Raw genomic sequence first — 71491 nt, forward strand, 5'->3', positions numbered from 1 at the left:
GGGTTCTCTCCTGAGAGTGTTATTCATGGAGGTAGGTACTCAGAAAACATTGCTCTGTAAGTATTGAGAAGTGCCTTTTTTGGGGTAGGTGTGTTCCAAAATTTAGTTTGGGGTTTACATGTTTTCTCAACGAGTGGTGTGCTTGGTCGGTGAATTGTTTCAGATAGATGAAACAGTTTTGACATAGGTGCTGTTGTTTAGCGAAGGGATGAAAAAACTCATGGGCTCCACCTTTAATCAGCTTCAGCCTTGGGACAAGAATGTTTGTTGCTTATTAATTTTTGGTTTTTGCTTTATCTAATCTTTTTATATGTTTGAAAATTCTATGGAGCAAAAGCCCTAGTTCAAATTTTATAGTATTTATAAAAAAAAATTAAAATTAAAATTAAAATTTTTGCCACTTTTGTGTGCTATAAACTAGGCCAATTTTGTCGAGAATTGGATGTTTAGCTCGACAATAAATATAACATGTTCAAGTTCAAGTACATTATTATACCAGTATTAAGCATATAATCAAGCCCATTTGGTTTGAACATATTGGTTCCAACTTCTAATTAATCAAAGGCTTAATAAGATATGAGTTTATTTTTCAAATCCAAATCAAACCCATCACCAAGGCCTATAAACCAGCCCAAGCTTGACTTTTTTTTTTTATCAAGTCCTATCAACAACTTGCTCACGAATAATTTTTTTCTTCTTCTTAGATTTGGCCTGTTTATTAAACAGACCTTAAATTAAAGGTTAATCTTAGTTTGTTCATAAGTAAATAAACATTATAAAACTTTTTATCATGTCAAATCTAAGTTGCAGCTTAGTTCTTACTTTTGTTTCAGTAATAAATTCTCACCATTATTCTCTTTTTCCATTTTTTATCAAAAGTTACCAAAAAAAAAAAAAGAGTTAAGTAGGACTAAGACGTTGGCAATGGCATATTGGCATGTATAGTTTAAAAACATTTAAAATAATAATAACAATAATTTAGAAAGAAAAAAAAAGAAAAAAGAAAAAAGAAAAAGATAAGAGATTTAATCATTTTATTTATATTCGGTAGTGTAACTAGTGTTAAGCAGACTAATACATTGGCATTGATTTGCATAGTTGTGAATGACAATGTGAGCCCAGGAAGCATTTGGTTAAATTCAGATATCTCTTCTAATTTTTTAAAGAGTTTAGACAAGCTATGGGCTGCAGCCCGGAGGGATGGTGAAATTCAAGTCACTTGTCTCTGGTTAATGAGACATTCACGTAAGTCAGTTGTGTCACACTTCGAATTCTAATAACTGTTCGGTTAAACTACACTTTAAACCTTCTTCAAAATTATGGTTTGCTTCTAAACCGGTATTTCAATTTTTAAATTTTACAATTGAAATCATCAACTATTATAATGATGTCAATATGTCAATTTTGTTATAATGTCTCATTGTTATTTTTCACTATTAACTCATCTAAAATATTAAAAGTAATATTTATTGTAACGAGTGTGTAAATTACAAGTTTTTACACAGAATTTTTTTATAGGAGTTTTTAAAGAGATTGATTTCAAAACAATTCCAATCTTTTTCTTTAAAAAAATTATATAAAAAAAAAAACTTGTAAAAATAGTTTAACCTAATCATTTTTATGCCAAAGCAATCTTACCTTTTAATTCAACGGCGCCCGTTTGGTAGAGGAGTTTGAATAATGTTGTTTGGGTATTTTTGATATACGTGTGAGTGAAAAAGTATGTAATGTTATTTAAAATGTGAAAATATATGTTAGAACTAAGCTACCAAACAGGGCCTAATGACTCAATCAATTCACTCAAATTTTGCGAAAAAAAAAAAAAAAAAACAGTTCACTCAATCCTCTAATTCGACAACCTCAAGTTTCAAGTTTGACGTCAGCACTTGAGCTAGCATCAAGTTGCATCAGGCCTTGATGCTCTAGAACCAGAGAGACATCAGCTGGATTTGAGTAACTTACTTCATGGTCTAGCTTCTAGAACCTCCAAGTCCACGACCCAAAAACAGAAAAAAGAAATTGCAGTCCAAAACTGAGCCTAGCGTAAGAGAGCGATGGCCCCGGTTATAAATTTTCTGGGCTCTACGGACCACAATTTGAACCAAGAGTTTCAACAACTACTGCATTTTCGCACCTCTTTATTATATACTTGCAACATTGAAGATTAGGTAAACAAATAGGTTTTCAATGGGACAGGGGTGGGGAAATAGGGCCCGTTGGGCTTGAAATGAGCAATTATTCATCAATAAGGAAATCCTAAGACTTACCCACCTGAGCAGGAACACTGGTTCCATGCCCTCTTCTTCTTCTTTAACATTTGTTGATTTTTCTATTCATGGAAGATTCTTTATAGTGGGACATAAATCAGTTATAAACCCAAAAGCCTAATCCACTTTCAACAAACCCCAAAAATGAAAAGAAGTGGTTGGAGATAACAGTTATGTAGTGTCTGTTTGGTTGGGGGATTTCAGAGATGATAGAAACAGGAGGAAAATAGAGAGATTGAAATTTTCATCCATTTGGTACAAAATGAAAAATGGAATCAAGGATGACTGCCATTTTTCACCCGTACCCATATAATTAGACAAGATGAAGGAAAAATAAAGAGAGGAAACACAATTACAATTTTGCACCATGTTTGATCTTAATATTCATTTGTTGATATAAGATACTATGGTGTCAAGAACTTTGTAGTTTAATAGGAACTTTCTAGTATTTTTAATGAAGATGTCTCATTCCCCAATTATCAAATTCAATATATATATATATATATATATATATATTTTGTTGTAATAAATTTTTAAAATTCTTTAGCATAATTTCTTATATAATAGGACTATAATGGTAATTAAAACAAAATATTATTTATTTTTTTCACTTTTTTCTCCCAACCAAATTAGTAAAGTTGTATACAATTTTATTTATTTATTATTTTATCTTCCCATATTCTATTCTTTTTACTAAACATCGGAGAAAGAAAAAATAACGATCTTTTATTTCCTGTATTTTCCAATATCTCAACCAAATATAATATTTAAGTTTGTTAGACTTCAAACAAGGGCCTCATCGGCCTACTCCTAATAACATTGTTTATAATTTTATTTTAATTAGTAGTATACCTGTGCATAAAATTTATAAAACTGGACTCAAACTCGTCAACTCACTCAAACACGAAAGAAAATTAAGTGAATATGGGTAAATAAATTTGTAGCCCCATGTAACAACGGTCAACCCAAAACTTAATCCGTTGACACAAGTTGGGTATGGGTCTGACCAATTGATCCAACAAGTCAAAACACAAATTTGCCCTAAAATTTAGTTGGCATGATTTTCTCTGTGTAAGAATATTTTGGACCATCTTGAAGTTATTTTTCTTGAATGATTGTAGGTTTTATTAAATTTTGTTACACAACTTCTACTAACTGTGACATATTTTTTTTGTGTATGGCTTTAAGTGTCATTGGGTGTAGTAACGATTTTCATGTATCGTGAAATATATATATATATATGCATATATTGTATAAATCATATAAAACTATTTCATTGGGTCATCTAATTCATAAACATGTGAATTTATTTTGAACTTGTGTCAAAATTTTGAAATTCTATGGACCAAATAGAAAAATAAAATAATTTTAATTACTCCTTAGTGGGCATGACCTTTGGTTGGCCACATTTAATGGGATTAACTCTCACATAAATATAAGTTACATTTAAGTGGATTACAAAAGGGTGTAGTAGCCTCATTTGTGAAACTCATGAAAAATAGTACATCTCTCTCTCTCCATAGTCATAGTACATCTCTCTCTCCACTATTCTCTCTAGTTTTTGAGTTTTGTGACTTTTTTTCCTATAGTTCTTAGATTGTAGATATTGTGTGACTTGCTGTACTAGCAAGCACTACTATGAGCAATACCATAGCCTCACAAGCTCAAACATTGTTTGGAAGAAATTATGGAAAATCAAGGCCCCTGAAAGAGTAAAGATGCTTTTATGGAGAATCGGAGCAAACACCCTTCCTACCAATGAAAACCTTCAGAGGAAAATACCCAATCATAATCCTTTGTGTGCCCTGTGCCACCAAGAAGCCGAATCTAGAGTCTATCTATTCCTTAAATGTCCAACAGCTAGAGTCTTGTGGTATTCCTGGTACTAGGGTTTTAAACCAGATGACCATCCTACTCCACTAGTGTAGATATCATCAAATTGCTTGTAAGGTTGAATTTATTCAACCATCTAATTGGCTTTATTCCGTGCCAAATTTGCTTGTAATTCAGCATTTAGTAACCCTGTATTTAGGTGGGATTGTTGTAAGGGTAGTGAGTGAGATAGTGTGAAGATTGCTCAAGAGTGTGCAAGAAAACAGAGTGTCGCGGCTGGTACTCGCGACTGGACTCGCGGCTTCAACCCGCCAGAAGATGCACACGTGCCAAGCATGCTGGAAGATGAACAGTCATGCTAGCTGGAGCACTACAGGACAAAACAGGACAACTGGCCATACGGTTAACTCGCGACTGGAACTCGCGACTCAGTCAAGCCGCGAGGTCAAGCCGCGAGCCACCCCTGTTTTGGAAAAACCTGACGTTTCGCATTCCACTCCTCTTCAGTATAAATACCCTTTTAACCCACGATTAAAAGAGAGCTTCCAGAGAGAATTTTGAGAGAGAAACCCTAAAGAAAAACCAGATTGTTTCACCTACAATCTCTACCTTAGAGTCTCATCAAATTCCCTCACTCTCTTCCTCTCCATTGTCAAATCCTTGAGAGGCCATTATACCAAACCTGGTTCTCACCATTATCATCCCTGTGAGACAGTCGTTTGGAGTTCTGGGAAGCAGTTAGGAAGGAGCCAATCTTCATTGGTTGATGCTACGGTGAAGTAGCGGAATCCGGAAAGCTAGAAAAGAAAAAGGTTCGGCGCAACCTCGTTGGAGCAAGAAGCTTGGAGGGCTTAGGTGCACTGGGTAGATTAGGCTTGGAGGGTCTATTGCTGTCCTTGTATCCCAACTGTATTTTCTAGTGGATTGATTACCGCTTGGAGGGCGGCGGAGAGGTTTTTCGCCGAGGTCTTCGGTTTCCTCTTCGATAACATATCTGGTGTTATCGCTGTGTTTGCATCTTCCTTCCTCTCTATCTCTGCCTTTACATTATCTGCTGTGGTTTATTTTGTTGTGGCTTAGATAGTTGTTTAATCAATTCCATGTTATAGCATATGTTAAGTTTCCGCACACTAGTTGTTTAACATATTGCGTGTGTTGATTAAATTGGTTTTTGGGGGTCTAAACGTTCAAAAGTGTTTTTGTACACGTTTTTGAACTTTCAATTGGTATCAGAGCGGGTACACATCTGTTTGGTTTCATTACCATTGTGTGATCCTTGACTCCCGTTCTTTTTGAGATGGATAGGTCTCAATCCCTTAATGCACCTCCATATTTTGATGGAAGTAATTATGCATTTTGGAAGGTTCGTATGAGAGCCTTTTTATGCTCTATTGATGAATCCGTGTGGGATGCTGTTGAGATGGGTTGGACCAAACCTGAAGCAGCCAAATCCACATGGGATAAGGCAGCACTTACTGCTTCTAATGCTAACAGTAAAGCACTAAATGCTATTTTCTGTGGTGTGTCTCCAGATGAATTTCACAGGATTTCTCACATTATTATTGCCAAAGATGCATGGGAGATTCTGGAAACAACTTATGAAGGCACGAAGAAGGTGAAAGATACCAAGTTACAAATGCTGACCACTCGGTTTGAGGAGCTCAAGATGAGTGAGGATGAGTCTTTCGACTCTTTCTATGGGAAGTTGAATGAAGTGGTTGTCAGTAAGTTTAACTTGGGGGAGAAGATGGAGGACTCTAAGATTGTAAGGAAGATCCTTTGATCATTGCCGGAAAGCTTCCGTGCTAAAGTGACAGCCATTGAAGAGAGCAAGGATCTTGACGACATCAAGGTGCAGGAGCTGGTTGGTTCTCTACAGACCTATGAAATGTCGCTGCCAAATCAACGGAAGGGTAAATCCATTGCTCTAAAGACCGTTAATGAGAAGGTGGAAGATCAAGGCTCGTCAGGAGAAGATATGGTTGACAAGGATGTAGCCTATCTTGTTAAAAATTTCAAGAAGTTTTTGAAATTCAAAAACAATGGAAAATTTGATGATAAGAGAAATTTCCAAAATTCTGGAAGGGAGAAGAGGGATTTCAAGAGGAAAGATGGAAAAGAATCCCAATCCACACAAGGTGTTACTTGTTTTGAATGCAACGGGCATGGACACTTCAAGAGGGAATGTCCTAATTATTTGAAATCAAAAGGCAAGGTGTATGCCACGACCTTGAGTGATTCAGACTCATCCGACTCAGAATCTGAAGAGAGCTGTGATGGAGAAGGGAACTATTCAGCTTTCATGACTATTGCTCATGTTGAGTCTTCGGATGAATTGAATTTGCTTGTTCAAGACCTTGGAGAACATAGTGAGGATGACTCACTAGGAATTGTTGAAGAATCGGAAGCTGAAGAAGAAGAAAGCACAGCTACTCTTCAAGAAAATTACAACTCACTTTTGGAGAAATCTGGTGAATACACAAGGGTGGCCAAGGCTGCTGTGAGAAAGATGAAGAAGGCTAAGGAGGACTACAAAAGTCTCCTAATCAGGAATAGGGAGGCCAAATGCGAGATTGAAACTTTGAATGGTGAGCTCTCCGAAGCTTACACTAAAGTTAGATTTCTTGAAAGTGAGGTTGTTCAAGCAAATGTAAAAATAGAGAGGGTCACCACCAAGAAGCTTGACGATGTTATATCTTCTCAAAAGAGCTTCTCAGACAAATCCGGACTGGGATATAGCGGAGGAAGTAGTTCAACTGGAAATGTCACCAAAGAAGTGAAGTTTGTCAAAGCCAAAGATCCAGTTGTAGCTGACCCTATTGATGTGAAGCTCGAGGTGGAGGAGAAGAAGAATGTGGTGGACCGACGGATGCTGAATCATCATAATCAGTATGTGGGCAGGTCTGAGTCTCGTGCCAAGTCACGTCCTCGACCACAAAGAGGTCCTAGAGGAATGTATGTGTGCCATTATTGCGGACTTCAAGGGCACACTCGACCGAATTGCCAAAAGCTGAGAGCAAAGAACAGTGCTACTCCTCAAAGGTCAGGAGGACCAAGAACTGATAGGAGAACTTGGGCAGGGGATCAACCTAGAGAGCAAAATGGAGATCCCGGAATGATGGACGTGATGAAGATGATTGGTGCATTCACCAACTGCTTGGAAAGCTTCTCACGAAGGTTTGAAAGCCCTAACTCCCATACCCAATCCTTTAAGGAAATCACCCCAAACGCAAGTGACGTGTGGGTGAAAAGGGGTACTCATGCATAAGCACTACAACATGTCCATGCATTAATACTTCCTATGCTTTGTGACTATGTTTGTTCGGTATGCTTTTTGTTTTTGTTTTTGTTTGTTTGTTTGTGAATTTTTCTTAAGTGTGTTTTATCAATCTTTTTGTTTCTTGAGTCAAAAATCCAAAAATTACATAAAAAATTTGAAAATCAAAAAGGCTTGATTGACTTTGTTGAGTTTTGTCTTAAAACTCGTTTTGCCTTGTACCTTTGTGCTAATGGCTTTGTGCATTGTCGAGCATTGCTTGTTTTCATGCACTCATATCACTATGGGAAAAATCTTGAAATCTATGTGATTATTGTAAATAGATCTTCAAACTTGTCATGAATGATTAGTGAATGGTTATGTTGATCTTGAAACATGCATAGTCTTGTGTCTATATCTCTTCCCATTTTTATTTTTTTGTTTTGCTAAAAAGAGCTCACTAAATGTAAATCTCCAAATGAAAAGAGATATTGAGCTGCAAAAGCCTGTCGCACATTCTAGTATTTGACTAGGAAAAAGGGTAAGCGACCTTATATCAAAAGTGAAATTTCTTTCAAAAAGGCCAAAGGCCTGTTCTTCAAAGAAAAATGTTGTCTATACCTCTCACAATGAGAGATGATTGCCTCAAAAGATCAAATGTTATGGCTGAAAGTGGAGTCAAATGAAAGGCTCCAAGTTATGTTATCAAGTTGTGTGGGAAGTCATATATTCATATTACTATAATTGAGATTGGTCACATGATCTAGTGCTAATTGTGTATGCCTTGGTTGAATTGATCATTGAAGCTTCACATTAGACAAAGGACTATTTCATTGTTGATATCCACACACAACACACAAGTTTTTGTTCAATAAATGCCATATTCATTTGTGTGATTGTACTTGATAAAATGTGTTTTCACATGCTCAATCTTTGTTAATTCAAGCACAAAAAGATTTTTGAGTGTTTTAGGTGTTTTTGGAAAGTGTTTTGCTGGAAAAATCTGAAAATTTCAAAAATACAGTTTTGCCCTGTTTTGGCGGCTCTGTCGCGGGTATGTCAAGTCGCGAGCCTCAGTCGCATCTTCGCTGGTCAGTTTTGGCGACTTGTTCGCGAGTGGAAGGTCCAGTCGCGAGATTCACTCAGAGATTTTCGCGGCTCAGCTCGCGACTCACTCGCGGGTAGACCTCCCAGTCGCGAAAAACACTTAGAAAAATTTTTCAAAATTTTCCTCTTGTGTGCTTTGGCGGCTTGAGCTGGCGACTGTGTGGCGACTTGAACCAGTCGCGAAAATCGCGTGTTTTGCAGAAACAGGAGCAGTTTTTAAACCTCTTTCAGTTTTCCCTCGAACTTTTGTAACTGTTCATCTTCTCTTAAAACTGCTGTTTTCTCCCAAAACTCTTCGTGAATCCATTTTTCAAACCCTTTTGGTGCTTCGTTTCTTCTCCAAATCATCTAGAAAAGGTATGGGTTTTGCTTTCTCAATCTCAGTTTCTTTTTCTGTTACTGTTTGGTCTGGTATTGTGTTCGTTATTCTTATCTCTTTGTGTAATGGGTATGGAGTATCATGTTTTGATATTGTTCTCACCAGTTTTCATGCTGAGCAGTCAATGTGTTTTTCATTGTTCTGAATTTTTGCTGATTATTGAATCTGAGAATCTTTTCTGAAATGGGTTTGGTGTTTATGTGACTTACTCATTACACTTGCCTGAATATTGATGTGTGGATGTTTGGTTTTCTTCATGATTGAAATATTTTCCCCATGCTCATGTCTCTGATGGAGTGTTGTATGTGATCTGTTCAAAATGATTCAAATGCTGTTTCCTATTGCATATCATGGTCATGTTAACCTGTCTCAATGACAGTTGTGATGGATTTCTTCTTCTTGGTACACTTTTACCAAATTTTGTTGCCCGGATTAGTTTGTGTTTCTGTGAACTGTTGGAAGGTTTGTTTGGGTCTGTATTTTTTTTCAGTCTGGGTTTCTACATTGAAATTTTGGTTTTACTGAATCTTGTTGACAATCTTTTGTGGGGTATTGTTGCTTGGTTCTTTTCTGTTGGTCTGTTCTCTTGCAGATATCTCGTCGATCTTCCAGGGGTAAAGACATTGTTGCTGACGAATCAGCATCCCCAGTTGCTAAAAGGACTCGTCTATCATCTCAAGCATCTCAAGATCCCAATGAGGATAGATTCAGAGTTCCCCTGAACTCACACGCCTACTCAAATGTGTTTGACAAGTCAACAACTATAGTGGAGCGGGTAGTAGAGTTCAACACCTTAGGGACTACATTCATCCCTCGAATCTTTGAGAAACGAGACTGGGCAAACTTGTTCGGAAACTTTGATGATCCAATGGATGAGCTGGTCAAAGAATGCTTCTCCAATGCATCTGATCTTGGACCTGTCCTCGTTTTCTGGGTCAGAGGAACAGAGTTTAGTGTTACCCCAGACTCCATCGCAGATCTTCTCAGCATCACCAGACCTCAGAATGTGAATTTGACTCCCTATGATGAACGAAATCCAGAGGTTGGGGAAATTCTACAAATCCTAGGACACGATCATGAGGTGTCTAGTGCAGGAACTTCCATCAGCACCGCAAAGTTTGCACCTGAGTTGACCACACTGAAGTTGATCATGTTCACCAATCTCTACCCACTGTCCAACACTACATTCATCAATCTTGGGAGAGCTATATTTCTGTGTGATCTCATTACCGGAGCCCCCATTGATATATGTGCTCATATCTACTACAACTTGAGGAAGACCGCTTGTCGATCTACAGCTCGAGGAATCATTCCATTTTGCAGTCTCGTCATGAAACTCATCCTTAGTGCTGGCATTACTCCTCCTGCAGATGGTAAAATGTTGACTCGTCAACGTCCCATTTCTTTGTTCACTCTTCAAGCGAGCAGAAGTCACTCCTCCAAATCACCAAGACATGCTCACATCTCTCCGGGTCCTTCATTTGCCCCTGACTCAGAGACACCTGCACATACCACATCTGCATCTCGTGATGTTCCTGAAGCTTCACCGGCTGGTATTCCGCAAGCACAAACTGCTTCTCCTACTGACAGAGTCGGCAATGTTCTTGAGCATATTCAGAAACGAGTTGATGAGCTTGTGGCTCTTCTCTACTCCACAAACAACCATGTCCAAATGCGCCTCGAGACTATGGAGAATCAGCTAGATGAGATTCAACGAAAGTTGGACGAGAGTCTTTAGCTATTCGTGACAAAAAGGGGGAGAGCATTCAGTAAGGGGGAGAAAAGTTCAAAGGGAAGTGTGCATAGTGATAGGGGGAGTACACACACACACATACTTTTGTTTTGTTTTTCGTATGGTTCTTTTGGTTTTGATACACTGTGTTTTGGTGTATAACTGTTTCTAAATCTTTTCATATACTCTTGGATAAACTTTTATATATGTTTGATGATGTTATTCAGGTATTTGTTGATTTGTACCCATATGCTTTTGTAAGCTTTGAGGGTTTATGTTTTATGCATAGTTTGTAGGCCTTGTGGTATGTACCATGCTTAAGTGCAGCCTTTATGCTATGTTGAAATCAGTACTTTAAATCTAAATGTTATGCATTGTGATTGTTGTACTGTCACTCTTGTGCCCTTGTAGGATTGTTCCTAGATGCATATGCCTTGTGTGCTATGCATTGGTTGAATGTTGTACATACAAGTGTCTTGCCTTGTGCTTGTTAACTTGTATGTCCTTGTGTTCATTCCAAGTGTGAATGAACACTGTGATCACTACCTTGTGGTGTTCACTTGGTTGATCAAGCCATGGTTTGTTTATTAACTCCATCTTTGCTTGATCACATATTGCCTGTTTCATATGCATTAATAATTTTCTGCTTACAATGATCATGATGTATTGTTGTGTTTCAGGAGTTTATGTTCATATGATTCAAGTGCTTCACAGCTTCTAGAATTAGGTGTGAGTGAGTTTTGATTAACTGTTCCCAACTCACATGTTAAGTCTAGAGTCTGTTTTAGGGTTTTGTCACGGAATAGCCAAAGGGGGAGATTGTAAGGTTGAATTTATTCAACCATCTAATTGGCTTTATTCCGTGCCAAATTTGCTTGTAATTCAGCATTTAGTAACCCTGTATTTAGGTGGGATTGTTGTAAGGGTAGTGAGTGAGATAGTGTGAAGATTGCTCAAGAGTGTGCAAGAAAACAGAGTGTCGCGGCTGGTACTCACGACTGGACTCGCGGCTTCAACCCGCCAGAAGATGCACACGTGCCAAGCATGCTGGAAGATGAACAGTCATGCTAGCTGGAGCACTACAGGACAAAACAGGACAACTGGCCATACGGTTAACTCGCGACTGGAACTCGCGACTCAGTCAAGCCGCGAGGTCAAGCCGCGAGCCACCCCTGTTTTGGAAAAACCTGACGTTTCGCATTCCACTCCTCTTCAGTATAAATACCCTTTTAACCCACGATTGAAAGAGAGCTTCCAGAGAGAATTTTGAGAGAGAAACCCTAAAGAAAAACCAGATTGTTTCACCCACAATCTCTACCTTAGAGTCTCATCAAATTCCCTCACTCTCTTCCTCTCCATTGTCAAATCCTTGAGAGGCCATTATACCAAACCTGGTTCTCACCATTATCATCCCTGTGAGACAGTCGTTTGGAGTTCTGGGAAGCAGTTAGGAAGGAGCCAATCTTCATTGGTTGATGCTACGGTGAAGTAGCGGAATCCGGAAAGCTAGAAAAGAAAAAGGTTCGGCGCAACCTCGTTGGAGCAAGAAGCTTGGAGGGCTTAGGTGCACTGGGTAGATTAGGCTTGGAGGGTCTATTGCTGTCCTTGTATCCCAACTGTATTTTCTAGTGGATTGATTACCGCTTGGAGGGCGGCGGAGAGGTTTTTCGCCGAGGTCTTCGGTTTTCTCTTCGATAACATATCTGGTGTTATCGCTGTGTTTGCATCTTCCTTCCTCTCTATCTCTGCCTTTACATTATCTGCTGTGGTTTATTTTGTTGTGGCTTAGATAGTTGTTTAATCAATTCCATGTTATAGCATATGTTAAGTTTCCGCACACTAGTTGTTTAACATATTGCGTGTGTTGATTAAATTGGTTTTTGGGAGTCTAAACGTTCAAAAGTGTTTTTGTACACGTTTTTGAACTTTCATTGCTCATTGACCCGCCAAAAGCTCCATGCCCATCAGAAAACCAGTGGCTCATTACTCTTAATATGGCTGTAATCCTTGATAAAATTTGGCGGGTAAGAAATCGCATAGTGCACCACGGGTGGGATAGTGGATATTCATGCCTCCATCAAACATATACATCAAAGCATTGCAAAGTTCTCTGAATAAGCACCATCAGGGACTCACCCCTCATGCAACAATGTTGTTCACTCTTGCAAGTGGCACGCACCTTCTCTTGGATGCATAAAGCTTAACATTGATGCTGCCACAACCAAGAATAGCAATGCAATTGTTGTTGCTAGGGACTACAGAGGTGAAGTCTAGAAGATTTGGGCAAGAACTATTCCTACATGCTCCCCTTTAGATCAGAAGCAATGACCATACTTTGGGCCGTCCAGCTTGCTAAGGATGAAAATTGGCCCCACATTGTCATTGTGGGAGAAGCGAAAATTTTTTTTTGATCCTTTATCCTCCTCACCAATCACCCCAGATTGGTCTATCAGCAACACCATTAGTAGCATTCTTAGTCTTAAAAGAGTCTTTCTTTATTTGTTCTTTTAGTTGGGTCAAGAGAGAATGTAACGCAAGAGCACATGCTGCTGCTAAACTCTCACTTTCTAATTTCCAGTCATTTTGTTTTAATAATCTCAGCATTCCAAATGTCTTAAAGACAGTTTGTGAGGTTGACTGTTATTCCCCAATTGTAGTTTGATTTCATTTTATAAAATTGAAGATTAAAAAAAAAATGCACTACTATGAGTTACAACTGTTTAAGTTATGGCGACATAAATTACAACGTGGAAAAGCTGAATATATAATCCTATAGAGGTATGCATCCTATTTTCTTACACAAAGATGGGTGGAACTCCCGTTTCTTCAATTGCTTTCACAAGTCCACATTGAAGTTCTTGTTCACAATTTGTAGAGATTTTTTAAGTGATGCAAAACTTTATGTGGTGGTGGAATTAGATCCCAATGACCCTTTAAAGGTTCGACTTCAGTGCTTCACAATCACAATTACAATGAATTTTTGGCTTTTAGCATATTTATTTATTATAAAAGATTTAAAATAAATGAAATCTAAACTGTCGATTGGCCTTAAAGTAAGGGGAAGCACAGTGGGAAGTAGTAATCAGGAAGCTTACCCTACAAAGCTAGATTGTACCCTCTGGAAAATACATGTGGTCCTAATACACTAATAAAGGCAGTCTTCTTTAACCAATTAGATGCTTCTCCTCTCCTCTACATAGACTACATTGGTCAATTTATCTTACTGCAGAGTGAATTTTATATGTTTCGAATTCAGTCTCTTTTTGAAGTGTAAATCACATAGTTTAGCAAAAAAAAAAAAGAGTGTAAATCACATAATTATTAAGTCCTTCTAACTTTCTTCCTCACCCTTTATCAAAGTGGGCTTCTTTTTGAAATTTTAGGGGAAACATCCCAGTCTTCTGTTCCTAACTTTTACTAAGAAGGGAGAAGGTGGTGGTTCCTCTTCTTTTGCTTAATATACTACTTAATTTATTAATAAAAAAACAATTTGGCCCTTGATTTGTGTTGTGAGATGCGAACATGATTCAAGGATGTGACAGCAACACCATAATATTTAATCACTACTATTAAACTAGAGAAAGGGATTGAAGACAACATCCTTCCGTTCCGTATGTACTCAATTACGCTACCACCTAAAATGGAAACCCACATGGATGGATCTCATTCTCATATTTCTAATTCTGAAAAAAAATATGCATTATAAACTTATATATAGAAAGAGTTGCTAAGAGCAGGGGCGGCTTGATACATTTAGGGGTCTTAGGCGAAAATTGACTTGAGACTTTTCATATATTTAAATATGATTTTTTTATATAAAAAAATTAATATTACTTAAATTCTATAATTTTGTTTTAGATGCAAAATTATTAATTAACCATGTAAAATCTTTTTTTCTTTAGAAAATTTATAGACACAAAAAAATTGACTAAACTTTGCACAGTTGTTGATGTGGCAGATTGGTAATGGTAAGTAAAAATGTGATATTAGTGATAGATCTAGGTGAAAACTAGTAAAAGTTTGCTAGATCAACTGTTGTGAAATTCTTTGTATATTGCTTTTCTTTTCTTTTATTTTTTTGTGAAAAGTGTTAGATTCACAATATTTCACAACAAATCCTAAATATTAAGTTGTTACTGGTTCTAATTTAAACCCACTATTGAAATTACTTTTTTCCCCACCAATAACAGCCAGTAACAACTTTCTATTTAGAATTTGTTATGAAAAATATTGTGAACGTAGCATTTTTTTTTTCTTGTTTTTTATTTGATAAAAGAATGTTATTTTATTTATTGGCTAATATTTTTTGTGCTTAATAAATAAGATTATAATATAAAAAATTGTTGTGTTGGCCAAAATTTGGGGGCCTTTTTCTACTTGGGGCCTTAGACGACCGCCTCACTTACTTTCATACTAGAGCCGGCCCTGGCTAAGAGCAATTACATCAGTTGGTGCAAATTTTTTTCCATTTTGCACCTCTAAAAGCTACTTTTTCTATTTTACACACTCATTTTTACAAAACACTCACATCAGTTTATCTATTCTACACATTTATATAATAAAATATTCATTCTTTTACAATTTTTTATTATTTTCTTCGCATCCCTCTCACTCACTGCCTATCTCTCTCTCACAAACCCAACAAAACCCAAAATCACCAACCCCTGGCCACCATCAACGACCAAACCACACCCACCGTCAAAGAGATTAGCCACCATCATCAACCCACCAGCCACCATCATCAAGCAACCAGGCACCATTATTAACAAACCAACCACCATCATCAAGCAACCAGCCACCATCATCAACAAACCAACGGCCATCACCAAGCAACCAACCTCCACAGCTCCACCATCATCAACCCATCCAGCCAAACATCATCAACTCACCTGACCATATCGACCCACATACCCGAAACCCCATTCAACCCAAAAGAAACCCAAATACCCGAAATCCCATTCAACCTAAATGAAAGCCAAATCAACCCCATTCAACCCGAAACCCACTGATCAAACAACCAGAAATAAAGGAAAGCAATCAAATCGGTGGAGAGATCAGAGATCGGTGGAGAGATCAGCGATCGGTGGTGGTGACAATCAATGGTAGTGGTGGGGAGAGATTGGTGGTGATCGGCAATCGTGGAAGCTAGAGGAATGAGATGAAAGAAAGAGAGAACTGAGAGTGTGTTTCGCCATTCTGATCTTATTGAGAAAACGAAAGAGTGAGGTGAGAGTCAGAGGGGATAGAGAGAAGAAGAGAGGGTGAGAAAGAAAAAAAATACTAAAATATGATATGCAAATGCTACAGTAGCCGTGCATATATGCACGGTTATTGTAGCAATTGTGCATAAATGCACAATTTTGCCCCAACTGATGTGGGTGTTTTTTGAGCCAAAATGTGTAAAAAGACTACCTTTTTCTATTTTGCACAAGTTTACACAACCTGATGTAATTGCTCTAAGTTTAGAAGATTTTCTAGATCTTTTTTGCGAAACTATAATATTGGTCCCTCAAGTTTACCTTGTGTGTACAATTGGTCTCTCAAGTTTGAAGCATACGCAATTGGTCCCTTAAGTTTTCAAAATGAGCAATATAAGTCTTTTTACTAACTGTCATTAACAGTGTTATTTATGTGGCTAACGGAATAATGACTTAGCATTTTATTTTAATGATGTGGCGTATTTTTATTAAAAAATTACAAACTAAGACTACACGCAAGCTCTTCACGCACTCCTCCACTCACCAATTGTAATCACCACTGAAAAAGGTGACGCTTTTCAAATCCAAGGTCAGAGCTTTATTGAGAGCTTCAATGAGAGCTTGAAGCTCAGCAACTTCTCCACTCACCACCACACCGTTCACCATAGCTTCCACATTCTTCCTTGCCTCTAAGATCAGATTATCCCGAGAATCGCAAATGGTAACCCCAGCACCAGCCACATTTACCATTATACCCCTAACCCTCTCTTCGCTCACCAAGCCCTTGAAATACAGCCTGAAACACTCTGAGTCAACTAAAGCCTTCGAAGACGAAGACGAAGACGAAGACGATGGCAAAGACTTGGCCGTACGGTAGAGGCGGTGGTAATTGTCGCCGTATTTTTCCCATTGTTGGTCCGGGATGTTGTGGATATCAACAATGAGTTTTTGATCGTGGATTTAACGGTTGAGATCCTCCTTCAATTTCCTCATCTTTGCCTCGCTTTGCTCGCGGTCCTCGAGTTCTTGCACAAACCTATTCATGTCTTTGAGCATGAGGATTGTGGCGATGTCCAAAACGTCGTCGTTAGGGGATTGTGGTATGAATATGTCATCATTGTCGTCGTCAGGTTGTGGATGTGGAAGAGTGCGTGGAGAGCTTGCAGTTGCGGCGGCTAAAGTTTGTTGTTCCCTCTCTCCCCTTCTTTGTCTCGTGGCCGGGTGTTTTTTTTTTTTTTTAAAGCCGTGTTTGGGTGTTTACAATTGGTAGAAAATAGTTTTTTAATTTGGTAAATAATGTTTAAAATAAAATGCCAAGCCATTATTCCCTTAGCCACATAGATAACACGTTAATGACAGTTATTAAAAGGATTTATATTGCTCATTTTAAAAACTTGAGGGGCTAATTACATACACAGGATAAACTTAAGGGACCATTATTATAGTATCGCCTAATTTTAATGTCGAGAGTTGCGGATCAAAAACTGACTTACGGAGCAAAGAAAGCCCACGGGCTTCTCTCTTGGTTATGCATAACATGGTTCAACCTAAAAGTCATACTAGCAAAGATATTTCCTAATCTAATTCCCATTAAAATCTTTCCAAGATTTTCTTTGTCTTAGGGTTTGTTTGGTTTTGTATCTCAAACTCACATTTTCATATTTTAAACAATATTACAAATATTTTCACGCATATTTTCACCCATATATATTTCAAAAAATTACAAACAACAATTTTCAAACTGATGTACTGGTTTTGATTCCCTCTAGTCTCAATTCTTAACCTCCAGACCAGATTCCACCCAGATTCTGGTAATAATAAACCAATCAAAAACAAAACTTTTCAAAGCCCAGAATTTACTCTGTCATCCCATTGGCTACTACAGTCAACACCCACACGTGTAGACCATGCGTTGTACAGTGTATTTTTTTACTATCAGTAAAAAAAATTTAAAGAAAAAACGTGGTAAAAATTCCTAGTCAGACCGTAGTACTTTAACATAAGGATTCATCTTCCAACACCGACACTCTAACTTAAACTCTCTAGATTCTCAAAAAAAAAAAAAAAAAAAAAAAACTTAAACTCTCTATCTTCAGCTCGCTTCCCCATATATTTATTTATTCCATCCATGCCCCATCCTGATCCAACGGCTCCCACTACTCCTCCACTCCAAATCTAAATCTCCACCCTCCGATTAGATCCACACTCATTCGTCATCTATGTTATCCCCATCTCCTCCACTCCCTCAGATCTAAGCCACCACTCCCTCTATATCTCTCTCACACAAAGGAAGGGGCAAAGTTGGAAGTTTAATTACCATTCTGTCCTTCCGGCAATGGTGGAGGCACAGACATGGACGACGCGGCGAATGAGCAACCCGAGACTCGACACGACGGCGAACGACCAAGTCCTCGACATTCCGGCGACTCCGCCGGGCGACGTACGGAACAACAACGCCTACACCGGCGGATCCTACTTCTCGCCGACGGTGACGACGGCTCTGATCATAGCGTCGTGGTACTGCTCCAACATTGGAGTCCTCCTCCTCAACAAGTACCTCCTCAGCTTCTACGGCTACCGGTACCCGATCTTCCTCACCATGCTCCACATGATCGCCTGCGCCGCCTACAGCTACGCCTCGATCAACTTCCTCGAAATCGTCCCGCTCCAACACATCCACTCCAAACGACAGTTCTTCAAGATCCTCGCACTCTCCGCCATTTTCTGCTTCTCCGTCGTCTGCGGCAACACGTCGCTGCGCTACATCCCGGTATCGTTCAACCAAGCGATCGGCGCAACGACGCCGTTCTTCACCGCCGTCTTCGCCTTCATCATCACGTGCAAGAAGGAGACCGGGGAGGTCTACCTCGCTCTCCTACCTGTCGTTTTCGGAATCGTCATAGCCAGCAACAGTGAGCCTCTCTTTCACCTATTCGGCTTCTTAATCTGCGTGGGGTCCACAGCTGGACGCGCTTTGAAGTCCGTAGTTCAAGGGATTCTGTTAACCTCCGAAGCCGAGAAGCTACATTCGATGAACCTTCTCTTATATATGGCCCCAATGGCCGCGCTAATTCTGTTACCGTTCACGCTCTACATTGAGGGAAACGTGGCGGCGGTTACGGTCGAGAAGGCGCGTGGGGACCGTTTTATATTTTTCCTTCTGATTGGGAATGCCACGGTGGCGTATTTGGTGAATTTGACCAACTTCTTGGTGACCAAGCACACGAGTGCTTTGACGTTACAGGTTTTGGGGAATGCTAAAGCAGCTGTTGCGGCAGTTGTGTCCGTTTTGATATTCAAGAACCCCGTTAACGTTATGGGAATAACGGGCTTCGCGGTTACAATTATGGGTGTGGTGCTTTATAGCGAGGCCAAGAAACGGTCGAAGGTCACTACCCATTGAGGGAAAAAAAAAAAAGATTTTTTTTTCTTTTTCATTTTCATTTCCGATAAACACGCTTCTTTTTGTTTTTATTTTATATAAAATTGTTTATCGTTTAAAAAAAAAAAAAAACTTTAAATTCATGGAATTGTTGTACTGTATAGGATAGTGGAGAAAGGGAAAGAGGGAATTCTGATTTTCTGTTTTTTTTGGGGGGGCTTTTAATTGGTGGGGGCAGTTAGTAATTAGAGAACATAAGAAGAATTCTCTCATTTTTAAACTTTCTCCCTGTGTGTAAGCATTTTGAGAACATAGAAGACTGGATTCATTTATCAATTTTAGATGTACTATTTTTTGTGAGGAGGAAAACTCTCTCATACAACTATTTGGTTAAAAAATAATTCTGTCTTTTGACCATCATTTTGCCTCACATATTGTCTGTGTATATGTTGGTTCTGTTTATTTCACTTTTTGCTTGCATTGGTTATATTGGTTCTGTCTTTACCTGGATGCAAATTTCTACTTAGTATGAACCGGATTTACAAAACACAAAAGATTGAATCTTGTCGGATTTATATTGGTTATATTGATTAGCATTAAATGATTGATGGGCAATCTGGTTTTTATCAGAATAGTAGAAGAGACCATTTTAACTTTTAATGGTTGTTGGATCCCAAATTTATTTTCCAAGGAAACTGAGGTTACTACCTTTTGCTTTGCTGGTATTAAGTTTCGATTTGCTTCTCAAATGTGTTGCAATTGTTGCTTATTACTATGATCTCGATTGTTTATGTCATTGGGAGTAGGAGATAATCATAATGCATAAGACAACATAATATGACTTGTTGGCTAGATTATCAGTGGCTTTTAAGGTAATTCTTTGATGCTTTGATTTCTAGCTCTTCAGGCAAAGGTTTCAGACTTACTCTGTCACATAGGGTGTGTTGTGTAGTTAATGAAAAGGCTGATAAAATTTTGCAAGGAAATGATTCAAGAGAGAGGGATTATTTTGAGCAGTATAACAACAACAACAAGGCCTTAATCTTGGAACTTTGGAGTCAGCTATGGATCCTCAACAAACTATTTGAGGTCAGCCATATGTATGTTTCTCTGTCATTCTATCATATCCAGAATCGTCTTTGTTACTTCCTTAATTAACGTCTTTTTTTCTTTTACACACACACACACTACTTCTACCGGCAATACTACTGAATCATTTTGAGCATTATAAAGTCTCAAAAAATAAGTACTGTGAAATCAAACAACCTTGGGTGTGAAATCAATTCAAATAGAATTAGTTTCATGCTGTGTTTAAAGTTTGGGATGAGAATCTTGCATTTGTTAGAAGGGGAGATGGGAAGAAGCCAAACTATATATTTGCTAATCCCATCATAATTTGGTATTACTTGCTGGGAAAAGAATTGCATGAAAGTTGGTTTCCTAGTGAATTTGAAATCACTTGTGCTTGTGAAAAGCATTGCTTATTGTGTGAGCCATGAAGTAGTAAAAGCAAGCTCATTTGATGTGGATTTTTTTCTTCCTCATTTTGTTTGTATTTATATTTGTTAATTTTTCATTTGTTCTAGAGGCAAGGATTTAATTTTTATACAAATTTAGTGTGTTTGGAACCTTGTAGTTTCCGGAAGCACAGTTTTTATCAAAAGATATAGTCTTTGGTAACTTTTATCTTAAATGTAAGACAAAACTATAAGCTAGCTTATTCTAGAAATAAATAAATAAAACTAGTTTTGTTATTTTATTTTTTTAAAAAGCTGAGACAAAAGGCCAAGAGCTTCCAAATAGACTTTTAATCATTTGTATTAGTATACCACCAGGCCTGGCCACAGGGTTTTTTGTTATTATATGTTGGATATGATTTTAAGTGCATTATAACCTTTTATTCTTGTTCTTGTTCTTCACCTTTTCCCTTTTCTTTGTGGCTGTCGTTATCTTGGGTTATGTTATATTTTTCCTGTTAGCACAAGCTGCACAACTTCTGTTTTACGTCGAGTCAAAAGAGATTTTGAGTTGATTAAACATCATTGAGAATCATTGTAATGGTAGTAAAAAGATTTTTCACCCATAGCTAATGAGAATGATCTAAAATCTCCAGTAAATTTTGTATCAGCAAAAAGTTGACGTCCAACATCTTCATGCCCTACATGCCTCCTTTTTTCTACTGGGGACATTTCTGAATATGGGCATTGGTGGTTGGAATGATTGATCAAGTTGCAACTATCTGTCTGTACCAATCTGCACCCGGTGTGTGTCGGTAGGGATTAACTTGAAGGTGACATATTTCCAATGCAGTTTAAGCCAGAGATATCTCATTGTTGGTCAAAATAATCACGTTGGTTGCTAATAGACATGCTATTTTTGGTGCAATGCATTTGCTGTGCTGTTGTGTGAGTTTTCTCTTTGTGCATCTATCTGCATCAGACTGGGACGTGTAGATATGTCCTTTGTTTAAATTTAGGTGGTTGTTGAAATTTTTTTCTCAGCCTAGCTAGCTTAAATTCTATTTATTGCGTTTGTTGGAGCGTTGGACAGTAAGATGTAATGTTTGGTAAAACTCATCTTTCTCAAAGGTTAAACTTAATGAAATTAATTAATTGGGAAGGGAAAAAAAAAATTAGAACAAAGAACCCAGCGATGTGGATTTGTTCCAGCTCACCCAGTCTAGGAGAAGCATGTTCTGTCACTATTTTTGGGGGGTAAAAGCTTGGGGTTGCGATTGGCTTGCATGTATCGTCAAGCTCAAGGTAGAGCTTGCCAAATGTCTCAAATTAGTCACCTTTTTCATCGGAAGGAACTTCATTCATTGTTTTTCTTCTTGTTAGTTTCTTCCTCTTCTTATTTCTTCGCTCTTTTTTTTTTGTTGCTCGGTCGTGATTCTCCGTATTCTATAAGCTTTTATTTCTATTTTATTTTAAAAATGGTGTCTTTTTGGCCCTAAGCAATTCTCAATACGTAGTTGAAAGTTGAAACCTGATAATGATTCGTGAGCCTAATAACTCCGAAAAAAAAAGTTGAGCCTAATAGAGATGTTCAACCTAGTTTAATGTAACATGCCAAAATCGTGTTCTAGGGTTGCCCGTATACTTGACTTGTAAACCCTAAAACCGTTGATCAGCTGAAACAAAAACAAAACCAAAAGGCAAAATTTGCACGAATCTCAATTAGTTGAGATTTTGGTTCAGTCGGTTGAGATAAGCTAAATCTCAATTGGTCAAACTAGAATCGAATTGAAGTCGAGATTTCATAAATTTTAAGTCTTTTTACTACTTAAACCTTGGCTTGTCTTGAACTTGAACTCGGCTTCAAATACACTAAAGACACACTAAGATTCTAAATTTTGATTACACAAGGTGACAACTTGCCAACATCGTCCTATGGACCCAACATAAACATTTCAAGCATGAAGCATGGTAGACTAGCTATTTGATTATAGAGATGTTGTTTGATTGGTTGTTGCTTCTAGAAGAAATATATAAATGACATTAATTTTTCTTCTTAGTTCATGATGTATGGGAAACTTTTAAGTCTCATAAAATAAAATGATACGATAATTCATTCTCTCACACATGAAAAGAAGAGTTTTGTAGCTCAGCTGATTAACACCTCCTAGTATTTTCAAATGAAACATTTAGAGGAGAAGTAATAGATAGAATTGATAGGATTGGAACCTGTGACATTTTGTATCCAAAACAAAGGTGCTACCAAGCTATACTACATCCCTTTTAATTGGTCTATGGTCGTCATTGAAGGGATGGAATTTTTCTTATGTTATATGAATGCTGAATATTTAATGATTGAAAAATTCTCGGCTTCACTTGATTTAAGATCTCTCAGCCTATGTACAGGGCTGGGCGGGCAATTTCTTCACAAGACTTTCCTGTGAGTAGAATTGTCCCTGCAGGTGGCAAGAGCTTACCCTACCGATTATGTTTTGAACAGTGGCCAAGAGCAGCAAATAGCTAGCGCAAAACGTCTAAACTTTGTAGGTCCAAGGTTTCCACATGAACCACATCAATATCCTATAGGCCACCAGGCCCAAAATTAAGTTTGAGTTGATGAATAAAAATTCTAAAAAGTTTATTAAATGTCATTTGACTCATTGCCTAAAGCTGCGTGGAAATTTAACATGTGTCGTGTGCTAAACTTGTACTATAGATTGCAATCGGCTTATTTAATTAAAATAGACTTGCTGCGCGTGTAATAATGCTCTTTTTTATATAGAATCTGATTTTTTGGTTTAGTTTTATAATATCTAAAAGTGATATATAAATAATTATGCGTATTTTTTTTAAAGAAAAAGGTAAGGTAATACGAAATAATGTTTAAAAATGAGATAGAGAACCGCAAGAAGTTGAAACCCAATGTGACATTTGAATTTATTAATTGAGATAAGAATTGTGATAAGTAAAAAAAAAAAATATATATATAGATATATTTAAACAAAAGAAAGATGATATACGTTAGATGAATGAAGATTTGTGATAACTGTATAGAATTTGGATGATAAAAATTTCAAAATTTTTTAAAGAATTTAAAAAAAAAAAAAAAAAACCATAGAAATTTTGAGATAAGAATGAGTAGTTTTTAGTTTTTACATGAGAAAGTAGGTTTTTTTTTAATAAGTAATTTTGTATTTTTTTTAATGAAGATAATTAAAGTATTTGAATTCAAATAAATAATAAATACAGATAGGAATTAGACATTTGAATATTAATGGGTGAGAATAATGGTTGTTTTCTTTTTTTCTTTTGTACATGAGATAGTATTACTCTTTTAAGATAGTATTACTCTTTTAATATTTTTTGGAAGAAATAATTTTTTATTTTTTTTATTATAAATATAATTGAAGTATTTGAATTCAAATAGATAACAAATACAAATAGGAATGAAACATTTAAATACAAATGAGTGGTGAGAATAATTTTTTTTTTTTTCTTTTCCCTTTTGTACGAGAGATAGTATTACTGTTTTAATCTTTTTTTGTTTTTCTGTAGCAAAAAAAAAAAAAAAAAAATTAACTAAAGAATGTTATTTCAAAATTTGTATGAGGATATTTTGGTACGCCAAAAATTAAAGACGAAATAGAAGAATCTTATTATTAATTAATAGTCTAGAAGATATTCAAAACCTAGTATTACAAGGTTTCTCAAAAAAAAAACAAAACGTAGTATTACAAACCAATAGTTCCAGAAACTGCAAACTGGATATTTATTACACTCCAAGACCATAACAATGAATACTAAGAAATTCCAATATCAAACCATGACCATCATGAGGATGCCAAAAAAAGCCACCATCCACCCATAATACACAGGTGCAACGCTTCTCCTTGCGGCTGATGTGGGAGAAGGCGCAGGAGACTGTCCATCAAACACTGTTATGGCAAGCTTTTGGTTTCCATTTGCACAATCATTGGGAACACAGCAAATGTACCATTTTTTTCCTGGGGTTTTTAGGGGAATCACATCGTTTCCACTTGTAAATTCCACAGATCCAGCCGATGCGTTACAGCGTTGGAAGTCTGTGCCATTGACTTTAAAAACATTGTGTACTCCCTTTTTATGGTTAAAAACTGCACCAAGAAATTAATCTCTTCTGTAATCAATCAGAATGGATAATATGTACCTATCGATTATATTTTATAATTAAAACCTGGGTATTATTTTTGTGCAATATGGTATTATATTAATAATTAACCACCAAATTATAGTTAAAATTTTATTATTTGAGTTAATTAGATAGAATGATTTCCATTTCTGAACTTCTAAAAATTAAATCCAACAACTTTTTATTGTTAAAAATTATATGTCTTACTATGAAACAAACTTTTTTTATATTATTAATAAATTATAAGTAATAAAATGATAACTCATCACTTTATTTACAAACATAGGCAATTCAATCTTAAACCTTTTTTTTTTAGTATAATCAATTCAATCTTTTTTTTTTTTTTATGAAAAGAATATTAAATTAAATCTTAAACCTACATGAGTATATTATATAATTAAAGCGAACTCCACACTCACAAGTTTGTTTATGAAGACATAATTATTTTTAAACATAGCTTGTTTTCTAAAAAAAAAAATTAAATATAAATAAGTTTTTTCTCGAACTATTTTCATAATCCGCTCGTTTCATTTACAATTCTACTTAAGGAGCAGTTTTGGATTAGATATTCAGAGTTGAGGGCAAAGCATTTGAGTTGACAGCATAGTGAAGAAAGAGGTTTGAGAGCTAATTTACGGAGTTGGTCACCGACATGAAACTCCTTCCCATCAGCCCAAGTTTGGTAATCAAAACCAGTAGTCCAACCTTTATCGTCACCAACCACGAAATCTGTGGCCAAAATCGAAGGAACAAGAACTGCTAAAATGGCAAAAATGAAGAATTGGGTGGAGGCCATTATAATCAGAAGCTCTAAGTTATCAAATAGATTCTCTTATGTTAGCTTTATGGAAGTGCTTGCCTAAGTGTTAAAATTGTGCCTATTTATAGATTTTTGGCGTGTATTAATTAAAAGTTCAACAAACAAATTGACCGTCTGTGGACGGCAATGCCGATTGATCCTTGAGTTTTACGAGAGGCTAATTCTTTTGGAGCTGTTCACATAGACTTTTTCTGTGACTAGTTCCATGAATATAAATTCATTTTTAACATTAAAGTTTTAAGTCTTTTGACTGGTATAGACTTAGTTCATTGGTGGATGATTACTTTTCATTATCAGATTAAAATACTAATTGATTTTTTGTGTATGCATTTTATACGACAGGAGACTTTATGAATTAAGATAACTGAAATTCAAGTTTAGGTACTAGTTTGGTTATTCAAAATTTTATACAAGTGGAAGAGTTAAACCATAATTCTCCATAATTTATGGGAGAACTACACTTTTACTCAACTTTAAAATCTCAACTCTTTTAAGTACAATTTTATTTTTACACAATTTATTTTATAATCAAAATAATCCAACGAATGCATATAAATATCTATTGAAAAGACACATCCAGGTTTTTAGAGCATGGTAAATTTTCTATTGAAATTTATATTTTCCGAGTCAGTTAAATTTTTTATTTTTATTTTTCAGTTTATGTCTTCATTGTTGGCAAAACCGAAGCACAATTGTGTTTGGTTGGTTATAAAAAGAATATGAATTAAATATATGTAAAACCTGCAGGCTAAAAATGGCTGGCAAAGAAAATGAAACGTATATATATAAAAACATTACATAGTGAACTGGTCAATTGATTTCTCTTAATAAGGTTGAGAATTATTTTTATATAAATATTATATGATTTGAAAATTTGAATTTATGGTATCCGCTCTATGATACTTTTTAAAAATAAAAATAAATTAACTTTATTCAACACAAATTTAAATCCTTATCAAGTATAGTTTGTATGTATGGTGGAATAGACTTCATCCAAACTGTTAAATCATCGTCAGATAGTGCTTGTTGAGCTAGAGCATGGGCAGCTTGGCTGCCTTGTATAATAAACGCTCTTAATTATAAGACCAATATACTAATTGGTTTTTCCTTTTTTTTTTTTTTTTGTGTATGAGAAATTTGAAACTAAATCTCTTATAATTTATAAGGTTTAAAGATTAAAGATAAATAAAATGAACAAAGATAGAAAATGTAGAAATGATGGAAAAATGGAAAGATATAAAATGTTTTAGTTTTTCTTCATGTGTGTTTGGTAGAGAGAATGAAGAAGTGAAAAGATAGAAAATATTATTTAAATAAATTTACTATTATACCCTTATTACATCAAGAGAGGATAGAAAAATATTTTTGTAGGGGCGGTTTTTGAGGCCCAGGCCCAGCAAGTAAGTGGTTCTGGCCCAAAAGTCCCTAGACAATGAATTTGTAGAGAGCGGGTTACAGAACTAGGGCTAGACGAAGTGAATGTCAGTTAGATGTATGCCATGCAACATATTGAATGTGAGAATATTCCATTTAAGTTCACAGGATATCGGTCCGAGGAGACGTATAAGTGCACCTCTTGCTCTGGTTACAGACTACAGAATTCTTTCACCTCTCTTTCTCTCTCTTTTTCCTCAATTCTCCGATCCCCTCTTCATAGGGATTTCCTTCTCTTATATAGCCTCCTTAAATTGATAAGGACCTTACACTTGTTAACCATCTGGACCTTCACTTGAGTGTCTGTCCCATCGAACATCTTCCTTATCTTTCTGTGAGTTGCACTGGCCAATGTAACACTGTTCGCATGTCTTCTCCACATTAATGCGGCTGAAAAAGTAGCTTTCTTGCATTTAATGCGGCAGTTGTGGTTTCTCCCTAACGTCTTACATTTTCCTCTTTCCTGCTGTGTGAGGCTCATCCTACTACCCCACGTTCGTCTGGGATGGTTCTTCACTGTGGAGGAGACGCACATTGGGCCCATATTTGTGTGTCCGAGGAGACATTCCTCCTCGGACGTCTTTTAAAACAAACTGGGCTCCACAGGATTGGGCCAGAAGTCTTTTGGGCCCCTATTCCCCTTTGGGTCATGGTTGGGTTTATTGTGGGGCCCTAGGCCCATTGTTGACTTTAGGAATTTCACCCCTACAATTTTCTATCATGGAGTTATTTTGATTTTTTTTGTTCAAGGCCTCAAGCCTTTGTAAACATATGTGTGGAGGACCATAGCGCAGTTTTAATTTTTTTGTTATGTTGTGTTTGGTTTAAATGAAATTGTTGTTCGAAAAACATTTCTGGCATTTACAGGTGTTTTGGCCAACTGAAAATGTTAGTTAATCAGAAATTGTTTTTTGGTTAACGATAAAATAAAGGTACTTATGGTAGAAATTAGTTTATACTTTCATTTTCCACCTCACCTAAAAATCTTCAATTGAACTTCCACCCCCCACACCCGACTGTCTACCATCCAACCACCACCCAACGTTCCTGGTCTTTAGTGGCCGTTGGCCACTGTCACCGCTAGTCCCAGTTTCCCAGATCATGACTTTTTTAATCTAAAATTTTACTTTTTTTATTATTATATATATATGCTTGGGATATGAGGAATTGGAGAAAGTAGAAGAAAATATGTTTTCCATAACATTTTCAGAAACACAACCAAACACTTGAAAATGTTTTCTTTTCTAGAAAATATTCACCTAAAAATATTTTACAATCCAAAAATATTTCCCGTTGAACCAAACATAGCTTTAGTTCTTGATTTTTGTATCTCTTTCTTGATTAAAACTCTTCTATGGTTAACATTTTGTTTCCTATTTTTCCTCCCAATTGGGGAATTAAGATGAGTTTTGTTAGGCCTGAAACTCAACCCACTCCATTCTGATCTCCCTCATTTCTGCCAAACTAAATAATGGAAAACTCTCATTTTCCATCCTCTCTATTCCACCCGACCAAACAAGCCATTAGACTTCACATCATAGGTTAGCCGGTACTCCATCTAGTACTCCACCTAGTGTAACTGGGCTGAATAATTTGATCTATTTCTTCTCCATTTTAATCCCTGATTTGATCCTTAAAAGTCAATATTGGGACTATATTGAATTTAACAATAAGTTTAGGGGCATAAAATTCCACACAACTGCTGATTTGGGCCGATTGGATTACCATTAGGACCTAAGTTGAAGATCGCCCAACCCATATATGTTTTATACCATGATTTTCTTTTGATTTATTTGTGTGGCTTCTTTATTAGCCTATGTGATTGATGCATAATAAAAGTTTTGTTAGTGGTGGATTTATGTGAAAGTGATGTTACCTCAATTACAAATGTCTTTTTTTTTAATCACCTCAATCACATGCTTGATATTTTAACAAGTTGTGGAGTTGTGATAATTATTATAAAAGTTTCCCAAATATTACTCTTTTCAAAACAATATCTTATTGGTCTCATAAATTAACTTTATTTGAGAGTTCATAAAGGAATGGAATTAGTAAATTATTAAGGCATGAAATGGAATGAATTATATATATATATATATATATATATATATATATATATATATAATGAAATGAAAATTTTTAAGTAATGAAATGGAATTAAGCAATCTTTTTTTTTTCTTTTTTTGAGAAAGGAAGTAAGTAATCTTGTTTGGATATTTTGAAATAAATGCATGAAATGTAAGTAATCTTATTTGGGAGTAATATAGAGGAAAATGAATGATATCATTTTATGATGATATTACTATTAGACCCCTATTTTAAAATAATTAAATGACTGAATATATAGGGGTTGTAAGGGCTAGGTTTGGAGCCCAAACCCAAATGTATGAAATCCTAGTCCAATAAACCCAATACAATGAATTTAGTAGAGTATGGGTTAAAGAACTAGGTCTAGATGAGTTGGGCAACAGCTAGCATGGAGTTAAAAATCAATCAAACACAAATAAAAGCTATTATTGCCAAAGGACCTTCGGTCTTTTCTCCCCCCTTCTTCATGGGAGTTTTTTCTTATTATATAGCTCTTTTCTGATCATCTGGACCTTACACTTGTTGATTATCTGGCTCTCCACTTGAGTACCCATCCCATCAGACACCCCTTTCAGCCCTCTGTCAGTTGTGGCAGCCAAGGCAGCACTATTCAGGAGTCTTCTCCACATTAATGCGGCCAGAAAAGTAACTGCAGTGCATTTAATGTAGTGATGGCAGCTTTTCCTTAGATATTTTGAGTTTTCTTCTCTCACGTGTTCAGGGGGCGCATCTCAATTGTTAGAATACACACTTGGTCTGCGTTTGTCGTGTTTTCCTCCTCGGACTTGTTAGTGTCCTCAGACAAGCCCCAAGACCCAATACATTATTTTGGGCCCTAGCCCCTACAAGGGTATTTTGGGAGTTTCAATTAAAATTTCATTTCTTCTAATTCTTTCAAATTTTGGAAGGATGTAAATTTGAGCTTTTTAGGGAATAGAGAAAAATGAATATTCCTTCGTACCAATTTCATTTCCTTCTACTTAAACTTCTAAATAAGGAAATGATCTTTTCATTCTAATTCCTCCTCCCAAATAGAGTTCATGAACCCTATGAATTAGATAGCCAAATGCTATATGAGCAAGTAAATAATTTCAGCAAGGAGACCTTGTTGCCATTATCTTGACTTACATTTATGTTCTTGTAGTGCATGAGTACATTCTCTGGTTCCCAATCAGATTCTTTGAGATATATATATATATATATATATATATATATATATATATATATATATATGTGTGTGTGTGTGTGTTTTGTCCTTCTCTGGTTCCCAATCAGATTCTTTGAGATATATATATATATATATATATATATATATGTGTGTGTGTGTGTGTTTTGTCCTTAGTAGCTAAGCTGTCCCATGGCTTGTTGTCAAAAATACACTACTATTTGGACTTATACTTGTTCTCTTTAAAGAAATTCAAGCCTTTGGTTGGCTAATTTTTGTAACTGATGCAAACTTTCTCTGATCTCCTCCCTAGAACAAAGTTTCCTCCTCCCTTAAAAACAACAAAAAAGTCTTTCTCCTTTTTAACGTGAGATTAAACATTTCACTAACTCTTTATCTTTTATATTAACTCTCATATCTTTATATTTATGTTGTCATATTTATTCATTTTTATTGGATAATATTAAAATGCTACGACACCTTGCATTCCTAATCTCCGTCTCCTTCTCCTGCATACTCAAATGCATATTCTACTACGACCTTGTCAAGAGAGAGTACTTTTCACTTTGTCCATCCGGGTTAATATCTTCTTTGTCCCCAGTGATCACTGCGGAACTCATCTAGGATTTGGACCGACATTCAGTTCCAGTCAATGCATGGGTCATAGAATTTCTTCAAAAAGGACAGAGTGACAGTTCCTTAACAAGAATAAATCTCTCTAGTTGAAAAACTGTGTATTATTTGAAAAACTTTCCTGGTAAAAATATGTAGTTGATCATTTCTGAAAGATTGCACATAGCCGGGATGTTGACATGTTGTTTTGATTGTTTGCTACTTCTACAGTGGCAGCTCTAGGAATTTTTTTAGGATGATCATTAAGAAATTTAAATTATACAAAATCTAATAAAATGATAACTTGTATATTTGCTACAATTGCGAGTCAAGTCACTAAGGAGGCAAAATTGTTGCGATTGCAAAGCCAAAAGAGTATAACTATCGTCACTATCAAAGAGAACTCACAACCACAATATTTTTCTTAGTGTTCGTTTGCAACTAATTTTTACCTTTATCTACAGTACTTTCAGCAATAAGTTTTCAGTTTCAGCAAAATAAGTGGTATCTAAATAGACCCTTAGTACTATTTTTAAGGAAAAATGAAATTAGAGATTATTTTATTGAATAGGTTGAATGATCTACAAATTTAAATGATTAGCGATTTTTATCTTTTTGTTATGTAATAGGCTTTTTGTTGAACAATTTGTTAGCTTGTTGTTGTTTGGTCTTGTCTTATTTTTGTTTGGTTTATGTTTGTTGTTATTTGGGCTAATATTTATTGTTGTTATTTAAGATTTTTTTTTTTTTAATTTATAAAAGGGATTAAGAATTATGTTTTTTTTTGGGGGGGGGGGGAGAATTAATTTTGGAGTAATGCTACATCCACAACATTTTTACAATAAATCTTATGCAAGAAACTATTATTGGTTGGTAAAAAAAATAATATCAGTATTTGGGTCAAATTAGAATTAGTAACAACTTACTACATTGAACTTGTTATGAAATTATTGTAAAAATGTTGTGAATATAACATTACTCTTATTTTTGTTGAACCCAAATTTTTGTAATTTTCAAGTTAAGGTGTTCAACATTTTTATTAGGCTGGTCACAATAAGTTAGTTTGGCATATAATATTTTTTTAGTAAGTGTATACGTACAATTTTTTGCAAGTCAGGTGCAAGACAGGGTAGTCTTGTGACCACCCTGGCTTGCATGTGGAGCCACCAGTGTACTTCTAGAAAAATATATTAATGTATTTGTCCCCTTACATGAGTAAAATTTTTAAAAAATTAAAATTAAAGAGAGAGAGAGAGAAGAATATATTAATGACAATTTGGATAGATAATAAGATGGATAGAAATGTCATGTCCAAAGACTTCATTCATTTTTCTTTCCGGTCCATAATAACCTATTCTTTTTATGAATTCAAATTTTCTATTCCACTTTTTATTAGTAGTAATTGATAGTAGAAAAATCCGCACCTTCACTCATTTGATGATTAAGATGGTCAGTACAGATTGATAGGAAAATCGTTAAATCTCTCATGAATAGTATGAAAGGTCCTTCAACCTACGAACAAAGTGGGCAATGCTAGCTTTCGCAAGACTTGCAGTCTTGCCCATGAGTAGAATAATGTTCCTGCAGGTGGCAAAAGCTTACCCTACTAATTTTGGGTGATTAATATTGACTAAGATCGTAAGATTTTCATGCCCGTATACATTTTAAACAATGGCTAAAAGCAGAATACATGCTACCCATAAACGCTTTAAGTATGTAGGGTTCAACATCATGCTCAGATAGGCAACCAGAATTACGTTTTAGTTGAGAAAAATACCTAAAGAGTCTATTAAATGCATGTCATTTGATTTTACACATCGCCTATATAAGACCCATCTACAAACTGCATGGAAATTTAACTAGTGTACTGTGTGGCAATCACATCACCATAGAGTACAAAGGATGATGCTCATTTGATTTTTTTTTTCTTTTTTCTTTTTGTTAATTTGTTTGAAAGTGAAGAAAGTATATAGTTTTATGATTAAAAAAAAATTACATAAATAAGAGATTAAAAAAGTTGAAAGTTTATTGCTAACCCAAATGGTCACATTATTCAATGTTCAAAACATTGTATTACAAACTAGTAGTTCCACCAATAATGTACAGGCGCAACGCTTCCCCTTGCTGCCTTGGGAGAAGGCGCTGCCGGTGTTGGTGTAGGAGAAGGCGCAGGAGACAGTCCATCAAGCACTGTTATGGCAAGCTTTTGTCCATTTGCACAATGAGTGGGAAAACCGCAAATGTACCATTTTCTTCCTGAGGTTGCTAAGGGTGTCGCATCGTTTCCACTAGTCAAGGGCACAGTGCCAGCCGGTGCCACACATTGTTGGAAGCCAGTGCCATTAACTTTAAAGACATTATGGTTTCCCTTTTGATACTTAAAAACTGCACCAAGAAGTTAATCTCTTCTATCATCAATCGGAATGGATAATATATATATACCGATCGATTATATTTTATTATTAAAAGCTCGGTATTATTTGTACAATATGGTATATTATTAATAATTAACCACTAGCTGAAATTTTATTATTTCTACATATTAAATTCAACTTTATATATTTTTAAAATTATATATAAGTCTTACTATGAAACAAACATTTTTTTTATTATATATTATTAATAATTTATTAGTAATAAAATGATAACTCATCAATTTATTTACAAACATACATAATTCAATCTTAAACCTATATGAGTACATGTACAATTTTACACACACATATATATAACTAAATCAAGCTTCACATTGATCACAAATTTATTTATGAAGACATAATTATTTTTAAACTTAGCTAGTTTTCTAAATAAATAAATATAACTAACTTAATTTTTTTCTCAAACTGTTTTTATACATAATCCGCTCGTTTCATTTACAATTCAGAGTTGAAGGCAAAGCATTTGAGTTGACAGCATAGTAAAGAGAGAGGTTTGAGAGCTAATTTACCGAGTCGGTCACCGACGTGAAACTCCTTCCCATCAGCCCAAGTTTGGTAATCAAAACCAATGGTCCAACCTTTATCGTCACCAACCACGAAATCCGTGGCCAAAATCGAAGAAACAAGAACTGCTAAAATGGCAAAAATGAAGAATTGGGTAGAGGCCATTATAATCAGAAGCTCAATCTATTTTATCAAATTGATTTTCTTATGCTGGCGCTGTGGAAGTGATTGCCTCAAAAGTTTAAAAGAGTGCCTATTTATAGATTTTTTACATCTATTTTTCGTTTTGGGAAAAAGATTTTTTACATCTATTATAATTTAAAATGTTTAACTTATTGACCGTCTACTGACGGCAATGCCGAATGGTACAATAAGATCCTACACGTATATGAAAGGCTAATAACTCTTTTTTGGTGCTTTTCACATAAACTTTTTTTCTGTTTCTGGTTCCATGAAGATCCTACATTGAAAATAAAAAAATAAATAAAAACCGTACACGATAGAATACGACTGTATCTTTTTATGGATTTAACCATATAATGTAGTAGTACTTGTGGTTTAATGATTGCGTTTGGTAACTAAGGCTGTGTTTGGTTTATGTAAAATATTTTTCGGAAAATAAGTATTTTTCGGAAATGCTATTTACGGGAAATGAAAATATTTTCAAGTGTTTGGTTGCATTCTGAAAAAATGCTTTGGAAAATATTTTCTACTGTTTGGTTGTGTTGTTGAAAATAATATAGAAAACACATTTTCTTCTTCTTTCTCACATTTTGTCACATTTTCTTAGTTCCCAAACAAATATATAATCCCATTTCTCAATAGATAAACACAGAAACAAAACCCAACCAAAAAAAATTCATCAAATCCTGTCAAATTCATCAAAACCCAACCATTTCTCAATTGCAATCTCAGTGCGATCGGTGCGATCGGTGCCATCTCGGTGCGATCTCGACGAAGTCGAATGCATGATCTGGGTTTGCCGGTGAAGTCAAAGGGTGCGATCTGGGTGCGAGATCGCGCGGCGTAGTGCTGCGATTGCGATTGGCGAGAAGGCGAGATCGCGATCGGCGTGGTGCTGCAACGATCAGACCCGATGCTGCGACGATCAGACCCGGTGCTGCGACGATCGAGTCGTTCTTTCTCTCTCTCTTTCTCCCTTTGCGCGTCTTCTTTCTCTCTCTCTTTCTCCCTTTGCGCATCGTTCCGGAAGTGATTTGAAGGTAAAATAAAAATGGAAATGCTTTTCCAGAATTAGAGAGCTTATTTTACGGTCAACGGAAATTATTTTCCGTTTGACCCAATTTTCCGGACCAACCAAACAGCCTATTTTACGGAAAAACATTTCCGGAAGTAATTTTCACCCAAAACAAACATAGCCTAAGATTATGTGATTACCATAAAGTAATTCTAATATTTCAACAATGAGTTTGTAATTCTCCAGTTTAAGAATAATTAAGACTAACTGTCAAGATTTTTATAACTCAATTGGTTAACACCTATTGATATCTTTGACATCTAGGATTCAATCTCCCTCCAATTATTGAATTATAAAAAATAAAAATAAAAACTAATTTATAACCTCTGCAAATAGTCAAGATGGCAAAAAGATTGGTAGGAGCAAGGATAAAGCAATGAAGACAAGCACTAAAGAGCAGAACGACAATACTAATTGTATAGCTGTATAAATGGCATGTAGTGTAGACTTGTATATAGTTATTTAGTAATAGGCATGTGATCTGCATGTGTAGTGGTTGGTTAGTTAGTTAGTTAGTTTGTTATTATTGGAGGCTCTGTTGTATATATATACACATTTTCTCTTTGTATTGATTCATTGAGTAAAAATACAAATTTCTCTTCCAGAAGCTTCTTGTGTTTTCTCTGTGTTTTCTCTGTTTCTCTGATATGGTATCAGAGCAATTGTTTGCTTCCGCTTAGATTTTTTCAACAAGATTTTCTTTCAAAAGCTAGGTTTTTCTTCTTCGAAGCTTCATCCATGGCTTCCTCTAATCAAGCATCTGCAAGTGTTACCATTGATGAATCTCATCCATTCTTTCTTCATCACGTAGAAAATCCTGGTGCAATTCTCGTCTCTCAACCATTGATTAGGGGAGAGAATTATCCCACATGGGCACAATCAATGGAAAGAGCTCTCAGAATTAAAAGCAAGTTTTGGTTGATTGATGGCTCTATTTCTCTGACTCTAGCAATGGAGAAAATTCCTCTATTTGTTCAAAGCTGGGCACGATGCAATGACATTGTGGTCTCCTGGATCATCAATTGCATTTCCCCTAAAATTGCAACTAGCATGGTGTATCGCAAAACTGCCAAGGAGGTTTGGAAGACGCTTCAGACCATGTTTTCTCAAGGGAATGGTCCAAGGATCTATCAATTGCAAAAGGATCTTGCTAGTTTTTCTCAAGGTGAGCTCTCTGTGAGTGATTACTTCACAAGTTTTTCAATTTTGTGGGATGAAATACAGAATTATGAGCCACTGCCTCTTTGTTCATGTGAGAAGTGTGTATGTCATGTGAATGAGAGGATTTCTAATCTTCATCACAGAGAAGTCATCATGCAGCTTCTAATGGGTCTCAATGACTCTTTCTCTCACATCCGAGGTCAAATTCTGTTAATGGATCCTATTCCATCAATTGACAAGGTATATTCCTTGTTGATTCAAGATGAAAAGCAAAGGTCAATTGGATAAGGCAGCAGCAATGGGCCTTTTGTTGAATCCACATCACTTGCAGCAAAGGCAATGATTCATGGTTCCAAGCCATTCAAGAAAGGAAAGGAGAGGCCTACTTGTAGTAACTGTGGATTGCTTGGTCACACTGTTAAGAAGTGTTATAAAATCCATGGATATCCTCCTGGATACAAGACCAAGGCATGGGCAAATCAAGTTTTGTCTCTTGATTCTGTTCAAGAATCAGCTACTGCTACCACATAATCACCTTTCCCTTTTACCTTGGAGCAATGCCAGAAGTTGCTTGCTATGATTGGAGGGTCTAATGCTCAAACCAACCCCATTGCCATGGCTAACAATATTTCTCTCAATCAAGCTTCAACATATCAGTCTACACCATTGCTAGGTAATCTCAAGCACTCCATTTTTTCTGCTAAGCTTGTGAATAGGACTGGTTTTGATAATAGTGTCTGGGTTATGGATACTGGAGCTAGTGATCACATTATCTGTTCTATTTCTTTCAAACTTACACTACTGTTGCTAATTTTGTTGTTGAGTTACCAAATGGTGAATCAGCACATGTCACTCATATTGGCACTGTTAAACTTTTCAATTTTCTCATTCTTGAGCATGTACTTTGTGTTCCATCTTTCTCATTCAATCTTCTGTCTGTCAGTCAACTCACACACAGTTTGCCTCTTTGTCTTGTTTTCTTGTCTCAATTTTGTTTCATTCAGGACCTTTCTTGTTGGAAGATGATTGGAGTGGGTGAAGTCTAAAATGGTCTGTAGTTGTTGTAGAAATCCAATTCTAGGATTGCCCCTTCTCTGTCAGATCTTGCTTCCACCAACAAGAACCTTAAGTCAGCCCTTTCAGCTTCTATTTCAAATAAAGATTTGTCAATCTTGTGGCATTTTAGATTAGGACATCCTTCTTTTCATAAACTGTCAATTTTAAAGGATGTATTACCTTCTATCTCTACTAAATGTACTGATGTGTGTACTATCTGTCCATTAGCTAAGCAGAAGAGGTTATCTTTTCCTTCTCATAATAATATGTGTGCTGAGCCATTTTCTTTGATTCATGTGGATGTATAGGGTCCATATTCTGTATGCACACATGATGGTTTTAAATATTTCCTTACCATTGTTGAGGATGCCACAAGGTCTACTTGGGTTTACCTTATGAAGGCTAAATCTAATGTTAAACACCTCTTAATATCCTTCTATAACATGATTTTAACTCAATTTAACATTGGTATTAAGGCAATCAGATCAGATAATGCCCCTGAGTTTTCTTTGCTTGATTTTTATGGTGATCATGGCATTATACATCAAAAGAGTTGTGCTTATACTGTACCTCAGCAAAATTTTGTGGTTGAAAGAAAGCATCAACATCTTTTGAATGTAGCTAGGTCCCTCAAACTTCAATCTAATCTTCCTTCAGCTTATTGGGGTGATTGTCTTTTAACAGCAACTTATCTCATTAATAGGTTGCCTACACCTTTGTTAAATAATAAATCCCCTTTTGAACTTCTTTTTCATAAGCTACCCTCTTTTAATCATCTAAGAGTCTTTGGTTGTCTATGTTTTGTCTTTACCCCTTCTGTTCACAGGTTGAAGTTTGAATCTAGAGCTACTCCTTGTGTTTTTCTAGGTTATCCTTTCAATGTGAAGGGTTACAAAGTACTTAATCTTCATTCTAGAAAATTTTCCTTTTCTCGAGATATGGTATTCCATAAGTCTGTCCTCCCTTTTTCTCAGTCATCTCAATCTTCATTATCACCTCCTTTGTCTGTTCCTTTGTCTACTTCAACTACTCCAGGCCTTGATTCTTCTTATTGTCCAATTACTATTCCAACTCCCATAGACACCACACCTCTTGATGAGCATCACCATACTTCCTCTAGTGTAGACCTCTCTTCTGCAGATTCTGGTTCTTCTATTTTCATTGGTTCTTTGCCAATCCCTTTGCGTTTTGATCAGCCTATTGCTCATCCAGCTTAAACCATTCCTATTCCTTCTGTCCATCGTGTTGACCAACCTGATCAGACCCCTACATCTGTCACTGATCTTGCTGTTCAACTTCCTTCCATTCCTACTGATTCTGCACCTCCTCTTAGAAAATCCACTAGGATTAGTCATAAACCTGCCTATTTGTAGGCTTATCAATGTAACTAGGTGTCTCGAGTTCCTCAAATTTATGTTTCCTCTAGTACTGCTTTCCTTTGTCTGCTCATTTGTCATCTCACAGATTGTCTGCTAGACACTCCTACTTCTATAATGTGATTTCCTCCATTGTGGAGCCCAAATTCTATCATCAAGCAGTTCAGGATCCCAAGTGGAGAGAAGCTATGGCAACTGAGATTTCTACCCTTGGAGCTAACAACACTTGGTCTCTTACCACTCTTCCACCTCATAAAAGAGCCATTGGATGCAAATGGGTGTATACGGTGAAGTATAAGTTCGATGGGACTGTGGAAAGGTATAAAGCCAAATTGGTGGCTAAGGGCTTCACCCAAAAGGAAGGCCTTGACTATATTGAGACTTTTTTCCCCTGTTGCAAAGCTAGTTTCTATTAAATGCCTTCTTGCAATGGCTGCTGTGCAAGGCTGGTACCTTTGTCAACTTGATGTCAACAATGTCTTCCTTCATGGTGATTTGAAGGAGGAGGTCTATATGGATTTACCACCAGGCTTCCATAGCAAGGGGCGGCTGGTATGTAAGCTTACTAAGTCTCTATAGGACTTAAGCAAGCTTTAAGACAGTGGTTTGCAAAATTTTCCAATGCCTTACTTCTTTTAAGCTTTACACAGTCCAAAGCTGATTATTCTTTGTTCACTAAGAAGAATTCTACTTCCTTTATTGCTCTATTGGTGTATGTTGATGACATCTTAATTGCTAGTAATAATAAGCACGCAATGGATGAATTGAAAGTTTTACTAGATCAACAATTCAAGTTAAAGGACTTAGGAGATCTAAAGTTCTTCTTGGGTTTTGAGGTGGCGAGGATTGCAGATGGCATCAATTTGTGCCAAAGGAAGTACACACTTGAAGTGTTGAGTGATGCTAGTATGATAGGTTGCAAGCTAGCAAGAATACCAATAGATCAGAATCTCAAACTTAGCAAGTATGAAGGGAAGGAATTGAAAGATCCTAGTTCATATAGAAGATCAGTAGGGAGATTATTGTACCTAACTATAACTAGGCCTGGTATAACATTCGCAGTACACAGATTGAGCCAATTCATGGCACATCCTAGAGAACCACACTTACATGCAGCTAACAAAGTCCTACAATATCTCAAGGGCACACCAGGGCAAGGTCTATTTTTCTCAAGCAAGTCAGATTTGCATTTGAAGGCCTTTGCAGATGCGGATTAGGCCTCCTGCCCTAATACTAGAAGGTCAGTAACTGGGTTATGTGTTTTCCTTGGTGACTCCTTGATTTCATGGAAGTCTAAAAAGAAACATATTGTATCTTGGTCTTTAGCAAAATCAGAATATAGATCAATGGCAGTAGCTGTTTGTGAGATCATTTGGCTTCTGTATTTGCTTAATGGCATTCAGATAAAACATCCTAAAGCAGCTTTATTGTTTTGTAACAGTCAGGCAGCCCTTCACATAGCTGCAAATCCTGTTTTCCACGAACGAACAAAGCATATTGAAATAGATTGTCATCTTGTAAGAGATAAAGTGTTGGAAGGGTACATCAGCTTGCTTCATGTTTGTTGAGGTCTAAAAAGGATCATAGTGAAATAAGCCCAAAAAGAATAAGTCAAGCCCAAGAGGGAAATTCAAGCTAAGCCCAAAGTAGTAGATACAGGAGACCCATGAGGGAATAAAAGAAAGGCCCAGAGGATCCTGAAGCCCAGAAAAAGAAGCATAAAAAAAAAGAGGACCACGGCAAAGGATAAGAAGCAAGGATCCTCAGGAACCATCAATAGGCGCGGATCCCTTCAGGCACAAAGAAAAAAGGAAGGCTGGGACTGCTTGATAGAAAAAGACAGAAGAAGAAAACAAGAAACAAAAGCAAAAAGAACGCGAGCGACCTCTCATGGCACAGACAGAAAAGGCCTCGGGGAACCAAGACAGGGAAGAAGAATGAAAACAAACGACTTTCAAAATGGCAGAACAGGATTTCGCCCAAATAGGAAAGAAAAGGGAAAAGTGGAAGACGCCAAAAATGGGGATGTCGAGAAGGGCATACCTCAGCACCTCCCAAAGAAGATGGCCAACCAGGAACTTTCAAAAGAATCAGAGCTGAAAGAAGGAAAGAATGAGAAAAAATGGAAAAGGGACTTACAGAGACGATGGGAACAGGACATGCTCTGTTTGCAAAAGAGCAAAACAGGGGAACCAACGGTTCCCCGGGAAGACCAAAAAAAACTCCATTATAAAAGGAGGGGATAGGTTGTGAAGAAAAGGGCAGCGAAAAAGAGAGAAACACCAGAAAGAAGAAATTCTCTAGAAAAAACCATCAGAAAATCTGTGCAGAAGAGAAAAACAAATATTGCTTCCCAGTATCCTATAAAAGCCACCATTGCACATACTCGGATTCAACGAGAATCAAACTTTGCAAGTTTTGAAGACTGAAATAGTCATTCAAGACTGTAATTTTTGAGCTTGATTGAACCTTGTATCACGTCCTAGTGAGCTTTCTATAATCCAACAGATAATATATTAATGAAACATGCTTCATATTTCCCAGGATCCCCTCGGCATTAATTTCTTATCGCTTTGCTAACCCTGTTTCTTTCCTTTTGAATTTACCTTGTTAATCTTTGGCACTCTTCGATATCCTCGCTTGTCATTTTTTTATTGTCAGGAGCATCCTCTGCATCCCACTTGATTCTTAAACAGCTCGTTAGCTGCGGTGAGTCAAGACTCGGTTCACCAAATCCTTCCTTTCATTTAGGCCCGGGATCCTTGGACTTGAGTGTCACGAAAAAGGTACTCTCACATTTTGGCGACTCCACTGGGGAGTGGGCAAAGAAGAAGGAAGAAGCAATCCCTTTCACAGAGAATGCCTCCAAGACAAAGAAACAGCAAAGAAACTAATGTGTCACCTACGGCCTCTGAGCCCGTAGGAGAAAACGAGGTAGCTTCCAAGCAAGGAGGTGGGATACCCTTGGTAGAACAGGAGGTTGTGTCAGAACAAAGACACGTAAGGCAGGAACCAGACCTCGTGGCCAGGATGACAGCAATGTTGAAGGCTCTGGAGAAAGAAGTTCGTCTTCTCAAAGAGGGCAGGACACAGGAAGTCAGAGACAATGTTCCCCCTACTGGCTACCAAGATGGGACGTAACCAGAAGGAGGGTCAGCAGTGGGAGGAAGAGCCAACCCTCAGTACTTAACACTGGCAGATGTCAATGCCCTCCTAGAGCAAGAAAGAGAAAAACTCTCAGGGATCCCCAAACAATTCTCTCGGGATCCCCCGTTCCCTCTAGAACTTCTTGGCAAACCATACCCTAAGGGGTACGAACCCCCAAAGTTCCATCCTTTCGATGGAAGAAATGGAAGTGCCGTGGAACATGTGAGTAGGTTTGTCCACATTATGAGCCCCTATGCAGGAGACAGAGAATTATGTCTAAGGGAGTTTGCCAAGTCCTTAGTGGATAGGGCATACACTTGGTACACCATGCTGAGGCCCGGGTCCATCAAAACCTGGGATGAGATGATGGAAAAATTCTGCGCCAAATATTACCCTGGTGAAGACAAGATCACCTTCCAGAATCTGCAAATGGTGAGGCAGAGACCTGGAGAGGATCCCGTCCAATTTATTAAAAGATTTGAAGATGTGTCCCTAGACTGCTACGAGGACCATGAAGAAAAGGAGTTCGTGGAAACCTGTATAGCCAACATGCTTTTTGATTACAGGCTCAACCTTGAAAATCTATGTATCACGCAATTTGCTGACCTGCTACAGAGAACCAGAAGGACGGCGCAAACCATGAAGGCAAAAAGGCTACCCGTGTCCCAAGCTATGACAGCATCAGTAGGAGAGAAAAGGAAGAGACCAGATGGGAAGGTGTTCGAGGAACCACCAGTAATCCCATGTACAGATGAGGAGTTAAGCCATGTCCTAGACAAATGGATCGGAGATGGGGTCGTTAGGCCATTCACTGTGTCCAGGCCACCAACTGAAGAAGAGAGGAAGAATCCTTTATTTTGCAGAATCCATAATTATGTCAAGCACTCCACCACGGATTGCTGGACCCTTCGCAGACTCTTCCACAAAAAGTTGAGAGAAGGAACCCTGAAGCTCACTTAGAAGGAGCCAGAAGTGCAGAGGAACCCCTTGCCAAACCACAAAGGAAAAGGGGTAGTAGCAGTAGTAATACATGGGAACCCGGCAGAAGCAGGAGAATCTGAAGGATCCTTCCACCCGAGCACAGTTAGGACCCTCCAGAAGAATCCTAAGTTCAGGTCACTATTCAATCAATTAGGATTCGGACCAGAAGCAAGAAGAGTGGCCACAGAGTCTCTCATGAGCATAGCAGTAGATTCAGGGATGGAATGCTTTACAGCAGAGTCACATGCTAGTCGAGCTTTCCTGGAGACAACCAATGCAATAACCTTTACTGATGAAGACATGGAGATTGAGCACTGTTGAGGTCTAAAAAATCACAGTAAAATAAGCCCAAGAAAGAATAAGCTAAGCCCAAGAAAGAGTGAGTTAAGCCCAGAAAAAAGAAAACTCAGACCAAGTCCAAAGGGATTATACGAAAGGCCCTGAGGATCCCGAAGCCCAGAAAAGGAAAAGCAACCAAAGAAAAAAAAGAGAGAGAACATCACAGCAAAGTATAAAACGCAAGGATCCTCAGGCACCATCAATAAGCGCAAAGAAAAAGAAGACCAGGACAGATCGATAGAAAGAAGACAGAAAAAGAAAACAAGAAAAACAAAAGAACGCAAGCGACCCTTCATGGCACAGACAGAAAAGGCGTCGGGGAACCAAGACAAGGAAGAAGAATGATAACAAAACAATTTCAAAAGAGCAGAACAGGATTCCGCCCAAATAGGAAAGAAACAGAAAGGTAAAAGACGCCAGAAGTGAGGATGCCGAGAAGGGCATACCTCAGCACATCCCAAAAAGGATGGCCAACCAGAAGCTTTCGAAGGAATCAGAACCAAGAGAAGGAAAGAATGAGAGAAAACGGAAAAGGGGACTTACCGAGATGATGAGGACAGAACATACTCTGTTTGCAAAAGACCAAAACAGGGGAACCAACGGTTCCCCAAGACGCCCAGAAAAACTCCACTATAAAAGGAGAGGATGGGTTGTGAAGAAAGCGGAGGGAGAAAAAAAAGAAAGGAACAATAGAAAGAAGAGATTCACTAGAAAAAATCATCAGAAAGTCCAGGCAGAAAGAATACTAAGGGAAAAACAAATACTGCTTCCCGATATCCTGTAAAAGCAACTATGGCACATACTCGGATCCAACGAGAATCAAACTTCACAAGTTTTGAAGGCTGAAATAGCCATTCAAGGCTGCAATTTTTGAGCTCGATTGGACCTTGTATCACGTCCTAGTAAGCTTGCTGTAATCAAACAGATAATGCTTTAATGAAATATTGTTTCATAATTCCCAGGATCCCCACAGTACTTTTTTTTTTATCGTCTTGCTAATCCTGCTTTTCTTTTCTTTCTGAGCTTACGTTGTTAATTTCTGGCACTCCTCGATATCCTTGTTTGTCATTTTTGTATGTTGTCAGGAGTATTCTCTGCATTCACTTGATTCTTAAACAGCCATTTAGCTGCGGTGAGTCAAGGCCCAATCCACCAAATCCTTTCTTTTTCATTCAGGCCCGGGATCCTTGGGCCTGAGTATCCCGAAAAAAGCACTCTCACAAGCACCTAGACCACCGTAGACCCCTCTATCTAATGGCCACCATAAATGGCGTTCAAGTCAGAAGAGCACTGGTGGATACGGGGGCATCACTCAATCTCATAGCCTTGAGTACCCTGGAAGCTGTTGGCTTAGTTGACAGAAGGATCCTGGGAGCTCCTATGGAAATAACAGGATTTGGAGGATCGGTGGAATCAACAGAAGGATACGTGTAGCTAGCCTTAAGGGTAGGGCCAATAGTAGCCCTGACAAGGTTCCATGTAATTAATGCAGAAGTTTCTTATCATGTGTTACTGGGACGCCCGTGGCTTCATAAACATCGCCTTATTCCATCCACGTTCCATCAATGCATTAAAGGGAGACTGAATGGGAGGCCCATAAGGATCCCTGCCAACCATAATCCTTTCAGCCAGGGAGAAGTGAACTTTGCAGAAACGATGTTTTATGATGAATTGGAACCAGATGTTGAGAACCCCGCCCCGGGAACCCCAGGGACACCTATCCTAGAAGAAGAAGAAGGAGGGAGAGGCACCTGTGACCTAAGGAACCTTCTGGAAAGAAAAAGACAAAAAATGGAGCCCAGCTCTTCAGGATCCCGAGAATGTGTGGTGGTACGGGAACCTGGGGGAAGGCTAATCTATCGTTTGTGAAGGTGCGCGGGACCCGAATGCATTGTGCAGGAAGGTCCCGAACCACCAAGCTACATGATGGCCCAAGAAGAAATTCCAGAAGAACCAGTTAAGGAGACCCAGATTCAGCCTGAGGAAGAATTAAAGGAAATAGATTTGGGGACAGAACCGAGATCCCAAAAACTTGTCTTCATTAGCAATTAATTGGAGGCACAAGAAAGGGAACAACTAGTAACCTTGCTTCAAAAATACAGAGATGTGTTCGCATGGACCTATGATGAGATGCCTGGTTTAGACCCAGGATTGGTAGTCCATTCTCTTAACGTGGACCCAGGGATGAGACCGGTAGTTCAACCGGCTAGGGTCTTCCACACTGAGGTAGAAGCTCAAATAGTTCAAAAGGTCAAAAAATTGCTAACTGCTGGTTTTATCAGACCTATCCAACACCCAAAATGGCTTTCCAGCATTGTACCTGTGAAGAAGAAAAACGGTCAGATCCGTTGCTGTGTAGACTTTCGTAACTTGAACAAGGCATGTCCTAAAGATGAATTCCCCTTGCCCAATATCGACCTCCTTGTAGATTCAGCTGCAGGAAGCTCAATGTTCTCATTTATGGATGGGTATAGTGGGTACAACCAAATCCGCATGGCAACCAAAGATGCAGAGAAGACGGCATTCAGAACTCCGATTGGAAACTTTTACTACACTGTAATACCCTTTGGCCTCAAAAATGCGGGGGCTACGTATCAGCGGACCATGACAGCCATTTTCCATGACATGATGCATGAGGAGATGGAAGATTATGTAGATGACATTGTGGTCAAGTCAAAAACCAGAACAGGACATTTCCAAGTACTTGAGCAAGTCTTTGAGAGATGCAGGAAGTACAAGTTATGTATGAACCCCATGAAGTGCGCCTTTGGAGTGTCTATTGGAAAGTTCCTTGGGTTCCTGGTACATCACAAAGGCATAAGTGTGGATCCAGCTAAGGCCACAGCTATCGCCACAATGAGGAGACCAACTACTATTAGGGAACTCAAAAGCTTCTTGGGAAGGGTCTCCTATATTAGGAGATTTGTGCCTGGTTTAGCCTCAGTTACAGCAAGTCTATCCAAACTGTTGAACAAGGGGAATGAATTTACCTGGGGAACGGAGCAGCAAGAAGCTTTTCAAAGAATTCAGGGTATCATGAATCATTTACCCACCTTCCAGGCACCAGTACGTGGGCAACCCCTGCTACTATACTTAGCATCAAACTCCCAGGCAATAGGAGCTTTGCTGGCACAAGAAGATGACCAAGGGAATGAGCAGCCTATATATTATGTAAGCAGAACCCTCAAGGATACCGAGACCAGGTACCCCAGAATAGAGAAAGCCTGCCTAGTGATCATTTATGTGTCCCAAAGGCTAAAGAGGTACTTCTCAGCTCACCAAATCCTTTTGGTAACCAAGTCCCACCCCATAAAAGCATTCCTGCACCAGCCCCTTCTCACGGGAAGGATAGCACAATGGCTAGTGTTGCTCTCACAATATGATATAGGTATAAGAACTCCCAAGGCTGTCAAGAGCCAGGCCACAGCAGATTTGCTAGCTCAATTCCCAGGAAAGGAGGAAGGCCCTCTAAGCGAAGAAATCCCTGGTGAGGTAGCAGTGATGGAGATCACAGGGAAGAAATGGACCGTGAGGTTTGACAGGTCGGCTACAGCAACCTCAAATGGGGTAGGAATTGTACTAAGCTGTGAAAATGGGGATATCATGCCCTTATCTTTCAAGCTTGGTTTCTCATGCTCTAATAATGCAGCTGAATATGAGGCATACTTAATTGGGTTGACTATAGCACTCAGCATAGGAGTGAAACATATGAGAGTGTTGGGAGATTCCAATCTTGTAGTCTCCCAAGTGAAAGGTGACTTTGCATTACGGGAAAAAAGCTTAGCAGCCTACAGGACTTGGGCACAAAGGCTGGAGATGGAATTTCAAACATTCAGAATAGAGTACACTAAAAAAAGTGAAAACAGGTTTGCTGATGCGCTCGCCACCCTGGGATCCCAAATACCATTTCATGGGAGGGATACACTAATAAAAATAGGAAGGCAGGAACATTCTATTGTAAGGATCCTCCAAGGGATGTACCCCGGAGTGTCCAAACAATGGGACTGGAGGGACGAAGTCAAAGAAAAGATGAAAGGGGTAGGTCCTAGAGGGAACATCAAAAAACTAATAGATTACACTCAGATAGAAGGAGAATTGTATAAAAGGCTACCAGGAGGAATACTGTCCAGATGTATCGCCGAGAAGGAAGGAAAGTCGAAACTAGAAAAATTACACGCCCAACCATGTGGAGTTGCAGAAAAGGTCAGCCTATATAGAAGGATGCAACACATGGGGTATTACTGGCCAGATATGGACAAGGAAGCAGCAATTATACAGGAGAAATGCCAGGAGTGTCGTTTGGCAATTGATAAAGAAGAAAGCTATGCAATGTTTATTGCAGAAAATTGGCGGGTTCCTTTCATAGGATACCTGACTCAGGGGATCCTGCCAAACGACAGGAAACTGGCCCACAAGTTCAAAAAGCTAGTAGGCAGGTATTTCCTGCAGAACGACATCTTATTCAAAAAGGGATACCATGGGGATCCCCTTAAGTGCCTGGGACCAAAGGAAGCCAGAGAAGTAGTCAAAGAAGTACATTCTGGAGATTGTGGAAGTCACCCGGGGAAGAGAAGGCTGTACAAGCAGTTACTGTTGTTGGGATATTACTAGCCAACGATGAAAAGAGACTCTGAGGAGCAGGTCAAAACATGTCATGCTTGCCAAGTCCTGGGAGATGCAATTCACACTCACCCAAATGTCCTACAGGATATGACGACGCCATGGCCTTTTCATACTTGGGTGCTTGATCTCATAGGGCCCATAAACCCTCCATCCAACGGTTATATATGGATCCTGGCAGACACCGAGTACTTTACAAAATGGGTAGCGGCTATCCCTTTAAAGAAAGCCACTGGAGCAGCTGTAGCAAATTTCATTCGAAACCACATCATTACAAGGTTCGGGATCCCCAGAAGATTGATCAATGACAACGGAACCCCATTCATAAACAAAGATATGAAGGGGTTAATTGAAGCATACCACATCAAGCATGGAAGATCTACCCCATACAACCCACAAGGAAACAGCCAAGCTAAAGCTACTAATAGGGTAATGTTGAAGATCCTTAAGAAAATGAAGCATGAGTATGGAGGAAAATGGAGTGACCATTTGGCAGATGTGCTTTGGGCATGTAGAAGCTCTGTAAAGACAGCTACAGGATTCTCCCCATTCTCCCTGGTCTATGGAACAGAAGCCATCAGCCCCGTGGAGTTAGTCATTCCTGCACCAAGGGTAGTTCTGGAGGAAAATCAAGGAGAAAGTGAGGACACAAACAATGAAAAGAGGCTAGCAGATCTGGAAGGGGTAGAAGAAGAAAGGGAGCTGGCCAAGAAAAGGAGCCAGAGATACCAGCAAAGAATGACCAAAGCATATGCACAAGCAGTACGCCCAAGAGTGTTCACTGAAGGGCAATTAGTACTAAGGATGGCGGAGCACGTGAGGAGGAACCTGCCAGGGCCTTCCAAGTTCACCCCAAAATGGGAAGGACCCTACATCATCAATGCAGCTCATGAGAGTGGGTATTATTATCTTGTCAAAGAAGATGGGACAGTCCTGACAGAACCCATAAACGGGAAATGGCTGAAGCAATACTATGCATAAGGACGAGGGGATCCCGGTACCTCAGGGTCCTTTTACCAGCTTCACTATCTGCTAAGTTTTTTTTTTTTTTTTATCTTTTTTATTTCAGCCTTTATCATGAATTCTGGTCTAAGATGATTTTGTTCAGGAACATGTGATAGATTGACACTTTGTGGTCAATACTGCACTAAATGATTTTTTATTTGTTCCTTAAAAATGACCATGTTTTAATGAAGTTCCTGTTTCTTCAATATTTAAGTCTTTTTTTAAATACTGCAAAGACCAAGTTTGGATAGATTTAAGGAAGGATACCTGAGTAAAAAAAAAAAGAGGTATGTAATACCCTTTTACATATGGCCCAGGATCCACCTCACAGATAATTTCAGATATCCCACAGACAGTTCCAAGTGCATAGGTCTAGGATCATAGATGAAAGTAAAGTATCCAGGATACCTAGCATAACACTTGGCAAAAGGGGAACCTGTTAAAGTTCATGAACTGGGACCGTATCTCAAAAATATGTATAGGAAAGGATACCAGTGTACCCAGTTCAGTACTTGCATAATAGATTACCGGGTACCTGGACCAGAACTTACAGTGAAGCCTGTGGAAATCATGGTCCAGGACTCAGGAAAGAAAAGAAAAAAAGTCATAAAAAAAAAAAAGAAAGAAGAAGGGCAATATATCAAAGAGAAAGGCAGATTCACATACTAAGAAATGAGAAGCAGTTTTGAAACAAAAAAAAAAAAAAAAAGAAACAAAGAGTAGAGCAATGTTCAAAAAAAAAAAACTTATACAACCCCAAGTTGTTTAAGTAAATCTAAAATAAACTAAGGAATGAGGCCAGCCAACAGGGAGGCATCCGGAGGAATAACAGGCACAGTCAAAGTAGAAAGGATCCTCTACCGCTTGACCTTCAAGTCTTGTAGAACCTTGTGAGCATGAGCCAAAACTTTCTCAGCAGCAGCTATCTCGATGTCTATACTCTTGAATGATTGCCTCTGAAACAGCGTATGGGCCAACAGACGCAAGTGATCCAACAAAAAAGACAAATTGAACTTGGCCTCCAGAAGGTCTTGGACTACCCCTCTCCACTCCAGAAGTTTTTCTTCAGACAAAGAATCTAAAGAAGAATTCTTCAGGGAAACCAGCACAGCACACAGCAACTCCATCAAAATATTGCCCAGAAAAACGCCTCCCCTGAAGCCACTGGTGAAATCCCCGTGACTCTTGAGCAGACTCTCTAACAGTGGCAGGCCTTCCACAGGAACAGAGAAGCGCAGGAAGCTGCCATAAGAAGACCCAAAAACATGGAAATGGCTGGCAGGAAGACTATTAAATTCAAAGAGATCAAAGCAAGCCAGGAAAGAGGAAAGCCTTGAATCAAGATCTGAGGCAGCCACTTTCAAGGCGTCCCCCATCACTGTGTCACCACTTACAGAGACAGGAGGACTTGCAGCCTTTCGCTCTGGATGAAGGTCAGCAATTTGAACGGGTCTCACAATTCCTTCAGGGATAACAGGTTCAAAATCTGCAAAGCCTGTATCGATATTCAAAAAAGAAAAAGAAAAAGGAAGAACAGATTTATTCTTAAAAAAAAAAAAAAAAAAGAGAAAAGGGGAAAAAGAAGGACAAACCAGTACCGGCTTCTTGGGGCAGAGCCTTTTCTTCTTCCTGATCCCCTGACTTCCCCGAGGGATCCCCTTACTTACTCGAGGATTCTGGGAAAGAACATAAGGCAAGTTGAAGAAAGGGTGAAGAACCATTGGCAAAGTGGCTAAAGGAAGGAATAGATGCAGGGGGCTTCGCTATAATAATAAAAATAAAAAAGACGGGCGAAGGGAAGGAAATAAAGGAAAAGGAAACACAATGGGAGCAACTCGCACTCACCTTCTAAGCTTTCTGATTCTAAAGAAGAGGCAACACTGGGAGCGGATTTCTCACTAGTTTGACTTAAAAGGAGAAGGAAAAGGAGGAACTCAAAAAAAAAAAAACTGGAAAAGAAAATAGAGATGTAGCGCTATTTCAAGGAAACAAGGCTTACCTGTTTGTTTGGATAAAGGAGTGTCTCCCAAAGCGCCTTTATTTGACAAGGATTGAGGAAACACAGTCCTGATAGGACTAGGAGTGCGTTCAAGATGGGGACTTTGAGACGAAGGGATCCCAGAGGCTTTGGGATCCTGAGAATCCTGGGAACCTTGCATCGGTTGCCCGGTTTCCCCAGCCAGACCACCAGTAGGGGGCTCCTCCCCCACAGCAGGAAAAGCAACAGAAAGAGCTGTGACAGTTTCCTCTCCCAGAGCCTTGCCAGTCATAGAAGGGGATACCTCCACCTAAAGGAAGAAGAAGAGGAAAAGGCAGTGCCAAGTAAAAAAAAAACAACGGGAAATGCTAACAACACAATGTCAGAACAAAAGGGAGAGAACAAAAAAAAATGGGGGGGGAACACACATACCACGTCGTCACCAGAAGATTGGCTTTTACCCTTCTTGTGATCAGACTTGCGCTTGGACTGCAAAGGAAATCACCACTCGTCAGCAAAATAGAAATAAATGCAACAAGGTGAACAAGTGAAAAAGAGAGAAGAAGGAAAGAAGTCTTGCCCTTCTCTCTCTCTCTCTACAGATTCTCTGGAAGTCTTTTGCTTACTACGAGTACGTCCAGATGGTCCTAAAGGAGGCTGGGATACCAAACCAGAGGATCCTAAAGAACCATGGACTGAAGCAGTCACAGGAACCTGGGAAAAAGAAGACTCTACCTTGGTCTTCTTCCGGGTCCTTGAAACCAAAGGTTCCCTGACATCCTTGTCTTCCTGAGATGCCAAGTGTGCTTGAGATTTCCCAGTTTTTCTTCTTTTCGTCTCAGAACCTATCTCCACACCCCCTGTACTTTCATCAACATCAACAGCTTTTATTTTCTTCGGCCTGACATCCTTACCTTTACTCGGAGCAGTGACAGCACTTATCGTCTCCACTGCACCTTTCTTGATGGGCACTCTAGAGGAAGTGCCAATGATGAGACTATAACCCAGCCAAGTCTCAGGAAAATCCTGTTCATAAGTCACCCAACCTCCCCTGGAGGCATGCCACTCTGCAAACCCAGTCTTGCTGCTTGCAGTAGCAGAAACAATCCCAACAGTAGGAAGGGATAAACGCCTATTGGATGTCGGAGCAAAAACAATGCTAAGATTCGGGGCTTCCCGAACTGTACCAGAGCCAACATAGTCAACAAAAGACTTCTGTACTCTTCTCCAAAAACTGGTATAGTTACTAGAAGCAAAGACTCCTCTCTGGGAGCTAGGCACTGTAAATTGGGGGCTCCTCCATGACCAGTAAGAAAAGGCCTGCAGCCTTAGGAAAGGACCCAAAGAAGGAAGGGACGGCACCACGTCCTTAAAAACTGGAGGAATGTCCTGATCAAAACCAAACTGTCGGAGCACCCGGTGTGCTGAATAATGAGTATATTTTGGGCCACTTGAAGAAGGCACAGGAAGCCAGGAGGGGCTAATGCAGGCAAGATAAGCCAGACTGCCCTCATCACCACGGCGCAAGTCAAAGGTATTACCCATAGAAGATAAAAAAGAAGACAATACAGAATCACACGCAAAGCCAGGACCAAACTCACGAGGGGATCTCCAATGTAAGTTCCCTGCTTGGTCAAATAATTCCACAAGATTGAGGCCACCACCTTTCAAGCTAATCCAACGAAAGATAATGGGAAAGGAATCAGTAGAATTGCCACAAAGACCCTTCACTATGTCGGGGGATCCTTGGAATTTGTCCTTCACAAATTTCAAATTCCTGCACTTGGCCAAAGTAGCTGCAGAACAGTCCCACATGAAAATTTGAAGGATAGCACAGTGAAGAGATGAAGTAATCACATAACAAGAATCACCCTCAGTCTCATCTCCATGAAGCTGGTCCAATTGAGAGTAAACATGACCCAAAAACAGAGGGGCCAAAGGATATTGGATACCTCGAGCCAACTTGATTGCCAACGGAAAAAAGGAAGACTTAACTCCGTACCCAGGAAATTCACTAAACAAAAATTTGCTAAGCCAAAAAGCCAGAAAACCGGCCCACCTCACTTCCTTATCTTTCTCATGAGAGAGGGTCATCACCCATCTCCCCATCCTAGCCAGCTTACCACCAGAAGAGGCAGCGCGACCACCAAAATGACCAAACAATTTATCTTCTACCACGAGATCCTCACCAAAAAGATTAATATCAAAGGGGCTCTCGTCACCAAACACCGGAAGGAGGAAGTTATTAACCACATCTTCCAAGGTGATTGTCAATTCACCAGCAGAAAAGAAAAAAGTATGAAGGGAAGGGCACCAACGACGTACCAGATGCCTGAGCCCTTTGGCGTCTCTGAAGCCCTCAAGGTTTCTGGAAATAGCCACTGCCTTTAGGATACCGGCGCGCTCCAAGCGATCCACAAACTCAGCATCAGACAGTTCTTTGTCCACCCAGATAGGCCAGCCCTGAATTTTTCCCGAGACAAAATCAAAGAAGATAGGAACCGCCTCTCGAATTCCTTGTCTAATTTGAAGATCAAAAATCTCTCTAGGGTCAGGAACCTGGGCGGAACCAGCGAAACCCGTTTGGCCAGAAAACATCCAAGCATGAGGGGATGGAGGAGCCTCACCATGAGATACATAAGGGAAAAATGAACTGAGAGAATACCAAGGATCCCGTAAAGGGAAGGCCGGACGTTCGGTAACCTTGCGAGAATCACTCGGAGCAGAACCAGAAGAACCTCCACCCTCAGAAGGACTGGGGGTACGCTCTCTCCTCTTTCGGGAAGAAGAAGAAGCCATTAGAACAACACGTACAATGAGAAGGAAGGAGATTGAAAGTGCGAAAAGGGGAAGACCGGAGTAACAGAGAAGAAGAGAAAAGGAAAAAGAAACTCAAAGAATGAAAGACTCAGAGAAGCAAAGTGATAAGATGAAACGGCTACAATAAAGGCGCAAATAGCAGTTGGGGAAAACAGTTTATGGAAAGATGCGCTAGTCGCCAAAAACTTTAATTTGAAGAAGGGATTAATCAGCGGTTATTAATGAGAAGCAACGGGAAACGAGAAAAGTGGGTAGAGGAGTTTTACCTCAAATACTCAACTGCCACGTCCCGTGCAAAGAGGAAACTACAAAAAGTAATAATTATAAGAGAACGCAACACGCAAAAAGAAGGTGACCAAAAGCAGCAGAAAAGGGCCGGGATCCCGAGTAAAAAAAGAAGGAAACCCAGTAGAAGTCGAGAAAAAAAGGGATCCCATGAAAATCTTAGGAAACCTAAATCACTCACGGGTGGGCTTCAGGCAACCCACGAGCTCGGGGGGCTAAATGTTGAGGTCTGAAAAGGATCATAATGAAATAAGCCCAAAAAGAATAAGTCAAGCCCAAGAGGAAAATTCAAGCTAAGCCCAAAGTAGTAGATACAGGAGACCCATGAGGGAATAAAAGAAAGGCCCAGAGGATCCTAAAGCCCAGAAAAAGAAGCATAAAAAAAAAAAAAGAGGACCACGGCAAAGGATAAGAAGCAAGGATCCTCAGGAACCATCAATAGGCGCGGATCCCTTCAGGCACAAAGAAAAAAGGAAGACTGGGACAGCTCGATAGAAAAAGACAGAAGAAGAAAACAAGAAACAAAAGCAAAAAGAACGCGAGCGACCTCTCATGGCACAAACAGAAAAGGCCTCGGGGAACCAGGACAGGGAAGAAGAATGAAAACAAACGACTTTCAAAATGGCAGAACAGGATTCCGCCCAAATAGGAAAGAAAAGGGAAAAGTGGAAGACGCCAGAAATGGGGATGCCGAGAAGGGCATACCTCAGCACGTCCCAAAGAAGATGGCCAACCAGGAACTTTCAAAAGAATCAGAGCTGAAAGAAGGAAAGAATGAGAAAAAACGGAAAAGGGACTTACTGAGATGATGGGAACAGGACATGCTCTGTTTGCTAAAGAGCAAAACAGGGGAACCAACGGTTCCCCGGGAAGACCAAAAAAAACTCCATTATAAAAGGAGGGGATGGGTTGTGAAGAAAAGAGCAACGAAAAAGAGAGAAACACCAGAAAGAAGAAATTCTCTAGAAAAAACCATTAGAAAATCTGTGCAAAAGAGAAAATATTAAGGGAAAAACAAATATTGCTTCCCAGTATCCTGTAAAAGCCACCATTGCACATACTCGGATTCAACGAGAATCAAACTTTGCAAGTTTTGAAGGCTGAAATAGCCATTCAAGACTGTAATTTTTGAACTTGATTGAACCTTGTATCACGTCCTAGTGAGCTTTCTGTAATCCAACAGATAATATATTAATGAAACATGCTTCATATTTCCCAGGATCCCCTCGGCATTAATTTCTTATCGCTTTGCTAATCCTGTTTCATTCCTTTTGAATTTACCTTGTTAATCTTTGGCACTCTTCGATATCCTCGCTTGTCATTTTTTTATTGTCAGGAGCATCCTCTGCATCCCACTTGATTCTTAAATAGCTCGTTAGCTGCAGTGAGTCAAGGCCTGGTTCACCAAATCCTTCCTTTCATTTAGGCCCGGGATCCTTGGGCCTGAGTGTCACGAAAAAGGCACTCTCACAATGTTAGAACCAATTCACAAATTGCAGATTTATTAACAAAGGCCTTGAATGTGCAAAAATTCTCTTTACTGGTGTCCAAGTTGAACATGGTCAATATACATGCCTCTCTTCTACTTGAGAGGGGGTGTCAAGATGGCAAAAAGATTGGTAAAAGCAAGGATAAAGCAATGAAGACAAGCACTAAAGAGCAGAATGACAGTACTGATTGTATAGCTATATAAACGGCATGTAGTGTAGACTTGTATATAGTTATTTAGTAATAGGCATGTGATCTGCACGTGTAGTGGTTGGTTAGTTAGTTAGTTTGTTATTATTGGAGGCTCTGTTGTATATATATATACACGTTTTCTCTTTGTATTGATTCATTGAGTAAAAATACAGATTTCTCTTCCAGAAGTTGCTTGTGTTTTCTTTGTTTTTCTGATAAATACATAGAAGTAATTAAGAACAATTATATACAACATTTATGTTGATATATACATATACATACATATATATATATATAAAACGTTTCTACCAAATAAGTAACAGAAGGGTACATATTCATTGTATTACATAGAAGCATAAAAGATTCAAATTGAGCTTTTTTATGTTTTCTATGTTTAGATGTTTGAATTTACATGTAAATTAGGGATGCCAATAAAAGCCCGACCCACAGGTACCCGACCCTAATGGGCCGAATTTTACCCGGTTGGATATGGATTTTTTAAAAAAAAAAACTCATAACGAGTTTGGGTTTTATGCATACCCGGCCTGAACTCGACCCATATACATATATAACATTTAAAAAAAAAAAAAAAAAAAAAAAAAAAAAAAAAAAAAAAAAACCCTAGATATAAATACTTTCTTTCTCCTATTAGATATCATTTCCCAAACCCTAACCCTCACTCTCACCTCTCAGCTGCCTCTCTCTCTCTCTCTCTTAAAGGCTCTCACACACTGCCGTCGGCCATCCACTTTTGCTAATCTTCGAACAAACCATAATACAAATCCAAATCCTTGTTGCTGTCGTCATCTCTCATCGCCATCGTTGTAGTCGTCGTCTTCGCTTCATTATTGACGTTACTGTTATCACCATCATCTTCATTGCAAGTCTGATAACAAGACTGAAACGACGTCGTCGAAGCATAGAGCCTCTCAACGATCCCATCTCTTCGTTGCTTCAACTCGCTACCATAATCCATAGATGCCATCGAAATTGCTATCTCTATAAACGTCTACACATCCACACCTGAAGTCTCTAGAACCGTTCCTGAAATCATCTATATCCATTGTTTTGTCTTCTCTTTTTTTAAATAAAAAAAAATTATAAATTGTATCTGAAACGAAACAATATCATATTGAAGATTGAAAATAGTTTCTATTTGCGATTTGTATTTCTTTTCTTTTTTTGATGGGTGTGATTCATATTTCTATTTCGTTTGTGATCAAAACAGTTTCTATGGTTGTAAATTATTTTATTTTATTTTTATTTTTTAAGATTGGATCAGATTGTGCCACAGATTAGGGCTTCTGAACAAGCAGCAGAAGTGGCTGGACGGGGTGGGTTTGGGCCCCACAAAAAAAAAACCATTTATTAAACGGGCCGGGTTTGGGTAACAAATAAAAAACCCAGATTCGGGTATCAAAAAACCCAGCCCAAACCTAACTCGTTGCCATTCCTAATGTAAATATAATTGAAATAAAATTATAATATACCAATTGAAAGGACACTTGACATGTAATTGAAATGAATTTAAAATCTAAATTCAAAAGATATTTGACATCAAATATAAAACAGTTAGAACAATAGGAAAAAAATTGGAATTTAATCTGAATCTAATTTAGACTCTCAATTGAGCTTTCACTTTTATATATTATATATGATTTTATATATATATATATATATATATATATATATATATATATTAAACATTCATACCTATATTTAATATTACTAATATTGTTTTATGAATTTTTGCATCCTCTTGAAAAGTCTTTATAAGGATTTTTTTTGAAACAATACTTAAATGGTTCATTCTTGACTACTAAATTTTTATAAGAAAAAAGTAGGTAATATTGTAAATAAATTTTTTGTATTTTGGTTTTAATTTTTAATGAACCTTTTTTATATAATAAAATCAATTTTTTGAATGTTTACTACATTTTTTTAGTAACTTATGAAAAATCAATCAGTATGAAAATCTATTGAAATGACACATCTAATTTGTAATTAAGTACTTAAAAATTCATGTTTATTTAATTTGCTTCCAACACATTTGAAACTACTTTAAGGACATTTAAAGTTACTTCAAATTATTTGAAAGTAATCTGAACTGAACTTCAATGGAAAATTTGCGATGTTTAAAAAATTAGATTTGTCTTTTCAATTTAGATTTTCATACTAATTGATTTTTTAGAACTTATTTGAAAATTTTAATAAGCATAATAATTAGCAACGATTAGCAGCATGATCAATTAAGTTTTTTTTTTTCATAAATTCCTAATAAAGAAAGATAAATGATAATATTTTTTAGATTTTATTTATATTTTAATTAATTATTAAGAGTTTTTTAAATTAGAAAAAAAAAAAAAAAAAAAAAAAAAAAAAAAAAAGGAAGGACTAAACCTCACATGATTTTTTTTTTTTTAATTCCTTCTTAAAGGAAAATAAAAAATTGCTTTAAGTTGATCTATGATTCCACTTAAGTCACATTTAGGGGGAAATCACAACTTCTCACCTGTGATTTGGCTGAAATTTAAGTTGCCTACTTGTGGTTTGAAATTTGACATTTTACTTACCTGAGATTTGACTGAAATTTAAATTGCCAACTTGTGGTTTGAAATCTTGTAATACAAGTGTTCCGCTGAATTCTTTTTTGTGTTTTTTGCATTGTTATTAATTTTGTTCCATACTGGCCGAAACGGCTAGAAAATTTCGTGCCCTTCACTTGGCCAGTACAAATCACCCCCTCGTTCCACCTCAAATTGAATTTCGGTTCATTCCGGTCTATTCTAGCCATTCCAACCTATTTCGTCGAATTTTGGCCAATATATCAATTCCAAGCGGTACTAAAAAAAAAAACCCTTTTTACATTTTAAACAATTTTTGCTGAATGAAATGATCCAGTGGCAGCAGTCACCAACACGTCGTTGGTTTCTTGAAGGAACCCACCTCCTCACAGCTGGTAGCTTCTCCCTTTTTTTTTCTTCTTCTGCGTTTTTGTGTTCTCTGCTTCTTCTCTTCTTCTTTTTCAGTCTTTTGCATGTAGTTTGCCTTCATTGCCTTGTATTTATTTATTGTTTAATAGTTAATACTTTAATTTCTTTTAGTTTTGTGAGCCCTTCACACATGAGTCACTTATTGGGAAAGATGAAAGTTTCAGCCATTAGTCATTTATGTTGACTTCCAAGCCACCCCCACTCCACGTGGCTAACCTATGTCTCACCATTTTTAATTTTCTTTCCTCTTTTAATTTTATCATTACTCTTGTTATAATCTAAAAAATAATTATTAATGTTTTATTATTATTGAGTGATAATTGGGATTTGGGCTTAATAAGTTTGGCATATTAGTTGAAATATGAACTTATAATTATAAAATTCTTAAAAAATTATATGGGTTTTGATGAATAACCTGCAATATATAAATAAATGGCTAGAATCCGAAATAGCATACCAAAATAGACTGGTATCAAAATATTTCGTTTCAATTGACAAATCGAAACAGGTTCCAAAACGGTATTTAAAACATTGGTTTTTTTAGGAGAAAAACATAAAAGTAGAACAAAATTACATATTTAGTCATATTTTTAATATTAGTGGGTTACAAAACTCTAACGGGGTAAACCTCAGATGGGTAAGAAGTCAAATTTCAAACTACATGTGAATAACTTAAATTTCAGGCAAACCACATATAGATAAGTTGTAATTTTACCCCACATTTAATCATTTATCTACCCTCAAAGAATGCATCCAAACATGCTATAATAACATCCCATCCCTCTCGCTCTCGCTCTCTTTCCCTCTTCTTCCTCTGCATGTTGACGTTTTAGAATTTTTTTTCCTTGGTTATATAGATAGTGGGGAACAGGGGAAAGGGTCGAAGGGAAGGTGGGGTTGATGTTTTGGATTAAAGAATAGCAAAACAGTAACAAGTCACACTGTGTAGCATACAACAGTGGCTTAGGATAGTTAGATTTGTGCACGAAGGGGTCTCCCGAACCACCCGTGGATTGTCGAAAGATCACTCTCTTTCTCCCTCTTGTGCATGGCACAATTTGCTCTTCCAATCTTCATCGGAGTTGGTCTCAAAGCTTTAATATAGTGCTAAGCTCCGAAGCCACAGAACCTTAATTTGATACCCTCTCACGGATATCCTTCCAAACACCAACTTTTATCCGATAAAGTATTGGCTCCCATTTCAACTAACAAATAATCAACCACCTAATAAAACCTACTTCTTTTTCTTTTCCACTTCTCGTGAAGCATCCCACAATTTGAGGCAAACAACTTGTAAAAAATATCATATATCAACTATATATAAAAAAACTTGACACTAAAGACTAGCCCTTGGACTAAGCATAGTATTTGCTAATAAAGTCTTTAGAAGAAGCAAAATGGAAAGAAGGCCAGCATTTCTTAGTTCTTTTGAGACCCATTTTATAGATATCCATGAAGTCTTACCCGAAGAAGAAGATAAGGGAAAAACCCAAAAGATAGATAAAGCTGATCATAAGCGTATAAACAGACCCGTCAAAGTTAGAGACACTAACAAGAGACCACATAGGAGCTTAAACAGGCAGGTTTCTCTGGAGACGGGTTTTTCAGTGCACAATTGGGAGTCCAAGGCCAAAGATGATAGGAGGGTTCTTACTAGAAGTGGACAAAGTTTAGGAGGATTTGATTCGGCTAACAGGATTGGTTTGGGAGCACCGAAAGGCGATTTCAGTTTGTTCAAGACGAAACCAACTCTCAGTAAGCAGAATCCTTTGTTGCCTTCATGTAAAGAGAGGGAGACAGTGTCTCAAAGGAATGATGGTTCTACTGGGCTTGATGACTCGGTTAATGAAAGTGTTCCTGCTGGAAGATACTTTGCTGCCCTTAGAGGACCTGAACTAGACCAAGTCAAGGTAAAATTCACATTTTCATGGTAAACTTGTATGTGTGTGTGTGTGTGTGTGTGTTTGTCGCATGATTGTATCTCTTGGATTGTTCTTGCTAATGTATTGCTCGTAATGACAGCTTCTTTAAACATAATTATATGCTGCAAAATGTACGTACTAGGCAAGTATGATTAGTGATTGAAAGCATACGTTTCTCTGTCTTCAATTTTTTAGAGTTACTTTGAATACGCATTCGGTTGGTTACTGAAAAATGAATATAAATTTCACCGAGAGTTTTGTAACTATACTGGAAAACTCTTAATTTTCCAACCGAAATGTCCAAACTCCATTAATTTTAGAATAATGATTAGGTAATTAATTAACCCTTTCCAGCTTAAACTTTTAATAAAAGCAGTAGTTTATCATGGCATTGTATGATCAAAGCAAAGTGGTTTTAATTTTAAGTTCAAACCTTGGCTCTACTCGTTTTTTTTTTTTTTTTTTTTTTTTTTTTTTTTTTTTTTTCAGAACAAGTTGTCCTTTATTACCATCTAGTGTACTTGAACTGCATAATTTGATCTTTTACTTTTCGAGTTCTGATTTTATTCTCAGAATTCGATGAAGAGGCTAATGTTTCAAAACTGTATCTGGTTTAGTCTCTTAAACTTAAAGGCAACTTATGAACCCTTTCGATCAGATAGCCAAATGCTATATGACCAAGTTAATATTTTCAGCAAGGAGAGGCCTTTGTTATTGCCATTATCTCAACTTACATTTATGCTGTTATCGTGCAGGACTACGAAGACATTCTCCTCCCAAAAGATGAGAAATGGCCCTTCCTCCTCCGGTTTCCAATTGGATGCTTTGGTATCTGTCTTGGCCTTAGCAGCCAAGCGGTCTTATGGCGTACTTTGGCGACAAGCCCTGCAACCAAATTTCTCCACATTACACCATTCATCAACCTTGGCCTCTGGCTATTAGCCCTTGCAGTCCTTATCTCCGTCTCCTTTACCTACATACTCAAATGCATATTCTACTTTGAAGCTGTCAAAAGAGAGTTCTTCCACCCTGTCCGTGTTAACTTCTTCTTTGCCCCCTGGGTTGTCTGCATGTTCCTAGCCATTGGTGCACCTCCCATGCTAGACCCTCAAATCCTTCACCCTGCCATATGGTGCAGCTTCATGGCTCCATATTTTTTACTCGAGCTGAAAATCTACGGCCAGTGGCTTTCAGGTGGGAAGAGGCGTCTTTGTAAAGTAGCCAATCCCTCTTCTCATCTCTCAGTAGTTGGCAACTTTGTGGGTGCTATTTTAGCTTCTAAAGTGGGGTGGAATGAGCCTGCTAAGTTCTTGTGGGCAGTAGGCTTTGCACATTATCTTGTGGTGTTTGTGACTTTGTATCAGAGATTACCAACAAGTGAAACATTGCCTAAAGAGCTACACCCTGTATACTCCATGTTCATTGCTGCTCCCTCTGCTGCAAGCCTTGCTTGGCAAACAATCTATGGCGAGTTTGATGGCTTGTCAAGGACTTGCTACTTCATAGCATTGTTTCTTTATGTCTCACTGGTTGTACGAATCAACTTCTTCACAGGATTTAGGTAAGCTATTATTTCTTCATAAATTATTCACGCTGAAAAGGGAGGCTTAGCTTACCCCCCATGTAAGTAATAATTTGAAGACTGCAAAATCTTTAATTATTGATAGTATTTTAATCAATTAAAAAACCTCACCAAAAAAATAATGCAATGAGTCCTACTGATAATTTAGCTAAACACCATTTTCCATTCAAATGAAGTTATATCATCATCTCTAAATACTGTCAAACTTAGCCATTTATCACTAAATTTAACCATCACTCATAATCTTGCAGGTTTTCTGTGGCATGGTGGTCATACACCTTTCCCATGACAACAGCCTCGGTGGCAACCATCAAGTACGCAGAGCAGGTTCCAACAATTATAAGCAAGGGCCTTGCGCTTACCCTTTCTTTTGTGTCATCAACAATGGTGGCCATCTTGTTCATTTCCACCCTTCTTCATGCCTTTGTTTGGCACACACTGTTTCCAAATGATCTTGCCATCGCCATTAAAAAGAGAAGACTTGTCAAAGAGAAAAAGCCCTTCAAAAGAGCCTATGATATTAAGCGTTGGACAGAGCAGGCTTTGACGAAGAATAGTTCAGTAAACAAGGATTCTGACAAAGCGGGGCACTGAAATGATTCAATCAGAAGCTATAGTCACAATTTCTGTATCACATGGAAATAATTTTCCCGACAATGATAAGCTTACTTATATGCGTGTAACGTCTAAATGATTTTAAAATGCACATCTTATACATACTGTGCAAGTATGCTGCCACAAAACTAGCTTTGTGAAATTTGCTTTCAAATCCAAGAATTTAAAATTAAGAAAAAAAAATCATCCAAATGGAAAGTATTGAATTTCATTTACCATGGTGTTACGGTCAATTTCCTTTTAATGCCGTTTTGGCTCTTAAATAGTTGCATCATTGCCATAGAAAGAGAACATGTATAAATATAATTTTACAAATCCAGTGATGCACAATGCAAATCCCTGGTGATTGCTGCCATAAGTCCAGTTCAGATACAAGAAGATGAATGAAGTCGGTGTAAATTTTGCTTCTCTATTTCTTGCATCAATTAACCCCTGCGTCAGCCCAGGTTTTTAAATAAGAATCTGGACTACTAGCATCCCACAGAAATTTATCTTTGCCGCAAATAGTGCAAAAATTCATTAACATACATTAACTTTGGAGGAACATCTGTATTTCATATATTTTTTTACTTTGATCATTACATTTGGTGTTGGTTCTACATAAAAAGGTGGAAAAAGATGCTATGAGGGTGAGGTGGCTTAAATTGCCTATACAACACCGGCCTTTTAATATATTTATTGGATTATGAACTAAAACCTAGAAACTGTATGAAAAGCAAAAGCTAATTCAACATAATTTTTGTGAGAACGTCAGTTTCTTCAAAGGTGAGATAACAAGATTCCATATACAGCAAAAGAGCTTGATAATCTTTGATGTGCAGTACATTCCTATGTACATTCATCAATCTTCCATCGTCAACAGCAGAAGCTCAAATCTGCTGGCAATGAGAAAAATCATTCTTGGTACTTTCCTCTTTTGCTCTCAGCGGATACCCGTGCTCCTATGGCAATTTAAAAGCAAGATGACCAAACTCAGATTGTGAGTTTTGGGACTAAGACTTAGTTGTTGTTATAAAACCAAACTGAGAATGTGAAAATTTAACAGAGAGAGAGAGAGAGAGTTCTTGCATCAGATGTCCTTTATTCAATTGGCATACCTCTTACTCTGCAGACCACCTTCAAAGATGCCATCACTTTGAATCTGCTGTCCACCAAAAATAGGAGGTTTTCCCTTCATCGGATGCAGTATCTACAAGAGGACATGACATTACATCATCACAATGAGGAATCACCAAAAGCTTTGCATTTATTAGTTAAGTTTTTATCATTGGAGAAGGGAAAAAAATGAAATAATATATCCATAATAAAACGCAAATGCTCTTTCAGACCAAATGGCATCTCATCCCTCCATTAACAAGTACTGGAGGAGGAGGTGCAAGGATTCTGTTTGGGTACAAATAAATATTGAAATAAAGTGGCATGCTTACCTCATGTTCTGGTTGAAAAGAACTCAATCTGTTTTCTTTTGAGCCCTTATACCAAAAAAGTGAAAGAAAAGAATACTCAGTAAGGTACTAAACAAAATGATGACAAAATTAGATATATCCATTTAAAACTTGAAAGTTAAAGTAGCAAGGAACCTTCATAGACATAGAGGTAGGGTGAGGCAATCTGAGCTGAGATCCATTATTTGGCTGGAGCTCAGCTTTCAGAGAGAGCTAGCATGCCAAAAGGAGAAGAAATGAGAAAACCAGGAGATAAAATTTTTAAATAAAGAAAAGGGAGACACAGTCACAGCAGAGCGCAACTTAATTATTTCAAGGCATACCTTGCTGAACAGTTCTGTTGGTGGGTTAGGCTGAATCCTTTTCTCAGAATGGAAATTGAATTCCTATAGAGGAAATCACAACATCATATAATCTCAGATAATTCTGTCAACAAGAAATCTAATTGATACAATGACTAGGAAATAGATAAAAATCCATAGACTACCATTGGTACTGTTGCTTCTCGCTTGCTATTTCGGAAAACACCAATATCTCCTTTACTAGAAAATATCTGCATTAGGATAGGAAATAAGTCCAAAACCGGCATTGCTAGCACAGTATTTAGCAAATGATCTAAACTAACAAAGATTACCTTCTTATTTAGAGGACGAGCTTTAAAATTGTGCATTACATCACATCCATCCTGCTTTGTAACATCCATGGTACTTGGTCTAAACAAAGCAAGAGTCATTCATAAGTAAGCACTATTATCTCAATTAAATACACTGTCAAATGTAATTTGGGTGTTTCCTTTTTTTTTTCTTATGTTGAAGTTATGAAATGTTTCAATCTATTACGGTATTACCCTCTGGGCTCCAGGTTTCCATTTCCTGCAACAATTGAAGTGCGATGTTTGTCCATTCCCTGAAAAGAGTAGAATTTTTAAATTTTCAGGAAAGATTACACAGGGAAATCACCAACTGCAGCCAGCATGAATAATATTAGTCATGTACCACTGGCACAATGATTATTCCAATTTGTATTTCTTGGGCTTAAGGTTTGAACCAATGAAGCTCTGATTTAGAATAAGGTAATGTTGAAAATTCAAATAACTTGATGATGACCTTGTCAGTATTGTTGCAATTAAGAGAGGATGATGTAAAAGAAGATGTGTGTTGCATAGCCCTCTCCAATGTCTTTAGGTGAAATTCCTAGGAAGCAATAGAAAAAAAAAATTAGGCCTGCAAATACTACACAAACTTCTTCTCCAAAACAAGCAGGAAACAGATATGAAACACTTACTTGAAACTCTGGTAACTTTGGAATGCTCTTCTTTGGAAGTGACAATGAAGGGGCCTCAAGAATCTGCAAATTACAAACATATTGATATGGTTGAGGGGAGGGATCCAAAACAGGAGCAACATATACAAAATTCCATCCGCATAAATTTCAAGTACCAACTTTTCTGTTCAATGGACGTGCTTTGAATCTACGTGCAGCTGGTTTAACATCTTCTAGTTCTGTACTATTCTTAGGCCTGAAATATGAAAATTGTCATTTGTGCCCTGCTGCCTGCTTAGACAAAAGACCATTTTATTTGTGAAGATATGACAAAATAGCAACAAGGGCTAACCTTATCCTTTGGGCCCTATTAGCTGTTTCAAGCTCAGGCTCTCTTGGAATAGTAATCTTCATTCTGCCATGAGCAGAGTTTTTATCAACTGTTTCATCCTGCAAGACCACTTTAAATGTTCAATGTTTCTTTCAAGTCCACCTTTCCAATAGTCACATTTTACATAAAAGATCCAAAATGTAAACACTTTGAAACTCTAAAACATTTTTTTGCTTCCCAGTATAACCTCAAAGCCAAACTACAATTTTTTGGCCCCTTTGGTTGAAATGGTCCATTAGTAGAAGTAAAAAAAGGATGTCTCAATTCAATAAGTAACAGAGAGTATGACTTCAAATAAAATAAAATGACGGAAAAGAATACATTTGGCCGACCCTGACTAATTTGTTGAGAGATATAGCCGGCCCCAAAAAAAATTGGGACAAGTCTAGGCTATTGTTGTTGATTGAAGTGATTCATTAAGTTCGGTGGGACTTTTAGTCTATTTAATGAAACCTTAGTAGCAAGGGTTATTTATCAAAAAGTTGCAAATTACAAATAGAAATTTATGAGAGTGTATATTCTAATATTTCTGGGGTTAATGTGTACAAAAAATTCAGCCTATAACAATTTTGAAATGCACAGAAGTCAAAGTTTAATGTGAGGGGCAAATGCAAGCACCAAGAGTATGTAATTAACCTTTTTAGATGGTTTGTGGACCAAATTGGCTTCCTGGTTTGTGCCTGTAACCTGTTACACAGAACAAATGGTGAGGCTGTGGCCTGCCTTATCATGAAAAAATACTTTCAAAAATATTATCAACACTAGTCTTCCAAAGAGTTGGGTCAGGTAGGTTGCCTGGAACACAGCAGCCCCCTTATATCAAAACCTTTTTAAGCGTTCTAGAAGGATTCATAAATAATTTTCAATAACATAATCATAAAAACATGTCTAATAACATGCATTCATGACATAATTATTAGTATTGTGACATACAAAATCCTTACAACATTTATTTTTTTTTATTAAAAAAAACAAAAACAAAAACAAGCACACTTCTAGAAAATCACTAAAATTTCCATTATGGTCAAAAACACAGCGCAAATATCCTCTGTGATGAGCTCTTTAAAATATAATCTGGCAAAAGAAACAACATAGGATGACACAATTTCTGTACCTTATGCAAGTGACCTCCCTCCAGCTTCTGCCTTTTAGAAGCTTGAGTTTCAACCCCAGAAGAATAATGTAAGCTCCTCTCCTTGTTTTGAGCCAGTTGAGACTGAAATCTAACAACAGGGCAGCAGAATATTAAAAGGGGAATATAGCATATGAGAAGACCTGCCAGATCTTGTTAAATGGGCACTGCCTTGGAATCAAGGAAAATGTACAAATTCAGGGCTTTTATACCATACTGCGTACTAAAAGGTACAGAGAACATATTAGAGTAGATACAGTATTAAACTTGCAAAAAATTTATCTTGTAATAAGTGGCCCATATTGGTGAAAAGATGAGGGAGAATCGCTTGAGATAGTTTGGTCATGTTTAAAGGAGAGCAAATTAATGTGCTAATGAGAGAGTGAGTTGATGCAAGTTGAGAAATTGAAAAAATGTAAAGGAAGACTAAAAATAACATTAATATAAGTAGTAAAAAAAGGAATGGCAGTTAAGGAATTAACAAGAATATGCCTTTAGATTTAATAGAATGGCAAAAAAGAATACTTGTTATTGACTATGACTAATCTATGAAAGATCCATAGTCGGCCCCAAAATAACGGGATAAGGTTCAAGAATTTTAAAAACATCACTTCAATAACTGTTTGTTTAAGATGTTCACCCATCACCATAAGGACTAATAACAACATAAATGAAGAAAACAGTGTTTCCAAAAGTCACCTGGAACCATTAACTTGGACAGGCCGATTTTGCTTAGCCAACTGGCTAGCCGTAGGTTTCATCAAGGTTGAGCTCCTAGGAAAAAAGGGTTTGACAGCAGACTTTGCTTTAGCTTTTAGCTTGTCAGTGGATGGGTGATTGTAATATGTCATGCCTGCAAAGATAGAGCATCAGAAACACAAAGTCATAATAAATTAGCAATAATGAGAAGACAATCTTAAGAAACATGATTAAACTATGGAAGATGCAACTTATTTTTATGTTGAAATTGCTGAATTTTAACAGTTGTAATGCATGGATCAAGAGACCACACACATTCCAGACTGTAAGTTAAGATGGCTCAACAGAACTTAATCAAACCTTATAGTAGTGAAAATTATATGCCTCTGTGAATTTGAATAATCACTACAAATTGCTGTATTGGTAAGTCTTTAACCCTCTGGAAAGATCATTTATGACATGCATTATTTGTCAGGGTAGAAAGATGGTCACCTGTAGTTAATTCCAAGGGTTGATTCAGAAATTTCTGCAGATTGCCACTCTGTAATTTAGTGAAGATCCCTCTATCCATTCCTTCACACTCTGGAAGACCATGTAAGACATCATACATTCATACTATTAGACAACCACAGTCTAGACAAGAAACAGAATAAAGATTATACAAAGGTTGTTTTGAAAGTTCTTTTTTTTTGTTTTTTCCCACGCCATCCACCAACAGATCCACTGAAATTTGTCTCATCATGTTTATAGATGGTCCAACTACAGAGTCACAATATTCATTCTTTAATTACTAACAGCTGGTTGCAAAAAAACAAAAAAAAAAAAAAAAAAAATGCAGTAAAGAAAACTTGAGGAGTTCCTAGCCAACAACAAACTTGGCAATAAAGGGCTTTAGATGCTTGTGGTTTGGGACTCAATCCTAAAGGTGTAATTTGTAAGGAAACTGTTTGTGAAAGCCTTAAACCTTTAGAGTGAACTATGTCTACAATACGCACCTCATATCAAAATAAATATGGGCTATCATCAAAGAATGATGCACTGCCATCATCCAATGGAATTAACCAGCCACAGTGCTACAATTTGAACTATATACTCCACTATTACAATGCCTGGAAAAGTACTATATCATACTAGCAGTGGAAGCAACAGAGTGACAGCATTGGTATAATGAAGGAATTGACCAGATAAAGAGCCTGTTTGTCTCTGTGATTTCGTGCGGAAAATCAACAAATTCAAATGATAACGCGGAAAAATTGGCGTTTTTCTTTGCATTTGTAAAGCCAGGCAAAAAGCTTGTTTTCAAATCACAGCTCATGGGATGCTTTTTTTAAAAAAAAGAAAAACCCATTTTCACATCAATGGCATCTTTTCACAAATTTTACCAAACACTTGACTATATGTTTCCAAAAATTAACTTTTTAAAAATCGCAACTTTTCAAACAGCTGCGCTAACCCAAACGAACACTAAATAACGGCAATAATCTTATTGACTGGAATTATAGCACTTGGGGTCATAATATTACAATCATAGAACAAGTTGAATAGAAGATAACAGGCATAAATAATACCTTTGTAATTGACATCTAATGCACAAAAATCTCGGCCCACGCCAACATCAGACTCCATTGTACTTTCCACATTCTTTGGTTTTGGTGAGGTATTCACATTTTCCAGCAGAATATCCTCTCTCTTAACTAACTTTGTCACAAAAGCTGTAACAGAAAATACACAAAATTCAAATTAAACTAAAAATATATATATAAATAAGCCTATATAACTCACAGAAATTGATTTTTTTTTTTTATTAGGAAAATCAAAATCACACACAAACGCACAAATTGAGAATTAAAAGTGACACATAATGCACTCAGCATTGGATTAGACTTTTTTTATAAATAAAAAATAAATAAAAAAAATTGAAAACTTTTTATGGAAATGAAATAATTAGTATTTTATTATAAGATTGAAATGAGATTAGGGTTAAAGATAGAGGTACTGACGAGAAGGAGGGTACTCCTTAGCGGACTCGAACCAGAGCTCAGCTTCACAAGCCTCCGCTCGAGTCTCTGCTCGACTCAAATCGAAGTACATTGCCGCTTCGAACTCATAGTCAAAGTCCACTTCACTAACCTCAAACACTGGCTCAACCTCCATTTCCATTTCCATTTCCACCTCCATCTCCTTCTCTCTCTCTCTCTCTCTCTCTCTCTAGAACCTTCTCTTTCTCTCTCTACATCCGAGCCTTCTTTCACTCACACACACTCTCTCTCTCTCTCTCTCTCTCTCTGTGTATGGAGCTCCGAATCCGATCCGATAAAAATCCCCTTCTAATAATAATAAAAAGTTTGGAAATCCGAGCAGTGCTTTGTAGCAGAGAACCGGCGCAGATTTCGCTGCGTTTCACTGTAGCAAACAAAGAATCAAAGAAACCGAAATTTCAAGTAGCTGAAGGGTACAAATGTTGAAGCACAAGGTACGACTATAAACAGCACGGTTTCGTTTTTTGTTTGTTTGTTTATTTTATTTTTGTTTTATAGTGCCGAGGGTTCGCATTTCCTACTTTTGTAACGATCCAAAAATTTTGAATTAATGGCTCCGGGAGAAACATTATTTAATTCGTTGAGCAAGAGGCTTTTTGGTAATTTCGCATTTGGTGGTGAGGGGTATGATTGTAATTTCGGGTCTTCAGTTCCTGAAAGACAGGGTGGAGGCAAGTAGTATCGGGGTTTGGGCTTTTCGTTTCGGGCGGCGAAACCTTGTCGGACCACTCTGAAATTTCGGCGCGTTGGGAATTTGCCCTTGGGATTTCAAGATAATTGCAAGATTGACCCTAACGGTTTTATTCGTTGTCAGGTTGATAAAGAAAGGGGGCCCACCCAGGCATCAGCACAATTCAAATAAGACATTAGAATGAAAGGGTAAAAATGGAATTAAGGAAAACAATTCATACTACTAATAAATTCCCTTAAATTTCTGACACATAATAATATTGGGAATCCTCCACTATTGTTGTAAATAGGAACTGCTATAAATACTGGTGAAATATATTAATGTTATTGACCTTCGTACCTTGGTAGAGCCAACATTTCATAAAATGACCAATATTAAACTAAGAGCATTCAGGTGCTAAAATTCTATCACACCCTATTTTATTGCCTCGAAAAATTATTTTATCAATTATAACATACTATTTTATAATACTTTCAGTATCTCAATTTTTATTTTACAATACAACATATTAAAATAATATTTTTATACAATAAAATAATACTCCTAAAACCCAAATAAAAATAAAAACCCAAAACCTAGTGAGAAAGAGAGAGATGAATTGATAAATTGAATAAAATATTAGTTTTTTTTTTTTTTTAGAATAGTGCTATAGTGCAATCCTACTTTAGAATTGCAATGTAGCACTATTACAATTTTTTTTGCAATAGTTGGTGTTTGCAAGTCCTAATGATGGGCTTGTCTGGTGTATTAATGCTAAAAGTCTCCTATATATGGCATTTGCAATACCAAATATGAATGCTCTAAGTTTCTAACTATATATGAGGCAACAATCTAACCCTACATTAAAAAATAATAAAATTATGTTTGTTTTACATGAATCTATAACCAGTTGAGGAATTTTAGAATAGTGATAACTTGTTCAGGCCAAAACATGATATTGGGAAGTAATTTGTGTGGGTATGGGAGTTTTGTAATTATCATTATCATTATTATTATTATTATTATTATTATTAGGTACACGAAAAAGTAAGAGCATCCACAGCAGCCGTTGTAAAAAAAATGCCATTTTACAACATCAAACACCTACTTTATTATTTTACCACATCATTTTACAACATCTCATTTATCAGATGTTTTATACTTCAATTTTATACATTAAAATAATATTTACAC

The 71491-nt window shown here is 37.5% G+C and overlaps 6 protein-coding genes across 6 annotated transcripts in view; 3 read left to right on the top strand and 3 right to left on the bottom strand.

Moving 5' to 3' along the window:
- Positions 1-324, top strand: part of LOC126709926 (growth-regulating factor 10-like) — a 1400-nt gene extending 1076 nt beyond the window's left edge. Inside the window, exon 3 of the mRNA XM_050410296.1 lies at positions 1-324. This exon is cut by the window's left edge and continues 296 nt beyond it. Within this exon, the coding sequence (XP_050266253.1) occupies positions 1-60 (60 nt within the window). The 3' untranslated portion in view covers positions 61-324.
- Positions 325-17836: 17512 nt separating this feature from the next.
- On the top strand, positions 17837-19571 carry LOC126708818 (probable sugar phosphate/phosphate translocator At1g12500). Its single transcript, XM_050408780.1, has one exon. The coding sequence runs from the start codon at positions 18108-18110 to the stop codon at positions 19173-19175; it is 1068 nt and encodes a 355-aa protein (XP_050264737.1). The 5' UTR covers positions 17837-18107; the 3' UTR covers positions 19176-19571.
- Positions 19572-24427: 4856 nt separating this feature from the next.
- Positions 24428-25575, bottom strand: LOC126708360 (blue copper protein-like). Its single transcript, XM_050408150.1, has 2 exons — positions 25416-25575; positions 24428-24744 (listed from the first exon to the last, which is right to left on the bottom strand). Exons 1-2 carry the CDS (start codon positions 25573-25575, stop codon positions 24428-24430), a joined length of 477 nt encoding a protein of 158 aa, XP_050264107.1.
- A 4555-nt stretch (positions 25576-30130) lies between these two features.
- On the bottom strand, positions 30131-34005 carry LOC126708361 (blue copper protein 1a-like). Its single transcript, XM_050408151.1, has 4 exons — positions 33846-34005; positions 33058-33283; positions 31218-31294; positions 30131-30168 (listed from the first exon to the last, which is right to left on the bottom strand). The coding sequence occupies exons 1-4, from the start codon at positions 34003-34005 to the stop codon at positions 30131-30133; spliced, it is 501 nt and encodes a 166-aa protein (XP_050264108.1).
- Positions 34006-59862: 25857 nt separating this feature from the next.
- LOC126709246 (guard cell S-type anion channel SLAC1) lies at positions 59863-62873 on the top strand. The gene is made up of 3 exons (XM_050409391.1): positions 59863-60449; positions 61217-62022; positions 62295-62873. The coding sequence occupies exons 1-3, from the start codon at positions 59937-59939 to the stop codon at positions 62635-62637; spliced, it is 1662 nt and encodes a 553-aa protein (XP_050265348.1). The 5' UTR covers positions 59863-59936; the 3' UTR covers positions 62638-62873.
- Positions 62874-63192: 319 nt separating this feature from the next.
- LOC126709247 (protein TPX2) lies at positions 63193-70121 on the bottom strand. The gene is made up of 18 exons (XM_050409392.1): positions 69589-70121; positions 69157-69300; positions 68081-68170; positions 67589-67742; positions 66872-66980; positions 66394-66444; positions 65719-65816; positions 65547-65622; positions 65388-65450; positions 65210-65296; positions 64951-65009; positions 64738-64816; positions 64591-64656; positions 64427-64489; positions 64239-64316; positions 64086-64130; positions 63756-63847; positions 63193-63599 (listed from the first exon to the last, which is right to left on the bottom strand). The coding sequence occupies exons 1-18, from the start codon at positions 69764-69766 to the stop codon at positions 63581-63583; spliced, it is 1551 nt and encodes a 516-aa protein (XP_050265349.1). The 5' UTR covers positions 69767-70121; the 3' UTR covers positions 63193-63580.
- Between the last annotated feature and the right edge of the window lie 1370 nt (positions 70122-71491).

The sequence above is a fragment of the Quercus robur genome, chromosome 12 (genome assembly GCF_932294415.1).
Source record: "Quercus robur chromosome 12, dhQueRobu3.1, whole genome shotgun sequence".
NCBI classification, from domain to species: Eukaryota; Viridiplantae; Streptophyta; class Magnoliopsida; order Fagales; family Fagaceae; genus Quercus; species Quercus robur.

Coding starts and splice junctions, on each gene's coding strand:
- LOC126708361 (XM_050408151.1), bottom strand. CDS start 34,005: ATGGCCTCTACCCAATTCTTCATTTTTGCCATTTTAGCAGTTCTTGTT. Junction 31,295..33,057: donor CTGTCTCCTGCGCCTTCTCC/TACACCAACACC, acceptor GTGAGTTCTCTT/TGATAGTGACGATAGTTATA. Junction 30,169..31,217: donor TAGTGACTTGACTCGCAATT/GTAGCAAATATA, acceptor TCTAATTCATAG/GGTTCATGAACTCTATTTGG.
- LOC126709247 (XM_050409392.1), bottom strand. CDS start 69,766: ATGGAGGTGGAAATGGAAATGGAAATGGAGGTTGAGCCAGTGTTTGAG. Junction 68,171..69,156: donor ATTAGATGTCAATTACAAAG/GTATTATTTATG, acceptor ATGGTCTTCCAG/AGTGTGAAGGAATGGATAGA. Junction 66,981..67,588: donor GTCCAAGTTAATGGTTCCAG/GTGACTTTTGGA, acceptor CCCTGTTGTTAG/ATTTCAGTCTCAACTGGCTC.
- LOC126709246 (XM_050409391.1), top strand. CDS start 59,937: ATGGAAAGAAGGCCAGCATTTCTTAGTTCTTTTGAGACCCATTTTATA. Junction 60,450..61,216: donor CTGAACTAGACCAAGTCAAG/GTAAAATTCACA, acceptor GTTATCGTGCAG/GACTACGAAGACATTCTCCT. Junction 62,023..62,294: donor AACTTCTTCACAGGATTTAG/GTAAGCTATTAT, acceptor ATAATCTTGCAG/GTTTTCTGTGGCATGGTGGT.
- LOC126708818 (XM_050408780.1), top strand. CDS start 18,108: ATGGTGGAGGCACAGACATGGACGACGCGGCGAATGAGCAACCCGAGA.
- LOC126708360 (XM_050408150.1), bottom strand. CDS start 25,575: ATGGCCTCCACCCAATTCTTCATTTTTGCCATTTTAGCAGTTCTTGTT. Junction 24,745..25,415: donor TCATGTCGGTGACCAACTCC/GTAAATTAGCTC, acceptor TTCTTGGTGCAG/TTTTTAACCATAAAAAGGGA.